This window comes from Diceros bicornis, chromosome 16, assembly GCF_020826845.1.
Source record: "Diceros bicornis minor isolate mBicDic1 chromosome 16, mDicBic1.mat.cur, whole genome shotgun sequence".
NCBI classification, from domain to species: domain Eukaryota; kingdom Metazoa; phylum Chordata; class Mammalia; order Perissodactyla; family Rhinocerotidae; genus Diceros; species Diceros bicornis.
The window spans coordinates 51,477,889-51,549,977 of record NC_080755.1 but is presented as its reverse complement, the minus strand read 5'-3'; the positions used below and the strand labels follow the sequence as shown (position 1 = coordinate 51,549,977).

Below are 72,089 nucleotides of genomic sequence, written 5' to 3'. Positions count from 1 at the left end.
CAGAAACTGGGAGATAGGGGCACTATCTTGCTTGATGTTAACATTTCAAAGGCATGGCTCCCAGGCCATTAGGAAAGATATTCTTGGGTTCTAAAACTGGCAAGAAGTTTTAAAAAGATTTACATCTCAAAGGGACAGAGAACTAATTTACAATTACAAGTTTTCTTCTAAAGTAAATGTTCTAAGAAAAGGAAGTCAGGGCCCCAAGAGACAGGAAGAAGCCTAACTAAAATTTAGTCAAGCTGAGAAGAACCTTGAGGCCAGCGTGATCGAGCGTATGGTATAACGGGGTACCGGCCCCTTCAAGATGTGAGAATTCTTCATGAATACTCTCTGAGTTTGAATTCCCAGGGCCACATGAGAGGGCAGAACAACTGAGTGACTATTGAACTGAGGTTCTATTGTTACCCTGGAAGATCAAATTCCTCCTCTCACTAACACCTACCCACTCCCTGCCCCCTACAAAAAAGGAATTATAGGTAGAGTCATTACATTTAGAAAATTGAGATGTTTGACTAAACTCTGACTTTGATCATTAAATATTTGACAGTCCAATACAAAATTCGTGTATCACTACCTTGCCTTTTGATGACATCAGCTGGCATTTTCATATATTTTATACTTATTAAATAAGTAAAATAGACTTATTCAACTATTTTAAAAAATTGTCCTGGAAAAAAGACAGTCAGGCATCCACTCTCAGGCCTGACAGGGTAACTGGTACCTGCTTGCCCTCTAGTTCTAAGTAACTACAAAACTGGACAACAATGTCTGAAGCAGCAGTTCCCTGGCATTGAACAAAGGCAGGGCAAGACCATGATCCTTGAGAGAAGAGAACCAGGACCACATGGATCACCTCTTCTGCCTGGGGTACTAGCCTGCCGCAGTGCCAGGAGGTGGGGCCCAAGTGGAGGGGTCTTGCTGAGCTGAGAAGGCACAGCTGAGGGGCTGGACTGCTGAAGCAGCTGGGATTCATCGGGCAGTGCATCACAGAAGAGGCCACTGTGCAGAGGGAGGTCGGGGAAGCTGTCATGTGGATTCACCATGGGTCTCCTGGGCTGAGTTATGCATGAGCAGGGGGACACTCCGGGAGGCTTGGCAGAGAGCAGCTGTAGTGGGACTAACTGGGGCCGAGAGCTCCAGTCCAGAGTAAAGAGCCCTTGCTGAGGCCCCCGGGCATTCAGTTGAGATGCCAGAAAGGCCAGGCTTTAGGACTCCTTAAGGACCACGCTCCAAAATAAAGCACATGTGCCCTACAAGTAAGTTAAAAACTGAAATAGATCTGCCGTGATGAAGAATAAAACCAAGCCTGACAAGATCGAATGTAATTCTAGTAAGCTTAAGTGCCTGTCCAAACAAAACTCAGCACTCTTTAAATGAAGACGACATAATCCATTCTCCTTATGCTTGCAAGACCCCGAGGAATTCAAATTCATTTATGAGGATTGTGGTTTAGAATGAAAAATGTTTGAACTAATGCTGAGTTTACCCTCTCAGTTAAAGGGATAGAATCTGAAAAAGATTGAGAGCCTGTGATCTGCTCACCCAATTGTCAGCCCCTAGTGGAGGATCTTAGGTCTTATGTACAATTTGAGTGAAGCAGCCAGGGAGTGGTATATGCAAAACACTTTAGTTTTGTCAGAGATGGGTGATCAAGGTGCAGTAATCCTTTGAGGGACAGAGATGGTGTTCTGGGAGGCCCAGTGATGAAAGTAGAAGGCAGAGTATGGAATTCTGTGTCGGAGAGGATAAAGACGCAGACTGGGTGACTGGCTTACACATTGGAAAGTGTAACTGGAAAGATTATTCTGAAGTCTCATTGCCCTTTCCCAAACGCATTAGTGGGATGGATATAATGAGTGAATGGTCATGTTGTCCTTACCTTTTTCACATGGGCTATTGTCTAAGTCTACCCTTTGCCCAGTTTTAACTGACCATGCTAAATGACAGCTTTTAGAATTGCCTGGAGGGCAGCAAGAGATCACTACTTAAGACAAGGCTTGAAGCAGGAACTTTGTTTTTCACTAAATCCCCTCTTAACAGTCCTGTCTGGTCAGTATGCAAAGCAGACACTCTGGAGGTTAAGAGTACAGAGGATTAAGTAAGGTGGTATCTTTGGTTGCTTCAGCGGTATCGAATATGGAAAAGACTGTACAGGAAGTGAGAGATCAACAGGGACCTGTATGCCTTAATAGATGGAGCCAAGGCCTTCTTTTCAATACAAAATTGGAGTCCAGCCAGGCTCAGTTTGCATTCCTTTGAATGGAACCGAGTATACATTTACTGTTTTCTACAGAGATATTTGAATTTATGGGCATTTGCCACAATTAAGTGAGGATGGACTTGGGGCCGGCCCCGTGGCTTAGCGGTTAAGTGCGGGCGCTCTGCTACCGGCGGCTCGGGTTCGGATCCCGGGCGCGCACCAGCGCACCGCTTCTCTGACCATGCTGAGGCTGCGTCCCACATACAGCAACTAGAAGGGTGTGCAACTATGACATACAACGACCTACTGGGGCTTTGGGGGAAAAAAAAAAGGAGGAGGATTGGCAATAGATGTTAGCTCAGAGCCTGTCTTCCTCAGCAAAAAGAGGAGGATTAGCGTGGATGTTAGCTCAGGGCTGATCTTCCTCACAAAAAAAATAAAATAAATAAATAAGTGAGGATGGACTTGGAAACGATAAACATTAAGAGCCAGTTAGCACATTACACTGATGATTTCACAATTGCCTCCTCAGAGGAATAAGCGGGAGGGGTTAAGAACTGTGGTCACCCACTTGACAAATACAGGCTGACTGATAAATCCAGCCAAAATTCAAAGCACATTGAAATTCTTGGGAATTACATGGGTTGGAGAGCCAGGGACATTACCATTTTGTGGGTAAGGGCACAGACTTTGGCCTTAAACCACATATCTATTCTAGTGGCTTTATTTTATAAATGAGAAAACTGATATTTAGACAGTTAAGTAATACAGATCACTAAAGGCTGAGGAGGGAGTAAAATTTGTTTTCTGACTGTCAGTTTAACTTTCTCAACTACACCAAAATGAGTTTCTAATTTGTTTAAATTGTGAAATATTTCAATCATATAGAAGATGATTTAACAAATATCCATTCACCCCTCATTCAGATAAACAAAACAATTTGTTTTATATTTGCCTTAGAGTGCTTAAAGAAATGTAACTTTCCATATTTTGTTGAAATGCCATTTGAACTATTTCCCATCTCATTAATCTCAATCCCTCTCAAGAAGGAAATGATTAATCCTGAAAATGGTGTGAATTCTGCTTGCCCATAGCTTTACTTTTTTTTAATTACATTTGTATGAATTCTCACTTTCAGTTCTGGCCATCTAGTGATTCATTGATCTACGCCTGTGCCGGTACTCCCATGTCTGAATTATTTGAGTTTTGTAGAAGGTTTCGAAATTCTGTAGGGCAAGTTTTTCTTCCTTACACTTGTACTTCAAAATGACCCAGCTATTCTTGGCTCTTTATTCCTTTATGAGAAGTTTGAGATCAGGCTGTGAAGTTTTGAAAAATAAACAAAAAACATCTGTTGAGAATTTGACTGAAATTGCTTTGAATTCATAGATTAATTAAGAGACCATACCATTTTAAGATGTCTAGTCTTCTTTTGGACGAGCCTACACTGCAAACATGATTTGACGGCATTTCGTTTAGGATATACACCTCAGTGGTCACAAAGGTGTTTGGTATAAAATGTAATTTTATTATCTTGTTTTATTCTGGTTTTATTAAAGCAGAATACATATATAAATGGATTGGGGGTCTCTCTCTTTTCTTATCCTGTGGTAAAGTAGTTTGTATAAAGTTGAGATCTTCTGCTCCTTGAGAGCAGGTAAAACCCATCTATAAAACCACCAGGCCCTGTGATGTATTTTTCTATTCATAGTGCAGAAAACTTACTGAATCAATTCCTTTAATGTTTTCACTTTCTTCTGTTTTTTCTTGAGATAATTTTCTTACATCTTTCAAATTTATTTGAAAGTAGTATATCTTTCAAAATTATTAACATTGGGTTTTTTCTTTGAATTTTATTATGATTTGAAAAATCTCTGTAGAATCTATATTTGAGGCTCCATTTCATGTCAGCATTAACTTGTACTTCTATGTGTTTACTGACCGTTTTGCTAGAGGTTTGTTTTACGTATATAGAATATGTGGGGGACACTTCATGTGGTAATAGAATTTCTTTTTTTTTTTTTAAATATTAAACTTATGTCAGCAACATGGATGCTGAGTATTTTGGGAGGTCAAAATATTCATATAAATATTTCTTTTAGCAAAACTTGTTATTAGAGTTTTGACCTTTACGTAAAGATGGATTACACACATTTCAGCTTTGTCCAATTTAGACTCATTCTTTATACCTTGAAAATAGAAGGACGTTTTCCTAACAAGCTCCTGTAACTGTATTAGGTGAAATCAAAAGATTAGATTAAGGTAGCTCCCGGTAAACTCTTCCAACTGGTCAAAACAGCTCTGAAGGAAGAGACTAAAGGTACAACTCTCTCATTGAAGACTGATTGTTCTCAGGTTCCCACAACTAAGTCAAGAGAGAGGTAAAAACGTATGTATCTAGAGAGAGGTACTGAGGTGAGAATTCAGAGAAATATAATAAATCTAAGATGCAGGTCTAGAACAGAAATGTGGATGAAGCTGCTCACACATTGAGCTGTTGCCGTCAAATAGTCAAGAAGCCTACTAAGCTTCTGAGAGAGATGTACTGGCAAAGGAACAGCCAACTTGCACTGGAGATAGAAAGTGATTGCCTTGCAATTAAAATTAGCTGTGGGCCCTCAAGCATCTATAGACAGGAAGTGGATTGAGAAAATTGTTCAACCACAGAGAGGTCATACTCTACAATTTGCAATATAGATGTGGCAAGCTAGATAATGGAAAAAATAAAAGCCTCCAAATGGCAGAGCCAGGAACCCTGGAGAGCAGTAGATTAGGGAGTCAGAGCAAGGAACGAAACTGGGGCCAAATCAAAGGGTATTCCCTGCCCTCGTGGTAGAAGGTCCTCTTAATATTTTCACAATAAGATGTTAGAATTGCTATGTACCAATAACTGCAAAGTATCCCCTCTTTCCTTTTTCTGAAAGAGAGTTTTACAGTGGTAATATTATCCCTCTTCCATCATTGTGTATTGGGTTCGTTCAGGACAGATGACTGATTTTTTTATTTTATTGATCTTTGAATCAAGAGGTGCCACATTTGGTTCTCATTTATAAACTACAGCCCATCACCCCTTGGAGTAGAAGTTGCTGCACGTTACCTAACAATCCTGGACTTTGATCTTGATCCTGCAATGGAACTGGGTTTTTTTGAGTTACCTTCCCAGAGACAGGGTGAGAATATTTTGCCCAAAAAAGTGAGATAGAGTCAAATTTGGGGATAAGAAGGTCAGATGTGGTAATAATTGGTGCTATTGACCAAATATTTCCATGTCTCTGCTTTCCAGACACGTGTTAATTTTATATTTATCTGCCCTTTTTGAGATAAGGCCTAGCCATGTAACTTGTTTTGGTCAACAAATATGAGTGAAAGTTATGTGTAACTCCTCCTGGGAACTCCTCCAGGTAGCTCTTCTTCGCTAACATAGTGACCAACGACATTAAAGATGGTGGTTGTTCTGGCAGCCTGGGGCCTGGAATAAGACGTTGTAGACCAGACACCCAGATAATCTGTGAACGCGCGTGATGTGAAGAAAGCATGCTTTGTTGTTATAATCCTATAAGACCTTGGGGTGGGTCTTATAGGATATAGGATCTTATAGGATATTGTAGCATATCCTATCCTGATTAATAACAATGGAGAATTTGGTAAGGGACAAAGCTCTAAGAATCAGTAATGTTGAGAAGAAAGTTCAGGAAAGGGCGAATGGAAATTATTAATAACCATGTTAAAATATTACATATTCATTAACGCACATCCAAAATCTGGGTTTATGAAAATTAAGTTACTTGTTTATGAACATATTTATGGAGACACTGCAAAGCCTTCTACCATGGAAGACGAGAAAGGGAATAGCTATTAGCCTGTATGAAGGAAACCTCTAGATTAATGGTGAAGGGAAATGGTGCAAAATCAGTAAAATAAAAATATTTACATTAAGATATTAAGTATATTGTGATTCAAATCATTTAGAGAACCTCATTAATTTATATGGGTCAGAAGGAAGAGTCCATAAAAACTGTTTTGTGTTTTAAGTTATACTGTTATTTTTCTAAGCGCAATAAAGCAGTTGATCCAAAAGTAATGTGGCCTCCTGAAAACAGCTGTCACTCTCACCTGCCGCATATATCTGGTGTCGTCTAATGGGTAAAATGAGTCCAAGGGTAACAATCTGCTGTTGTCTCTAAGAGGAGCAATGAATGTGAGAACCTCGAAAAAAATGTTTTTAGTTGTAGCTGGAATAGCAAACTGCTGCAGGGAGTGATGACCAGTTTTTCCGTTGGATAATCCCAGGAGACTCCACACCCTTCCTTCTTCTCTTCCCAGACAAGGAAGCTGGTCCCCTCACAGCTGAGCCCTAGTCTGGGAGGAGTTGTTAGCTCTTCTTTGGTTGCTTGCCTTGTCCACACAGAGGGAGAGAGAAACCAACCCTGAGGTACCTCACCTGGTGAATGGAATTATAGAGGGGGGAGGAGTTGTTGCCACTTCTTATACTTTCCCTGCACTTAAATAAATCAATTTCTTTTTATTTCTTTTAAGTAGTTGGTTTTAATTTTTCTCAATTGAGAAATAAAATAGGCTATTTGCAATCCCTTCAACTGGATCCTGGGCACGGACCTCAGCACCGCTTATCAAGCCACGTGGTGGCAGGGGCCCACATATAAAATAGAGGAAGATGAGCACAGATATTAGCTCAGGGCCAGACTTCCTCAGCAGAAAGAGGAAGATTGGCAACAGATGTTAGCTCAGGGCTAATCCTTCTCAAAGTACAAAAAAAAGGGAAAGAAGCATGTAGTTTGTAAAACTATAGAATATAGACAAAAATTATTTTAAGGACACTTAGAAGTCTAATGTAAGTGACGTCTAGCCTGCAAACCCCAGGCCGCCAGAGCGGATCACGCAAACTCAACCACTATGCCGCTGGGCCGGCCCTGTACATGCTTCTTTTTGATTTGGAGAGAGAGTTGTCTAAAACAGATTCAGCAACTTCCATTCCAGAAGGAATAATTGCTTCTCTCAATATCATAAGGCCTTCTTCAACAGTCATATATTCTCCCACTTAGAGCCTATATTCAAATATGGTAGATCATAGTATTAATGTATTAAATGATTAGACAATGAGCTTTTATGGTTAATTGGATACTTTATTTAGGCTCAAAGTAAATATTTGATCTTTCTTCAAATGTTATGGTAGAGCAACATATTATATACAATAAATGTGTAAATTCATTCTGTCAGGAAACTAGCCAACTTCTTGATGGCTGTTTGGGGATAGAACTCAGTGAGGTCAGACTTTTCTATTTAACTTTATTGGCTTATAAGCCAGTGATTGAACTTTACCTGCATTTTAGAATCACTAGGGATACTTTTTAAAAAATACCAATATTCTGATCACAACCTCAGAAATTCTGACTTAATTTGTCTGGGGTGGGTCCATGCATTTGTATTTTTTAAAAAAGCTCTTCTGGAGAACCACTGGATTGGGCCAACATACAGGGGCCATGATCCAGAATTAAAGAACTGCCAGAGACAAAGCCAGGTTTGAACACCCAAAGCACTGAATTCCAGCCAAGTCATCTTTCTCTAATAGCACACTATAGGAAACAGCTTACTGATTGAGGAGAGTGCCATAAAAACCTTGGCAAGATAATGTGTGGAAAGTAATCAAATAAAGTAACTATATTTTAAAATTCTGATTTTGCTTCCTCATGATACACCCACCTAAAACCTTGGAATTCAGGATATTACACAACTTGTTTAAGATCATATCCAGTTAACGAAAGAATTAACATAATTGCTCCTGATTTTATGTCTTTTTTATATATGTGCAGTTTATGTAGTATATGCTCTTTGTAGTAAATTATTCTATACTCCTCTCTATCACATCTCTACTGTGAACAGGGGATGAGAAATGGTATATGTTGTATAGAGAACAAGAATTCTAAGTTCCACCATCCTATAGTATTATCAAAACCTTGGAGCATTGCCTTCGTACAGCTGAGTGCGTGACACTCATTGATATACTAGGCATCACTGTACTCCCATTATTTGCCAGGAATAGAATAAGACATCATCCCTGGCCCAGAAGAGGTTACTGTCCAGTGAGAGAGCCAGTTTGCCAAGCATATTATTTCAATGTAATATATTCAGTGCTGTCAGTCAGTAAACACATATTAATTGTATTCTTGACACTTGTGTCCTTAGCACTGGTTACAAAATGGTATTCTAGAGATAGTTGCTGTCCTCGTAGAGCTAATAATCTAACTGAATGCAAGAAATACCTATTATTAAAGGAGACGTTATTATTTGGGAAAAAATTTCCCATTAGTCATCAACACCTGCAATGGGGACATATATGTAAAGACAGAGTAGGAGTCACAGCTCAGTTGATTGTCTCCACAGGCCAGTTGAGCGAGAACTTTCTCTTCTGCTGCAGATGAACAAGTTTCAGGAAAACTATCAAACTGGTAATATTTGTGTACTGGGCACAACACTGGCTCCTTCAATGGAGAATATTGTGGAAATTTATGTGGTCTGAAGAAACAATAGCTTATGAGGATCATTGGATCAAGGGCAAATATTTCACCAGGGTTTGATATCATAAAAATTGATGGGGTGGTTAGGAAGACAGTGCACTGAAGGAGAACTCAGACTGAGCCTATGGAGCAATATGTTGCAGTGTCATTTTTTATTAGCTACGTGATCTAATCAAACATGTAATTGAGTTTCTAAAGAGCCACAGTTCATAGTTTCTCTATTTCCACATCTCTGTTGTCATGGCAACAAATGTAGAAGAACCACTGAGTGATCAGTCATTTGAAATTAAAGAAAGAAACTCTGATATAAACTTCTCTATTTTCCCTTGCCTGGTAAGAATCAGTCAGAAGCCCATTAAATGGCATCTTATTAAACACTAATTTCTCCCTGTTTTGTGACTCACTGATATTTTCATACTTCAGATCATTTGTCAAAGTAGATGTTCAGATCTTCTGCCAAAGTAGAAATTTTCCATGTGGCTCTAGTTGTAAAATATAGGTTCTTTTAATTATATTTGTAAAATTTCTTTCTCTCCTTGATTTATGCCTAATGAACATGTTCAAGTCAATTATTTGTCTCCATATATTTTATCATTAGCAATCCTGCTATGAAGGAATATCTATCAATAGATCATTGTAAATTTTGTTTTTAGCAATAGAAGCAATTATAGACATCTTTGCCCCAAACACAATGAAAATGGCATCTAAAATCCATATTACTTCTTGGATGAATCCATCATGAACTTTTGGATTCTAGCATTTTTGGCATCGTGAAGTTTCTGCCTACAGAACAAAGTAAAAATAAAATCCATCCATGTTATAAGTCACAACAATTAATACACCTTGTGAAAGAACTATAACAAATACGGAGAATCCCCAAATTTCAGTAGTATAGCAGCAAGACAATATTTTTTTTTTTAAGTCTCAGTCTATTTATTTATTTTTTAATTTTTTGTTTATTGCAGTAACATTGGTTTATAACATTGTAAAAATTTCAGGTGTATATCATTATACTTCTATTTCTGCATAGATTACATCATGTTCATCACCAAAATACTAATTACAACCCATCACCACACACATGTACTGAATTATCCCCCCGCCTCCCCTCTGGTAACCACCAATCCAACCTCTGTCCCTATGTGTTTGTTTACTGTTGTTATTATCTACTACTTAATGAAGGAAATCATATGGTAAAGTGAAATAAGTCAGAGCAAGACAATATTTTTGAAATATTTACTAGTGCACAGTATTTTGTAATTACTAGTTGTTTCTAATTAACTCTCTAACCATTGACTCAAATCATTGTATTACTTCAGAGGAAGGGAGAATGCAACCTAGAACAAAGTAGTTAATACTTTGCTTTAATTTTCCAAATTATTTTTTTATTTTAAAAATTACAACAGTAAAATTTATTTTCTGTGGTGTAGAGTTCTGTGGGTTTTGAGGCATAGAGTAATACATGCACCACTACAATCATGATACAGAAGAGTTCCATCATCCCCCAAATCTCATGCTGTTCCTTTAGAGACAACCCCGTCCCCCAACCTCCAACCTCTGGGAACAACTCATCTGATCTCTGTCTCCATAATTTTGCCTTTTCCTACAATTTGTGCATAATTTCTTTTACTTATCAAAATGCATTTCACAGTCATCTATGTTGTCACAGGAATCAATAGGGTGTCTTTCTTGCTGAGAATACACAATGGAATATGTACCACAGTTTGTTTATCCACTTACTGGTTGAAGGACATTTGGGTTGTTTCTAGTTTTTGGTGATAAGAAACAAAGTTTCTTAAATAAACATTTGCATGCAGGATTTATAGAAACATGTTTTTATTTCTCTTAGATAAATAACTAGGAGTGAAATATGTTGGGTTTTATAGTAGGTCTATATCTAACTTTTTCAGTAAAGGTCAAATAGTTTTCCAATATGGCTGCACTATTTTGCATTCCCACCAGCAATGTATGAGAATTACAGCTGGTCTACTTTCTTGCCAGCAATTGGTATTGCCAATTTTTTTTTTCATTCTAGTAAGTAAGCAGTGATATTCCATTGTGGTTTTAACATGAATTTTACTAATGAATAATTGTGTTGAGCATATTTTCATATGCTTATTTGCCACTCATACATCTTCTTTGATGAAGTGTCTGTTCAGATGTTTTGCCCATATCTTAACTTTAGGTTACTTCTTTTCTTATTGCTGAGTTTTGAGAGTTCTTATATAATCTAGAAACAAGTCCTTTGTCAGAAACATGATTTTCTCCCAGTCTATGGCTTGTCTTCTCATTCTCTTAACAGTGTTTTCACAGACATAAAGTTTTTAATTTTGATAAAATCTCAATTTTTCTTTTATGAATTCTGGTAAAAACTTCTTGACTAATTCAATGAGTTTTCATTTTCTTCTACATTTTCTTCAAGAGGTTTTATAGTTTTATATTTTACATTTACATTTATGAGCCATTTGAGTTAATTTTTGTATAAGTTATGAGTTATGGGTTGAGTTTTATATTTTTTAATTTTTTGCACAACTTACTTAAAAGATATCATATCTGAATCAATTTACCTTTGAATCCTTGTTGAAAATCAATTTTCTATATTTGTGTGGGTTTATGTCTGCACTGTCTATTCTGTCCTAACAGTCTATGTGTCTATCCTTTCACCAATACCACACTGTCTTGATTATTGTGACTTTATACTAGGTCTTGTAATTGGGTTGCATGAGGTTAGTCAAAGTGCTTTTGACTGGCAATAATTATGCACTTCAGAGAAGCCTGGGAGACTCAGGGAATAGAATTTACAGTATTGACCAAAAATTCTGCAATAAAATGTGGTCATGTGGTCAAAGAGGAGAGTAATAAACATTTTCTGAGCTAGAGGATAAACTTTGAAAGGAGGATTGAAAGTGACTGAATCTTAGTCACTAAAGATTTGCCCAACACCTTGTTACCCTCCACCACAAACTGGGATAAAACCAAAAGTAAGATGGTGAATGGAAAGAGCAGATAAACCCCAAAGAGATTTAGGGAGACTACCAAAAAACAGAACTTGTTGCATGTCTTGTTATGTTTGAATTCTCCTAGAGAGTTCAGCACTCCTAGTGCGGTGTGGAGAAAACAGTTGTGATTTCCCAAGTCCCAGGAGGTCTGTGGAAATGCTGAATGGATACAAGAACACGGAATTATGGATTTACCAATAACTAGAGGCATGTCAATGTAAGAACATCAACCTCACTTGCCAATGCAAGACAGAGGAAGCCAGACCAAATGGAATGAGCAGAGCCTTGAATATTGCATGTCAACCACCCCATAGCAGCATAATATGATGATATTTCTACCCCTAGCTAACATCACTCCCAAAATAAATAAAAGCAGAAGAAAATGGGGATAAAATCTTAAGGTAATAAGTTTTTACTTGGAAGTGGCAAAATTACTATAAATCACAGAGATTACATTTTCTGACAACTGAAGACATGGGCCACAAGAGCAAATTAAAATATAAGACCGTTAGAAGAGTTACATCATGCAATACATATTTATGACTATGTAATTTCATACTTGATAAAATACCATCACTTCTGGATAAACCATAGTAATTGAAGATAGGATGGGGAGGATGGCAGTGCTTAACATAGAATATATCTGTGTCAGTGGTCATGGTTTACATGGAAAAAGCAGCTCTGTGGGGTTGGGATGTGGTCTTGCTTGGAAGCAGGAACTCAGATAATTTGAAGTTGCAGAAATTATAAATTGCGGCTATTAAGGTATCTCCTTGATTCTTCTCTCTCACTATTGCTTGGTAATCTATTGTCAGACACATGAAAATGGGATTTCCTTTCTTTCAGTTTGTAAAGTAGTAAAGAAGACACCATTAAATTTGCATATCTGCTTAACTTCATCAAATAATTGGCAAATTAAATAAAATTCACATTCTATTACCACATTTATTTAGGGTGAGTTAGTGCAATTATGCATGCAGATGAGTAGTAATTCTGGTGATGAGTAGTGCACACAGGTAGCCCTCTTAACACAGAGGAGACCCCAGGCAGGTACCCAGTTCAGCTGTCACCATGCTGGAGGTAGGAGGAATTTACATCAACATGGCCCAAGAGGTGACTGTGTTGGGAGTCCTGGACTCTCAGTGTGCTGAATACTAGGTCAGTGTTTCTCAATCCTGTTTCTGCAATGGGAGATTTCCCCTTTGCATGTTTCAAAAAACATCGATCACAGCCCAGCACTAGAGAATCCGTGTCAGTAGATTGTGTACTGATCCCAGCAGCTCTTTTCTTAAAAGATTCACAGATTATTTTGATTTGAAACTAGGTTGGGAAGGATCATGCCGGGTACCGGGATGTATTAGGAAACTTTAACTAGCTAAAGAATTGGGTGTAATGGGAACCAAAAAGAGCACAAGTTGAAACTTATGTGGAAACTTATGTATATGCTATCTGCTGTTACCTGCTCAAAAACCTTCCACTCAAGGATCTTCCACATATAAAAATGTTTAATCTTCTCTAGCTCTTGAAAATGAAAAAAACCATTAGGTAAGTTCAAATTAAAACCACAATGAGAAGCCAATTGACACATATTAGAATGACTGAAATAAAATTATTAAATATTCCCAGTGCTAATGAGGATGCAGAGCAACTGGAACACTTATGCATTGTTTGTGGGAATGCAAAATACTGCAGCCACTTAGAAAATAGTATGGTAGTTTCTTATATTGTTATACATATATGATTCAGAACACCCACTTCTTGTTATTTACCCTAGGGAAATTAAAATTTATATTAACAGAAAAACCTGCACAAAAGTGTTTATACATAGGCATGGTAAATTGCTTTTTTATTTGTTTTGTTATTTTTAAATACTTGGTCTTTCTTCCTTAGTGCCATTTCAGCTTAAGTCCAAAATCATGGCTTTCTCTCAAATTTTGTTCCACTTATGAGTAAGCTCTGGGGATCTACTATATGGCATGGAGATTATAGTTAACAATTTGTTGTTGTTAGTGCCCTCAAGTGGATTCTGACTCCTAATGACCCTGTGTACAGCGGAGCTGGACCCGTCTCACTCTTTTTTGAGCCATCCTCTCACCTTCCAACGTGCTGCTATTCATAGGGTTTTCACGGCCAATTTTTTCAGAAGTGGATGGTCAGGCCCTTCATCCTAGCCTTCAGTTCTGTCTGGCAGTTCCACTGAAACCTGTCCACCATGGGTGACCCTGCTGGTATTTGAAATACCAGTGGCAGAGCTTTCAACCTCACAGCAACACACAGCGCCACAGTATGACAAGCGACAGACAAGTGGTGTGGTTCCTTGACCAAGAATCAAACCAGGACCACGGCAGCCAGAGCACTGAGTCTTAACCACTAGACCACCAGGGCTGGCTCTAGTTAACAATCCTGTATTATATACTTGAATGTTGCTAAGAGAGTAGATACTAAATGTTCTCACCACACACAAAAAATGTAATTACATGAGGTGATGGAGGTGTCCACTAACCTTATTGTGTCATTTCTCAATATATACGTGTATCGAATCATCACATTGTACACGTTAAACATGTGCAATGTTATATGTCAATTATATCTCAATAAAGCTGGAAGAAAAACCTGGAGGTTTTTTCCTTAAATAAAAGTTCTATGGAAATATAATTTGATTATTAAACATTTATATTTTTAAAGTGCACAATTAATTGTTTTTAGTATATTCAAAGAGTTATGCAACCAGCCTCACTATCTAATTTTAGAGCATTTTCTTCACCACCAAAATAAAATTCTGTACTCAGTAGCAGTCACTCCTCCTTCTCCACTTCGTAGCTCCCCCATCTACTCCTCCTGGAAAACACTAATCTGCTTTCTGTCTATGGATTTGCTTATTCTGGACATTCATATAAACAAAATCATATAACGTGTGGCCTTTTGTGCCTAGCTTTTTTCACTTACCATAATAATTTCAAGGTTTATGCATGTTGTAGCATGTATCCTTACTCTATTCATTTTTAATATTATTCCATGAATAATATTCTACATTATTATATCACATTTTACTTATCCATTTATTAGTTGATGGATATTTGGGTTGTTTCCACTGTTTAGCTATCATGAATAATGCTGGTATAAACATTTGTGTACAAGTTTTTGTGTAGCCATATGTTTTCTTTTCTCTTGGGCATATACCTAGGAGTGGAATTGCTGGATGATTGTCAACTCTATGTTTAACATTTTCAGGCTTTGCCAAACCATTTTCCAAGGTCACTGCACCATTTTATTTCCCAACCAGCAATGTGTGAGGATTCCAATTTCTCCACATCCTCATCAACACTTGATATTGTCTATCTTTTCTATTTCAGCCATATTAGTAGAAGTGAAGTGATTTCTCACTATGCTTTGATTTGCATTTCCTGAATAGCTAATGATGTTGAGCATCTTTTCATGTGCTTATTAGCCATTTTTCTGTCTTCTTTGGGGAAATGTCTGTTCAAGTGTCTTACCCATTTTTATTTGGATTACTTGTCTTTTTAATGTTGAGTTACAAGAGTTCTTTATATATTCTGGACACAAGTCCTTTATAAGATATATGATTTGCAAATATTTTCTGTCATTCCATGGATTTTGTTTTTACTTTATTGATAATCAAGAAGCACAAAAGTTCTTAATTTTAATGTGATATAATTTATTTATTTTTTAAAAAATTTTGTCCCTTGTGCTTTTGATGTGTTTTCTAAAAAATCATTGCCTAATCTGAGGCCACAAGGTTTACTCTTACGTTTTCCTCTAACAGTTTGAAAGTTTCAACTCCTAAATTTAGGTCTTTGACCCATCTTGAGTTATTTTTTGTAAATAGTGTGAGGTAGGGGTCCAACTTTATTCTTTTGCCTGTGGATATCCAGTTGTCTCAGCATCATTTGTTGAAAAAAACTATTCTTTCCACTTTAAATTGTCTTGGCACTCTTGTCAAAAATCAATTGACCATAAATGTAAGGATTTATTTCTGAACTCTTAGTTCTATTCCATTGATCTGTGTGTCCATCCTTGTGCCAGAACTACACTGTTTTAATCATTGTAATTTTGCAATAAGTTTTGAACTAGGAAGTGTGATTCCTCCAACTTGGTTCTTTACCAAGACTATCTTGGCTATTCTGGGTTCTTTGCTTTTCCATAAGAATTTTAGGATCACTTTGTCAAAAAGGCCTCTGGGATTTTGACGGGGACTGTGATGCATCTGTAGAACAAGTTGAGGAGCATTGCCATTTTAATAACACTAAATCTTTTGATAATGAACGTGGATTTATTTCTATTCATTTAGAACTTTAATTTTATTCAATTTTACATTTTTCAATCACTTACCTTGCACTTCTTAAATTCATTCCTAACAATGTTATTGTTTTTGATGCCATTGTAAATAGAATTTTTTTCTTAATTACATTTTCAGATTTTTAATTTCTAGAGTATAGAAATAAAATTGATTTTTGTCTTTTGATCTTGAGTAGTCTTTGAATACTTTTAAATCTCCAATCTTTTTTAAGTATTGCCTCAGTCACTCTGTATCCCAAGCTTTTGTTTGAACTTAGATAATACAAGGAATTTTTTAAATATATTAAGAAAGAAGTACATCAGGTCATTTGAATACAATGCCTGCAATATTTTGACATAGAGTTTTCCTATGCCAATTTTAGAGCATGTAAATCTATGAAGTATGTGCCATTCCTAGGAAACAGAAGCAGCACAAATTTCTGTGATTCTCACAAGTTCTGAATGTCACAAATAAGTGCAACATTTAGCCAGGTCCCACAAAGCGGTCTTTACTTGTATGTGATCTCTTTTGGTGTGTGCATTATTGTGAAGACTTGTGAATGTGTGAATCAATCACCAAATAATCCTGTTCCTCTTGGTCCCTGCCATGTGCCAAGTCCTAACCTGAGCCCCGCCTCACAATGCCTCAAGTCTCTACCTTAAATGGCCTTGGATTAAAGGAGTAAAATGTAAGCATAAAATTAAAAGCAAAATGATGCAGAATTGTTCCTCTTACATAAGAGGGAAAAAAACACAGAAATCAAGGAAAAAGTAGAGACCAAATTTAACAAAGCTCTAAAACAACTCTATATAGTTGGCATTTTCACGTTTGTCATCTTATTTCCTAGAGATGTTCAACTTTTCAATACAAAGTCAATGTAACAAAAATCCAGTACTGCTGAATTATCATAATAAATCATCTGTTCAAAGAAAATTTTAATTTATAGCAGAGTTACTGAAGGCATTTGCTGTAATTAAACAAGGATCAATCCATAGGATTCGAGAGGGGCTGAGTAATGTTGATTTTCAAAATTATTCATAAATCACTGAAATAAAGTGCATGTGCTAAAGTTAACTGTGTTGAATGAGATTATTATACTTTTAATTATGCCACTTATTTCCTGAGATATGTGATCTGGGCAAAGAGAATTAACATAAACTAAGAACTACATCATACCTATAGCTCTTGACTAAGCCGAAGATAATTTAAATATGGCTTCAATTCTATTTCTATTTTCCTTTAAACGATTTGACAAGTGGGAATAAGGGAGCTAAGATTTTAAAATACTATGTTTACTATCTGTGAAAGATTAAATGTGTCCTGAATTAGTCCCGAGGGATCACAGTGGTAAAATGTTCCCAGACAGGATTGAGGGTGCCGAGAGAAAATTTGAAATCATGGGTCAGTTCCAAGTATAAGCTCCAAATACATGTGAGGTGTCTGCAGCCAAGATTATTCCATCTGCCTGGGAATACAGGACCAACCTCAGTAAATGTAACATTCATGGTTTTGATACAAGTGCGTTGTTTGCTGTCTCAAAGATTCCCAAGTCTCTCATAAATTTCTCCATGTATCTCTTTATATTGGTAAATATAGAGAGTAGGATCCTCAAAAATAACATTTATTCTTGCTGTTATCTCAGACTGGTAGACACTGAGCTCATGGGGCACGCTAATGTAAGACACTGACATGCAAACTGACCATGGATCAAGGACAATTCATGGCTAAAATTCATTTAAAACTTCTTTACCTGAATAAGATATGTCTCTTCCATCTAGATTAATGTTACACTTTCTGATAAAGTCTGGTTATTTTATCAGAAAGGTGGTGTTCTTTGCATTTAGCAAATAAAATTATAGAACCAGAGTACAATTGAAAAATGTTTCAATTTTTTTAGTTTTGTCAAATTATTTGATAATTGATCAAATTTTCTTGATATTGCCACCTTCCAAATTTCTATCCAGACTTCCAGGTCCAACTATAGTCTATTTGTTCTACATTGTACATCTAACACAAGTCTTTGCACGTGGAAAGGCAGAAAGACAAACTAGAAAGAATATGAGTTTTGAACAGTGAGTTCAAAAACTACTTTTAGAGCTTGTGTTTGTAGTATTAATAATATTAACAAGTATTGAGGGCTTACTACATTCCAGGCACTATTTAAAGAATTTAACATATACAAATTAATTCATTTACCTGTGAGGAAGCACTATTATTATTTACTATAGAGATGGGGAAAGCAGATATAGAGAGACCAGGGAACTGGCCTGATTTGCCTGCTAATAAGTGGCAGGGCTAGGATTCATTCCCAGAATGCCTGGGTCTAGCATCTGTGCTTTTAATCTCTTTGTTGTATTTATAATTTTCACAGAGTTTGTGACTATGCCTGCTTTAGAAAGCAGAATCAGCTGAAATAAAATAAATTATGCCATTTTGAATTGGGAAATGGCTGTCAAAGATTAAGTTATTATTATTAGCTGTTATCACATTTTTAACAAATGTTTACATAAGATTTTCATAATGCAGTTTAGCAGTGATTAAAACTTAGGAGGTTGTAGATCCCAATTAGATTATTTCTTTTTATCAAGGGAAAAATAGCAAAAATATTCATAGCCTTTCAAGGACCGATACCCTCATAAAGTACTGCTAGAATTTATTGACCAAAGCTAATTTAATTGTTTTATAATTAAAAACATGGTAACGTTTGCAACCAGAGCTACCAAAGCTACTTCTTTAAGAAAATTAAAAGTATTCTTAGGAAATTGCAGAATACGAAGTGGAAGTTGGGGACTGTTAAATATCCAATGAACTGCAGAATTTAAGGCATATCAGTGTTCTTTATAAATGGTTCATTAGCTTGAGAGTATATGGATATATGATTTAATAGAATATCTATTATTTCTATATGAGTTTAAATTACATATCAACACAGCCACTATCATCACTTTATCAAAGAAGATTCTCGCAAAGATTTTTTTCTCGATGAGAGGGCATTCCATGTGGGAGTGAAGATTTAAAGTTCATTAATTATTGTATTTGTGAAAGGAAAACTATAATGGAGACCTAGAGATAAGAAATCCTCACATGAGATTGGAGGAAAAATTTCCAACATTCTTGTAAGATATTTATTGAATTTGTACCCGCCTTCCATATGGGGGTTTTGGATTAGGAAACCGCATCAGGAAGGAGTTGAACTTGGGTTGAACTTAGTAGGATAGGTACACTTTTGATGGAAAGAGTTAGATATTATTCAAATTCTAGCAAACAACAAAGGTGACAAGTGAGGCAAAGCCCCCAGCTGGGGCTGATATTCCTGATCTCCTGATGTGGGCTGGGGATCAGGGCCTGACAAGCAGCCCATGGGGAAAAGCAGGGGTCTGGTTGGGCAGAATGAACTTCAAAAGTTGTGTCCTAGATGGAGGACTAATGTCAAAGCCAGACATTTGAGGAAAAAAACACCGAAAACTGACTCTTTAATCAAAGGGAGTTAAGGGACCAACTAAGCTAAGAGCCAGACAGAAAACTGAAGAATCCAAGGATATTGAGCAATAAGATTCAGCCAAAGAAAGAGTGTTTAGAGTCACTCCAGTGCCTAAGTGGCTCTTCTCCATGCAGGCCCACATCTGCAGGGCTGCACTGGACATGTTTAAGGAGTTGACTTAGACCAGAGTCTTCGATCATGCCTTCTCAATCTCCTGGGTCAGATAATCATTGAGATAATACAAAAGATCAGATTGTCAAACTAGACTCAGAATCTTGTCCAGCATGAAGCTTTACTAAGAATTTTTAGGACAGAAGTAATTGTGAAGCAGGGAGAGGTATGGGATTGTCAAATAGTTCCCCGGGTCCTTTCTTGTTGGTTCAGGATGCCCTATGACCTACACCAACAAATGAAGGCTCTAAGTAACGTATGATGCTACATTAACTACACAGAAGAGAGCTTATTGAGTTATGAAACATGTTCACTTGACACTCAGATAGTTACATAGTTCGTGTGCCATTTTCCAGAGAGTTATGCCCTATCAATCCAGAAATTCCGTTTCATTTACTATAAAGCAAGCTACAGAGACCAATGACATTGTGCTAATATGGCTCTCCCTTTTGGAATTCTGCGCTACTAATAAGACATAAGCTGTCTCTCAAGCTAGAAACTTCAGGTTCTCTGAGCTCTTCTTTATTTTCCCAATGCATTTTGGTAATTTTACTTCCTAAATAGCTCTTTATTCCCTATTGTCTGGCACTGCTGGGTCCTTATCCTTCCTTGGATTATTGCAATAGCTTCTAAAACTAGCATTCTGAGCTCAAGCCTTGCTCCTCCTCTAATCATCCTTGAACCTGCCATCAAAATTAATGTCTATATGTTGTGCACAATTCTATAGTAGCACTTTGAATTGAAAATAAAATTTTTAAAAATACATTAATTTCTTTCTTTTGTCTACCCTGCTCTACCATTAAGTTCTGGAGAAACAGTCTCTCTGGTAGTCATCTCTGTTGGTTAAATAAATGTTGTTCATTGTGTTAAAAATATATTGTAATGTGTTTGGGAAAGGTTCAAAAGAAAAAAGTGAACTTAGTAATATTCCTTTAAGAATTTTATATTAAACTAAGTTTCTTAGCAGGAGAAAAGAAACTCTTTTTAAAGAATTCCTGTAAGTTATGGAAGGCAAACTCACACATTATTTCACGTAATACAAGACTAGTGCCAGATCCTTGGTTGAGAGAACACAGCCATGGGAAAATGGGAATGGTTAAGTGTTCTGTGGCTAAAATCATTGTGATTGGCCATGAAATAAAAAATAATCCAAGTTCAAGGAGGGAGGAGATAACATAGGTTAATGAATATTATCCTTTCTTTAATTAAAATGTCACAAATTTCCTACAACGTGAAAACTAGGTATCCAAATAATTGAAATTGTTGCATACCTCATAATAATAGAGAGAACAATTCTTACTAGGTTCCTTGTTATTAACAGGAAACTATTGAGTAAATCAGATTGTAGATTTCTAGAAACTCCATTAAATATACTTGCTTAATTCATAGAATTGATATTGGAAGAAAGCACTGTTTTAACTGGTTTATATAATCCACATAATATGCATATTATATTAAAACAGCATTATGATTTAATATATGTTTATTTTAAAGTGTTTATTAAGAAATAAAACCAATATCTAATATTGTGAATATAGCGACAAAGAAACTTGAGATTCACTTTTTATTTTTTTTAAGTCTTTTTTTGCAGGGGAAGATTCACCGTACGCTAACATCTGTGTCAATCTTCCTCCTTTTTTCTTCTTCCCTGAAGCCCCAGTAGATAGTTGTGTGTAGCTGTAAGTTCTTCTAGTTCTTCTATGTGAGCTGCCACCACAGCTTGCCTACTGACAGACAAGTGGTATGGTTCCTTGCCTGGGAACCGAACACGGGCCACCAAAGCAGAGGACACCAAACGTTAACCACTAGGCCATCAGGGCTGACTCGAGACGCACTTTTTGATAAGGAAATGTTTAATCTGTGTTTGATAACCTTTATGTAATCATAGGCAATCATGTATAATGTACAAGGAAGAAACTGATTTATGTTTCTCAGTCTGACAAACCAGATCACATTTGGAACAAACCCTCCTGTCTAGAGCAGTAATTGTTATCAAGGGATACATTGCACTTAGATAATTAAACTGCTATTCTCTACATTTTACAAAGACATAGCCTATCAAAGTCTGTAGCATAATCAATTTTATGTTTCCTCTGAGAAAACCTTTGGACACGAAATGTCTTATTTATTCAGTAGAAGAACAATTGAAAAGAATCTCTATCCCAATTTATGTTTTTATTTCTAAAATACAGAAGTTCTCCTACATTTAACTTGAATGAATGCAACAAAACTTGGAACACAGAGGGGTACAATGTCCTCCGTAATGAAGAACCATGACGAGATTTGGTTGTACCCTGAATGATTAATTAAGATAAAACCAATGTTATGAAACTTTATTTTTACTTAGTATGTGTTTTTAAATCTCTGGCTCTATTTGAAGTAGTAAAAAATTGAATATGCAAAACTAACATTAAGTACGCACTAAGCCTATACACAACCAAGGCTATAGGTCTTTCATTGTGTCCACCTTCCTCTTTGTCTATCTGGTAGAAAGTAAATTGTTAATAGGCTATAAAGGAGGAGCTACATATATACTATAGAAAATTCTTTCCCTCTTCATATTTTTCTCTAAATTCAATCCTATATTTACCTCTACTTTTCCCATCAGGCAATACTAATTTTTAAGATTTCAACTTACTTTGAAGTTACAGAATCATTTGATTTTTTTCTATATTAAGAAAATATCTTTTTTTCAGCTTTATTGAGATATAATTGACAAAATTGTAAGATACTTAAAATGTACATTGTATTGATTTGATATACACATATATTCCTAAAGAAAAGACTAACACGTGCAGAGTAATTCAAAATTTTTAAAAATATTTAACATTATTTTATTTTATTCTCACAACAACCCTGTAGCATAGGCTCCATTATTGTTCCTATTTCAGAGAAGAGGAAAGAGACCCGGTTAAGTCAAGTGATTTGATGAATGGCTCGACTGGTAGGTAGTGTATGTGAATTGCAGCAAGGGATTTGGCAGATTTTTTATCATAGGCACTTGAGAAGAAAATTCGAGAGTTAGCTTTGAATTTGGGTTTTACTGCTTATCAGCAGTGTAATGTTAGACACATTATTTAAACTCTTTAAATCTTAGTCTTCTCATTCATGAAATGGAGAAATAAATGACTTAAATCATAATATTAATAGAGGACAAAATGAGACCATGCAAGTTAAGATACTTAGCATACTATCTGATACCCAGTAAGTTCTCAATTAATGTCAGCTCTTATCTCAAAAGTGGAGCTGAAAAACAGAGCTACCTGATTCTGTTTTATGAAATATAGCTGATATACTTTTGAAGAATTGTACAAGGATGACACTGCTGTGGATCTATGGGGACATTAATAATGGTGCTGCAGAAAAAAATGAATTAAATCAGTGCATAGAAGCTTGGTAGAAGCCACAGTCTCTCCTCAAGAAAAATGCAAGGGTCAAAAAGCAAATACATCAAGCCCTGTCATTCCTTTCCCTGACTCTGCCCCAAAATACAGAACACTTTACTCATCTGATTTGTTTGAAAAACAGAAACATCTTGTGTGTTTTATTTTTTACAGAGACAAAATACTACCATAAGGTATTGAAAACAATTTCGATTCAGGAAGTCTTTATTCAATTAATTCAAGCACATAAATATATGTTAAATTACTGAATGTCCACAATGGAACTTCTCCTTCCTTCACAATAAGAGGGAGTTTTGTCTTTCTTATTCACTGATGTATTCTAAACACACCAAGAAAAGTACCTGACATTTAATAGATTTTCAATAATTTTTATTGAATTAATGAAAATAACAAATACATGAGCGAATTTGAACTTATCTATCTCTCTATCTCTCTATCTATTTATCTTCAATGAACCAGCTCCCTTTTCATCATCTTAGATATCATAGGATAAAAGAGAACCAAAAGTTCTAAAAGAGAGGATATTGTTTATAGTCTTCCTTTCTTGTTATCTTCAGTAGTGGATTTTTTTTAAGTTGGTGTTTACATTTGGTATCCAAGTTCATATTGAAGTATCATAAATCCTTCCCAAGCCTTTCAATTTCATCAATAAGATAGTCAACATCTGTTTGTCTTGTAGCAGGATTAGAAAAGACCATTCGAAAAAAATTTACTTTGTCCCCACATGGCTGGTAGCTTATCATGGCTGTGCCTTCCTCTATCATCTGTGCCTTAATCTTTGGAGCAATCTGTGAGTAAATGCAAATATTATTAAAAGGGAATTTTACAAGTAAATACTCTTCCACATACTAGATGGTGACATAGCTATCATCAGCTTTACCTAAATTGCAGGCAATTTAAAACTGTCAGAGATAATTTTGAAGAAGCAGCTTAGTACAGAAAAAAACCCAGCATGTTCTATATTCATATTGTAGCTCTTGCTACTCCGTGATTCACAATTACCAAACTGATAAAATAATGCCAGTGTGCTAGAATGCATTAAAGAAGGTTGTGTGGCGTTTTGCTTATATTTGTATGGCTATTCAAATAAAAGTATCTGGGAAAGAGGTAAAATGAAATAGGGAATGGAAAAATAGTAGTATGTTTTGGTATTGTAACTTTCATTATTTGAATAATGATAATACATCTTGAGTTCTCCTACAAGGTCACTGTTTTGCAGCAAAACATATTTTCTTTGTAAGTTTCACAGAGACAAATTCCGTTAATTGTCTTGTACCGCTCCTAAAATGACACTACGCGTGTGGCATTGGATCATGTTAGTACATTCTTGGGTTATTATTATACGGCAGTGGTGCTGACATTCAGGAAAGCCAGAGGGGGACATTGTACAGCTATTCAACATGCTTCTCCTGGAAACTTCTGCTTCTGCACATAGTTTACCTTTAAAATGCTACAGATGCCATCCATTATTTAACTTTCCCATAAGTATTTTTACAATGGCAGTGCAGAAGTAAATATATATATTTATCTCCTTTAGTAGTCAGACATTTTATTTAATGTCCTTCCCTATTTAATATTGTAATTAATCAACATGACTATAAAATAATAGATATTAGTTATTGCCTGCAATAGTTTAAAAAATTGTTGCATAATCTCCCCTTGCCTTCCCTCCAGGAACCTGTGCAGAGCCATAAGAGGGATAGCTCTCTGGTAAATGGGTTGTGTGTACCTCCAGGAGGCAGCTTGCTAAGTCTGTGCAAATACGTCCCTCACTAACTCTCAGCTGGTGGTAATTATTCTGGCAGAAGATAACTCTTATATGTTAAGAAAAAAGTTAAGAGCTTCACTCAATACTTGCCTCAAACCATAAAATATTTAAACAAGGGGAATTATGAAAAGCAGAAAGCAAAACAAAACAAAACAAAACCCTCTACTTTCTCTTAAAACTTAAAAAAGACGTAAAATTATTTGATGATATACAAAGTTGATGCCCTTCAACGCTGGTATCAGTTTTGTTCAACTTGTCCTAGGGCACCCCACAGTACCCAAGATAAGTGGTTGTGATGTCAGGACAACTTAAAAGTGTTGGTATTGTTATAAAATGTATATATGTATATTATGCATGCTTAAGATAGATTAAAAACTTACAATAAATATATGTGATAAATAACATATAATGGTGGTGATTCTCTTTATTTTAATATACATTATTAAAGTAAAGATGAAATTCCCATTATTATGATATTCATTTGGATTTGTTTTAAGATTGCCATTGATCTGTAATAAAATCTCTCTCAGATTCTTGCTCAGATGACCTTATAATAAGTATGTCAAATCTAATAACACTTCTTCAAGCACCTCTTCTATTGCTCTTCGGAATTGTAATTATTTATATTCTTGTCTTCTCTCCCACTAAGCCTTCTAGCCAACTTAGGACTGGAATTCTGTCTTATTCATTTTATACCTCTAATTCCTATTGGAATACCTGGTAAATATTAACTCATAAATGAATTAACCAAAGAGTAGGAAACTTAGCTGATTTCATATTAAACACTCAATAAATATTTTTGAATTATATAAATGATGACTGGAATAATTTGCAAAATGACTGATGCATTGAGATTTCAATTGGCTCCATATGAGTATTAAACCAATGGCTTGGGACCACATGACCGCCATACACTAACCAATCAAACTAACCAGACACATTATTTAAAAGGCAATATTAAAATTAAAAACACCACACACACACACACACACACACACACACACAAACCTACCTTTTGGAGTTCTTGATCTCTTTCAAAACCTTTTGGGATATGTTTAAGTCTTGGTGGGAGATACCAGAAGCAGACATTGGTGAACTCAGGCTAAACAAAGATAAAAATTTCACAAGTATTCCTGAATCCTTACCTAATTCCTTAGTAATTTTATAAGTATCCTTAAAGCCCCACTTAATTTCTTAATTATTTCAGAAGTATTTTAACTAATTCAATTTAATTTTTAATATATTAAAAAATAATTTTTGAGGGCCTAATACACGTCAGGCACTAGATATAGAGATAAAAGAAATAGTCACTGTCCTCAGAGCAAGTCCAGTCTCGCATGGGCTCTTGCTGTCTTTCCCCAACTCCTCTCGTATGATAATTCTCAATGATTTTCTCATCTATGTAGGTTGTCCTCCCCATGCTCTGGTCTATTAATTTCTTCAAAGATCTTCAGCCATCCATCCCATACTCATTTCTCAAAATATTTTAAATATTTTAATGATAATGCCAATTTTGTATTTGAGAAAGACCATTGGAGTTGGAGTATGGACAACAAATTAAAGTATAGAATAGTTGAAGAAAGGAGAATACTAATAAATAGAATAGCATAGTACTTCAGAAGGGGATGGAGAGGACTTCACTAAAACAACAGCTGTGTGTATAGATAGGCGGGTTTACGTTTTCAAAATCTTCAAAACGTAGAATTGATCTTTGCTAGGCTTTCAAGATGAATTCAAGTTTTCTGATTTCAGTGACTGGATGTCTTTCACATAGGTAAAGGATATAAGAGAACTTACATTTTTCTCTAGAGGAAAATAAACTAACAGGATGAATAGTATTAAAAACAAACAAACTCCTTTACTTCTAGTTTCCACTTAAGACTGAGAGAGAGCTAACAAAAATTAAGACCATAGTATAATCAGAGGAAGACATTTTAGAAGATGGACGAAGCAACTTTGTTTCTGCATAGTTACTTTCATTAGCATGACTTAATGAATGTCACTGGATAGTTGACTGGGCCTTGAAGAGGAAGATGGATATAATGCTAGCAAAACTCTCAATTTTTCATTAATGTCTACTTAGCGCCTTAATAACGGTTTACCAAAGATTATCACATAATTTAAAGGAACAGTTAAATTACTCTTGATTCAGTGCCAGAGAAATCAGAAAAGCAATTATAGTCAAATAATTTTAATTGTCTTAAACATTAAAAGATTGAATATAATCATCAAATTAAGTCTTTTGGACCCTTGGCTTATAAGACGTAGAACTTAAATGAAAAACTTTTTAAAATCTAAATGATTTGCATTTAGATAAAATAAAATATTTATGATAATTGTTAAGTATACTTTTAAAATTATCTCTAAGTATTAGATAGGTAATAGAGTCAGGTAAGAATATTCAGCAAAGAAAGTTTAGATCCATTAAACTATCTCAAAAAAAAGAAAAAAAACTAAAAGAGTCCTTACCTCTGCATCAAACACAAGCTTAAAATTATCTTTTTTCTTTAAAACCTTATAGAAGTATTTTGCAAGTTCCATGTATCTGTTGATCTGTGCCTCAAAGCCAGAGGTTCCCTGTAATTAAAAAAAAAGTAAAGTCTCCATTCAAGTAAGTTTCTTTAAATTACATTGGAGAAGTTCCTGAAATTATCAAATTTATTTAAATGTGCTTATTTAAAAAAATGTGGTTAGTATCTTACTAATAGTAGGTGCTATCCATTATCACTGCATTTTTATTTCTGTCTACTCAAACTTCTTTTACCCTCTACTGTCTGTGGAACTTGAGGCAAGTTACTTAGCCTTTCTAAGCTTCAATTGCCTAGATCTACAAATGTTTGCTAAATATTTTGACAGAAAATTTTCATGTGTCTAGTATGTACAGCAAATTTTTAAAAATTATATATAATGATATGAGGAGGAAAAATACTACAAATAAAGCCCTTGGCATATTTGCCAGGAAAGTGTATTTAAAAACGAACAATTGCTGAGCTTCTGCTGTAGTCCAGGCATGTGGTTCCGTGCTTTATACACTTAGTCTAATTTACTCTTAGAAGAACCCTATGGGGTGGGGAACCGAGGCACAGAAAAACTGACCCGTCGCTGTCTCCATTCACCTTCTTTCCCTTGGTGATTTCTGCTCGCGTCGTGGTTCCAAACAGTGTAGATGGGCTGATGACTCTGCCACTTATATTTCCATCTGAGACCTCATCTCTGAACCTCAGACTCATATATTAAATCACTTATTCAAATCTCCACTGAGAAGACTCATAACATCTCAAAATGAATTTCCAAAGCCGAACTGCGGATCTTTCTCTACACAGACTTGTTTCTCTCACGGTCTTCCCAATCTCAGTAATGTGACAATTTTACCCTTTAGTTGCTAAGGCTCAAAACATTGAAGTTATTCTTATCCTTGACCTTCCTCTTTTTCTCACACTCCACTTCTAATATTTTGGAAAATTCCACTCAGTTTACCTTCAAAATGTAATTAGAGTCTAATATTTCTTAACTTATTCACTGTCATTATGCTGTCCCAATCACTCTCCCGCAATATTAAAAGTGCTTTCTAACTGATCTCTTTGCTTCTGTCCATACATCTATTGTCCATGCTGAGGGTTGCATTCACATTTATTCTAGCCTTGTATAGTGTAGAGACTTTCCAACCGTATGAGGTGGTACTTTAGCATATTCTTAATACTTAAGCCTTGGTGACCAGAGCTGGCTTCATGGGCATATAACCTGTGCAGTCACACAGGGCCTCATACCCAGATGGGTTTCATGCTTAATTTAATGCTCTGCTGTTCCTGTTCTGCAATTTCTTTAAAAGTTTATCTTGGACTGTGTTTTGTAAGTGAAGTCCAATGTGACAATGGATCATGCATGTGAGCTAAGGCGATCCATGCAATGTATATGTCTGCCATTCCTTGCACCCCATTCACACATAGCATTTACAATGCACAATGAGCATAGAATTCCATTGAACTTATGATCCTTGGGAGCTCAGTGACACTCAGTGCACGTACAAGGTAAACACGTTGCATCTACAATTCAGTAAGCAGGGATGCTAAGAGCCCCAAGAGGCCACACTTTCTGTTTAAATCAGGACTTGTTTCCAACAGAGGCGGAATGCAATGGAGTGCTAAGAAACACTAATAACTGAGGAAACTTTTCATATCCTTTCTTTTTTTGAAAGAACTTTTTTTTCTTTTTGTGGAAGATTGGCCCTACACTAACATCTGTTGCCAACCTTCCTTTTTTTCTTTTTTCTCCCCAAACCCCCAGTACATAGTTGTATGTCATAGTCGTAGAGTTGGAGCTCTTCTGTGAGGGACGCCACCTCAGCATGGCTTGATGAGCAGTGAGAAGGTCTACTCCCAGGATCCAAACTGATGAACCCTGGGCCGCCAAAGCAGAACGAGCAAACTTAACCGCTACGCCACCAGGCCAGCCCCTCATATCCTTTCTTACTCAAGTTTCTTCCCTTTTTTAACCTGCTCACTCCACTCTAGCCACATTGATCTCCTTGTTGTGTCTTAGATACAACAGGCATGCTTTTGTCTTGAGGCTTTGAAATTGAGATTCCCTCTAGCTACACTTCCCCTAAATACAAGCATGACCTCCTCTTCACTTTCTTCAGATTTTTGCTCAAATGTAACCTTCTCATTGACAATTACCATACTATTTAAAATTATAAATACTCACTCCTAGCACTCCTTCACTCCTTATCCTTTTTCATTGCTTATTTTTCTTCACAGGAAATATATATATGAATCAAATTGTGTAAAAAGTTTTGATTATATGAACATATGGTCAGCTGCACCGACTCTCACAATTTTGAACAAATATTGGTTTGGAAAAGGCTTTGCCAATTTTTGAAATGCTTAAGAACAGGAATGATTAAATATCAATGGACTAACTTCTTGAGATAACCACTTTATCATTTGATATTTTGCCAGATATTTTTCTTTGAGGGCAGTCTGGTTCAGGGGGAAGCTGTAAGTAGTTAAAAGGAAAAGAAGAAAAACTTGCAGAAAAGTTAATAGAAATTATTGATGAAGACTATTCCTACTCTCGATTCTGAAGAAATAGGGCTAAGGATCTTTGAAGTAGTTGGCATAGAGCTTATTACTCTCCAGGAATTTTCCATATAGAACTTTTGGTGGCATTCATTCATATTAAATTGGCAATGAAAAATATCAGGACTTATGTCCTTATTGTGACTGCATCTTTAAGTTTCTTGAAAAAACATCTACAAAAGATTGAATAGTAAAGACAATGGCACTTCTATTTTGAACTTTATTGGATGGACTCTGCTAGCCCAGTCTCCAAAGAGCAGACACCAAGATAAGATTAAAGTGCAAGGATTTTATTAGTGGAAGTACCTGTGTGAAAGACAGTGGGAAGGAGCCAAGTAGACTGGGGGAGCTATCAGACCATGAATAAGTCTGACCTCAAGTGAAGGGGAAGAGAAAAAAATGGGGTAGAAGCATCCTAGACTATCATGAAGTCTAAGGAAGATTCAGAAAGGCCACTGGGGAGTCTTTACACCAAATCAGCTATCAAGAGTCTCTGTCTCTCAGGAATGAGAATGCCTCAGAATCGCTGCCCTGCTCAGACATTGGCTGGGAAAAAACTTTGGAAAGCAAAGCCTCGGGGCAAAAGCAATTACGAATTTAAGAGAAGCAGATGGGGCTCTGGGACTGTTAAGCTCCCTATAGTATTCTCATGGCCAAAACAGATTCATTTTATGAATCCAAAACCAGTCCAACCCATGTAGAAAATCCATCCACAAAGAAGCCTTTGCATTATATTTGCATATATAATCAGTGTTTGTAGAATCTTATATGATTTTCTTCTTCTTTTTAAAACCTATCACAGAATTTTATGTAATTAATTTTATTTCTAAGAAATATAAATTTCATTAATGATGACTCCTCTTTCTACTATCAATGAAGTATTCATTGTGTAATTAGAGCAAACAAGGGCAAAATATAATTTTTTTCATTTGTATCCCTAGACTTTGCTCTTAATGCCCATTATTTTGTAAAGAATGCTAATAGAGGCTCACATGTTTAAATATTCAATAGTCATAAATCATGCTAACAAACTTGCAAGTCAACTCCTCCCTTTTAAGCCTGCCATGGATATTTACTTGAACCTGATTTCCAGTGTATAGAAATGTTCTTTTATGGGAAAAGCATTCCCATTTCACTTTATACTGAGTTTTTGTGTAATCATCTGCTCCCATTGAATAATAAATAAATAAAATAATAAAATCTTTCTTATCTCTTTAGGAGTCAAATGCTTTCATTCTGGGGCAGAGTAGGGTAAAGATCTTTCTTTCTTCTACCAAAAGAAGATTCTTTTGCATTCAGGAATAAACATAAGCTCTCTCTCTCTTTCATTCCCTTTCCTTCTCTCTCTCTCAGAGTAAATATGCCAATTCATATATAAGACTAATTTTGGGGTCCCTCTCCGGTAAGACAAATGCCCTTTGTACATGTAGGGTGATGTGACACACCTTCCTGGTGTTGCCCCAAGGGGTATATAGGGTGTGGGAAATTGACACTGAGATATTTTGTAAGTAAATAATTGATCTTCCTCTGACCCAGACACCTTATGTTTACTGTAAGGATGAAATAAATACATATAGATACTAAAAATTCATTGGTCAAGTCTGTTTTATAGAAGGCCAAACAAGGCACTCCAGGTACACAACTCTCTGACGGTCCGGCTTAATCCAAGCCATACTCGCTTATCTGTGTCTTTTGAACTGCAGGTCATAGCTCATTAGTGGGTAATAGAATCAATTAAGTTTTTCTTTCAATGAGATAGAGTAGAATAGAGAACATTAAATAATTTCATATATTATAGACTTTTTCCTGAAACTTTTCTTCTAATTACATTGTGTGTGTGCGTGTGTGTGTGTGTGTGTGTGTATGTCATTGGGCCACAACGTAAAATGTATTTCCTAATGTGCATTGTGTTAAAAAGTTTGAATCCTACCCCTTTATTGCATAAATGAATAGATGAACTATATAATCCTTTACATAATCCTTTATATATATGATTTCTTTTTAAAATGCTTTGATGTGTATAGAGCATTTGTGAGTTCAAGGATGAACTTTGTGACAAGTATCTAGGTTTATATACTCTGATTTAAGCTAAGTCAAGCTACATGCTTTGACTGACAGCTAAGCTATGGAAGAACTGTCGACCTCTTACAAAAGTTGAGGAGGCTCATGAAAATATTTACATAAATAAATTTGTACAGAATCAGATTGAGGGATATTTAGGTTATCAGTGTCTGAAAGATCTACATAAAAATTTGAGCTTTGTGCTTGCAAAAATTTGAGCTTGGAAGATTTTTAAAGCAAGTTTAACAAATTTCCCAATTGGCTACTTAAAAATCTTCAGGAAAAGAATCTCCAGAATTCATAACTTTGAATAACGAAAATTATTTGTGACACCTCCAAGATGAACGAATTGCCAAATGTCTTCCAGAGTAACTGATTACATAGATTCCTATATCAGAGCATTCACTATACATCAGGTTATGGCTGGGTGATTTCTATGAAAAGTGATGTCTCTGGTTTTGGAGTCGTAGATTTCTGACCAAAAAAAGACTTCAAATTAAATAACAGGGTCAGTAATATATTAAAGATGCTGTCAGTTCATGTCAAAGCTTTCACCTGCACAGAACCTAATGTCGATCTTTCTATAGAGGATTGGATTGGGAAGGGGGCGATGGAAATAGCTTCCTAAAAGCATGCCAATTATTTAAGTTAAAATTATAAACAGGGAGCAGGAGGAGGGTGCAGAACGTGTCCTACCATTGTCATAATCTTTGGAGAGATTATATCTGCTGATCTTGACTCTAAGGTAGATTGAACATTCAGGCAATAAAGTGTTCACATCTGAGAATCTATATTGATGTCAAGTAGCTTGACCTATTACCAATTCCAACTGGTAGAGGGAAAATAGTTTTTAAAAAAACCTGCAAACAAGTTTATATTCCTCCCAGATTTGTATTCCTGCAATTTGGTAGAGTATACAGTAATGGTGGAACAGGCCCCAATATTTTCCATCTCAGTTAGAATATTCACCTTAGAAACCAAGCTTGCTATTTGTAATTAGAAATATAGCAGTTTCCTTGAGAGATGTTTAGAAAAATAATGGTGCCATAATTGGGGGTAATAGAGCTCTAAAAAAATGGAATAGCCTATACTTTCTATCTAAATAAATAGGACCTAAGAAAAGAGATGGCAAATTCCTACCTTTGCTTTCCACATTAACCAAAGCTTAAAGATATCAACATGTCGCCCACACTGAACAGTTTTATCCCCAGTGTCAAAGTCAACATTGTAGGGTTTATCAGGCTGGAAAAGATATCTAGCTTGCATCTGGTTGCAAGCTTCCAGAAGACCCTAAAAAAAGAATAATATATCTTACAGGTAAGTCGTATACATTTCAAAAAGAAATCACAATTATTTATTTCAACTAAGCATTTTTACTTTACACAGACACTTAAATAGAATTTTGTTTATTTTATATAAAAAATATGTTACTTTCTTAGGATTTTAGTATATTCAGTTGTTCTTTGGATTTATCTGCAACAGCAGGTGGTGTCATTGGATTAATACTTGTCTATTTTTCTTTAACTTTTTTTAAAAGCCTTGAAGTTTTGCTGCTGTTTTGAAATTATGTGACTATCATGTTTTGAGGTTAATGAGAACTGAGTGCCTGGGTCACTTTAACTAAACTATCCCACCAATCAACAATATACCTGCCAGTCAATAAACTGCTCTGATGGTCACAGTAGGTAGAGAATAAAATAACCCATTCATTTAATTTTGTGCTTTCCTAGCCATTTCCTCTCATATAAAAGATGTTGAAACATTCCTCCTCAGTGTCAAAGCATGGAGAAACATTTACTTCAGATAGTTAAGAAATAATCACTAGAAGGAAGCAATGTTTGCAATCACCCAGTTAAAGAGAGACTTTTCTGAAAGGGTGTGTGTTGCTACAGCATAACAAAGGCTAAATCTGTGTGCCCTGACAGGGTGTAGTTTAAATATGTTATCAAGTATAACTTTTTGTACAAGAAGCAGATAACAATATATTTATTATGTGTTTATTATATACTGGACGCTTCACAAATACTATATCATTTGATCCTCACAGAAAACTCATGACATAGGTACTTTTATTATACCATTTTATGGATTGAAGATACTGAAACTTGAACGTGTTAAGTAATTTTCAAGGTCATCTATCTATATAGTGATGAATTTAGGAGCTGACAAAAGGGCAGTTCATCCTGGAGTTCGTGGAAATCCAAATTCCAAAGGAAGGAAACTCACACTCTTTTTTAGGATAGGCTACGGATCTAGGGAAACGGCTGCAATGTGGTGGTAAAAATTGAAGTATTTGGGGGAAATGGAATAGAAATGATACCTTGAAAAGGAGAGTACTTTATGTATGTATTTCTTGGGAGTCCTATTTTCACATGTGAGTATTTCTGTTTAGTCTACCTCAAACCCCCATTTCAATTTTTTGTTAGATAAGAGTTGGAGACTATTTAAAATATTTCAAAACAATGTAATCAATATGAGTTCTATCTATCCTTTCTAATGGGAAGATTAAGCTGTGGTTACTCATTAATGCAACAAATATTTGTAGCACCGACAATCTGTCATTAGTTGCTGGGACAGTGGATTTGTGACAAGGAAAATGGCGGAAGAGCTCCGCCCTCATTGAGTTTACTTACGATCTGGGTTGCAGGGGGCTGGGTGGGTAACGGTGGAGCTCATTACGGGTGAAGAAATCAAGGAAAGACTGCAGAAAATTTGTATTTGAGCCCTAAACATAAAGTATCAGAAATCTGAAAGTTTAATATCAACCTGTCAGCGGGGGGGCGGGGAGCAAACTCAAGAGCTTCTTAAAGAAAAAAGTGTGGCCACACTGTAATTTCTGGGTACTGGACACACACCCTTGGAACGAAAGGATTCGCCTGTTAACTTGCAGGCCTAGAACACAAGGCAGTTGCATTTTATTGACGGGATGTTGAAAGGATATTGCTGTCATGTGGCCAACTGAGCAGAATCTGAAGCAGAGCTCATAGCTCCAGCCTGAGTTTCTGAGAATGGCCTAGACTGGGAGAGGGTAAAGACTCTCTCAGAACTAGAAGAGATGAAGTGGGCATTAAGTACTCAAGAGTAAGGGGGGAGTACCTGGTAAGGCAGTTTATAATAGGAAGACAGATACTTTATTTTTATATCTAAACCCTTTGGATTGCTTTTGAGGAAAGAAAAAAGCTATAAATGATAGCTACGTAAAATGTGTTTGCATTTCTGACAACTAAGTAGAGATAAGAATTCTCAGGTTGAACTTTATAATCTCTCTTTGCAGGAGACCGTGGGCTTATCTCCTTGTATAGCACCACATTTACTATTGATGGAGATACAATACACACACATACAATCAGAAAATAATTTCACACAACCCATAAATTTGTGCTTTTTATGCTAAAAATATATCGCAGTTACTCAGTTATCTGTACTTCAAATAAGTCCTGTTTTTGGCCCTACACTCTGAGATAACAAATTGGCCAGCAGGCCACATTTGACCCCTAGGAAAGGTTTTGTTTGTTGATGGTGTTTTTAATAAGTGGGGCCAGAATGATCAGGTTTTCTACAGACCTTGTCGTGGTCTATCCTCTCATCGCGTCTTATCCACATGTTGAGTTACTACCTGTGCCCCACAGTCATTTGATTTTGTGGCACCTCCTTTACCCAGTGGCTGCTTGAAGATCAAGGAGGAAGGATCAGTTTTTCTCAGTAGGGCAAATTGTGCTGCACTATGTTAAGTCAATGTTAAACCAATTATCTTGGTTTTAAACATTCACAATGAAGCTAGTCATCATTAAGACATCCATTATGCCACTACTTAAAAATAGAGATCAGTTACTTTTTCCCGGATCAGGATAGCAGAGCACTGAAGGGGGACACCCATGAGTTTATGTGGATTCCAGGTCACGGAGTTGGCCCTAGGTGATAAAACAGCTCCAATGAGTGCTCACGGTCTAACTGAAGAGTAGAAGCCTAAACAGGTTCTTTTGCTTTCACAAGCAATAGCCCAGGTCTTACCTTTCAATGCCACTGAGTTTATGGGAGTAGTTTCTGGACAGCAACAATCCACCTCCCCAAGCTGCCTACAACAGATACAAAGAACATGTGTTCCTATGTTAATTATTTCTTTTTAAATTGCATTGACTACTTTTTCTATGTTAAATTTATTTCAAAAGTTGATGAAGATTTAATTGCTATGCTAGATAATTATAATCTTGGCTATAATTATCCTACTTACAAGAACAATGCATTTTAAAATTTCCTCCTATGAATCCTCATCGTCTATTCATGACACAGTAAAGTTTTAGGTTTCTAATTAATTCAAACAGACACCTTCTGTATAATTTCCAGAGACAGATAAAAAAAAAGTTGGCATCAAATTTGGCAATACTACAGCAAAATTAAAGTCTCTATCATATTATATAACTTTAAATTTGTCCAACTGTAATCAAAGCCAAAGAAATTTTTCCCAAAGTCATTGTACTAAATTAATACCATCAAAAATTTTGATTTCCTTAATATTTATTAATTAAGAAATGTATATTAGAATAATGGGCTAAATCTTCTTTTGATTTCAAATCGGGTTTAGCTATATTTTTCAAATTGATTTTCTAAATTGTTGGTTGAATATTGATAAAGGTTTGGACTTTTATAAATCACTTGATACATTTGTAGCTCTTTCTAGGATAATGTATTCAGTCCATTTTAAAATAATTTATGCAAAGAAGACTATTCTTTCCCTATATTTATTCATTATAAAAATTAGGTTAAAGAGAAATTTTCATCTTGCCTGCAATGCCAATTAAGAAATTTTAAGGATTTTTCATAGGATACATTTTTTTAAAAGGGAAATGATGAGCCAGATTAAAGGATGTGGCTGACTTACATCCACATGCATCCAGAGTCCGTGCCTCTCACAAATATCTGCGATGTCCTGGAGAGGGTCGAAGGCCCCCAACACTGTGCTGCCAGCTGTGGCAGTGACACAAAAAGGAGTTTGGCCCTGGTGATGATAAAAGCTGAATCATTTTACAATCGCATGAAGTCCACAGGGATGCTAATACCATTACTTAACCACTACATATCTGCACATCAGGAAGCTGGATAACTTTGATTAAGGGCATTAAGTCCCTGACAATTTTAGATATTCTTACAGTGCCGGAGAAAGTAGCTTAACCATAAGATGAACTAATATCACTGCCTCTGAGATTCATTTATTATTATTTCTCTCTGAATTTATTTTCAGAAAATAACACCACTAAAATAGAGACGACCAAATTCCTTTATTTAGGAAATATTCTGATAACTTTTCTTTTGCTATTTAACAGAAACAAAACTATTAGAGAAATACTGCAATGTTATTTAATTATTTCACTTCAATTTTATAAGGAATTTCCTACATTTAGGGATTATTTTATTTCTCTTAGCAATTATCAATTGTTTTCCAATAATGAATATAGGTAAAGAAAATAAGATGCGTTTGCATGTTAAGTATGGAACTGTAGAACATACCTTTCTTTTAACTTGTAATATATTTTTCTCTAACTCAGCTGGAATCATCTTTCCCCTTAAAAATGCAAATATACATTGATTTATTATGAGTGAATAAACATACTAATTCTACCAGTTAGAAGAATAAGTGATATGCAAGATAAAAAAAATATTAGTTTTTAGTGTCTCCCAAAGGTATTTGTAGGTGTGTAAACAGGTATTAGGTAAATGTTCACTTCCCTAGAACCAATGTTAAATATCACATTGAGTTAAAGAATGCTTGGTTTACTATTTAGTATCTTAAAATTTGCATTACTTGCTAATCAGAAGATTCTGGTCTTTCTAAGAAAAATGCAGAATGAGATAAACTAACTTCCTTCCTTCCTTCCTTCCTTCCTTCCTCCCTCCCTCCCTTCCTTCCTCCCTCCCTCAGTTATTAATTTAATTATAAAGACCTCTTGACATCAAAATAGAAAAATCAGGTATCAAAATTGGGAAGGTGAAAGAGGATGGCATGAATTCAGGTGGTCTCACATTTCTTCATAGCAAATTTCCAAGAAAAAAAGAAAGCCAATATTTTTCTACTCCATCTAGCTATCAGACTAAAAGCCAGCGTCTCTATTGATGATTCACTAGTAGCGTTCCTATTAAAGTCAGGAATAGGACAAGAATGCTCACTATTATCAATATGATAGTATTTTTTTCTGAAGAACTAATCTATTAGCTTGATAGATGAGTTAGATGATAGATAGATAAATAGATAGATAGATAGATAGATAGATAGATAGATAGATAGATAGATAGATAGATAGATGATAGACAGACAGAAAGAGAGAAAGAAAAAAAAGAAAAATCCTAACATTAGAAGATGTCCATTGTTTCAAACAACAACAAATTTTTTCTATCTTCAAACATCATTATATTGATAGTTCAATATACTTAAAAGAGGAAAGAGGGCCAGCCCTGGTGGCCTAGTGGTTAAGTTCCAGCACACTCCATTTCAGCACCCTGGATTCAGTTCCCAGGTGTGGACCTACACCACTCGTCTGTCAGTGGCCATGCTGTGATGGTAGCTCACATGAAAAAAGAGGAAGATTGGCAGCAGATGTTAGCTCAGGGCAAACCTTTCTCAGCAAAAAAAGAAAAAAAAGAAGAGAGTACAGAAATGTAGCAATCCCACTGGTAAAAGACCATATTTAGTAAAGAAATTTTAACAATAGGCTAGGATAACTTGGGTGCTTCTTTAATGATTACTTCTAGTTAAAATTTACTGAAATTAATCTGGGAGAGTGTTCTTGCTAAAAATTGGAATAATAGAAACTGAGATTTTAGTCAATGAAGCATAATTTTTGAGACTATATTAAGAAACATACCTTTCATCACATTTTACTTCAATTACATTATCAGTCCCGATACCAAGGATTGCTGCAGCTTTTTTTACTGAGTAATGACCCTTGGGCAAAAATGAAAATAGGAAAGCCATTAATTTTTCTGCATTAAATCATCATTTACACTAGTGCATTTGGGGGCATATATGCATAGCTTTGAATGTGTTTGTGCATGTGTATATGTAAATACACAAGTATAGGTACCAAGGCATACTTCTAGTCCATCATCATGACATTTGTTGACATGAAGAAGGTTGTATCTCCTCTTTCTAGAAGGCACTGTCACAGAACACAACTCTTCACATGCCAGCGGTATACGAATATTCTAGTGCTCTGCATACACATGAAGTCATGTCATTCATATATCTAGTGATAATATCCTCCATTTAGATCCTTACATATTCAGGACAGCTCTCACTCTTGCATCACAGGTTTTTTTCTCGAAAAAGAGCAATGCCTGGAGAAACGTGTTGATTTTTGTGATGCCTGCAATTCTTAATTCCAACTTTGACACCAGCTTTGATGTCTTGTCTTCTAAGTAACTACTACTTCTTTGTATCATTCTACCTGATGTAAATAATATCAGTAAGATGGATGTAGTATTAGCTCAAAAGATAGACTTGGCCTGGGTTATTTTTAGTTGCCAGGAAAAGACTAGATATATGAGAGAAAAAAATACAGAAATTTAAAACTCTGACCATGCCTTCATTTCAATGGAGAATACACAGGTTAAACAGGAAATAATTTTTTAAAAATCTACATTATGGAATTTCAGCTTATTTACTCATTGTATTTAAAAATTGTATGTCAAATGATGAAAATGACATTTGTAAACAAGCATTTTAAGTTATATTAAGTTTTATGGTAAGTTACACTAAATATGCAGCAGTGGTCTCCAACTTGATAATATGCATATATTTAATGCCAGTTTGAGTTTGGTAATGGAAGCATATTGAAACACAGGGGCATTTCAAGAAAACCCTGGATTTCCAGGTACTTTTAGGGAAAATTCGCAAACTGGACTTCTATTACACTTTAAGATTACAAACGTTGCTGTGGTAGAAAAGAACAAGTGTCCAGACTTATTAAAGTAATGAATGAATTTTTTTAAAAAGAAGTTTTGATGCTGTGCGCAAGATTGGAATATTAAAACTAAAGGAGACATCAGTGGATATGTTGTCAATATCAGAAACATTTCGTTGACAACCTAGTCTATAAACATAAAGCTTTGTTTTCAGCTGATTTCTTTGGCCCTAACTGGAAAAATAAAACGTTAATCACATTCTTGTTCTCTTCACTCAGTGTTAAAGAGAACCACTAAATCTTTGAAATTTTTATGGCTTGATTTTTTTTGGGTAAAGATAGCAAAATGTTTTATATTTATAATCGTACTTTCTCTGTTAGTTTCTCATATGTTGAAATTAAATTTTAATCCTGAATTATTTGTATTGCTAATCTATAGAGCCTATATTGACTGGAAGATTGTTTTTTCCATTTCCCATATCAATGTAGATCCAGATACAGAGATTACTGAATATATTTAATGTTAAATTGAAGCTAATATTCTCAGTCTTTCAGTTTCTTTATCAGTTTATCTTAGAAGATTCTTAAAAGTTGGAAAAAATCTAGACTTGATACTTACTTGCTCAGAAACAAATAATACGATGCATGGAAGTTCAGTCATGCCTTTTCTTTTTATCTCTGGATATTGTTTATAACGGGCTATTAATATGCCATAGAGGTTTGATATACTCCCACCTACAGAAGAGAAACACTGACTGGTAATCTAATTTCAAAAATCAGAAATGTTCACCAAAATCATGACAATTTGAGAGCTTTCTAAAATTCAAGTGGTGCCAAATCACTGACATTATTTTTAAAATATCCTTCCTGAAAGTGTTGAGAGAAAGATCAAACAACACAATTCATAACTTTTAGATTTCTGGAAACTTTGTTTACAATTATAACCAACACAACAGCTTATGAACATTTATCTTTCAAAAATAATAGTACTAGATAAAATATATTTTAGGTGTCACCTAACGTATTTCATTCAGCTTATAGAAATGATGTCTTGCTTTTTCTTACCAGGTGAAAATATTCCATCTCCCTCTGTTTCTCCCCAGCCAATAATTTCATACATTTTCTTGAGAAGAATTGTCTCCATGACTGTAAATACTGGAGCTATTTCATATGTAAACCTATAATACATGTATAGAAATTCTACTGTGAATTATATTAAACAGAAGAGAATAAATAAAATCATAAGATTGGATTATATACATTTTTGTATTCTATTGTAGACTCTACAAGAAATAGCTAAATTTTATATGCGCTGAACTGCCCCTTCCAGATTAAGAGGTTCTTAGTTCTAAAAAGAAAGTATCATGGTTTTTTTTCATTGTCTTGTACGGTAGCTGGGAATTTCTTTCCTGCCAAAAGGAATTTTGAAAGCAACTTCCCCTCAGCACACACACGATACTGTTAGGGCCAGAAAATGTCCAGTTATCAAGAAAATATATGTACATTCCACAGTGGGCAAGTTAGAAAAACAGATCTAGAGCTACAGACTATGTTTTGCAGAACATGAAAGAGCTTTCTGAAAATTTATTGATAAATGTTTTCCACCTCAGGACTGTACTTTAAACAAACACACCCAAAAAAAGCTAAAAACTATTGTTTTCAACAACAGCTTGAAGCAAGTAGACGGTACAAGATAAGAACAATGTGAGACCCAAGGAAAAGAATTCAGAGAGCACCATTATGGGGACACTCCTCTGAGTCACACCGTGAGATTAGAGTCAGCTCCACAGGAAGAAGAAACTGGGATTAAAAAGAAGGCTATAAACTTTTCTCTATACATATCATATACAATAAACAGTGAAGTATTTACAATGGGTTCTGAAATCAGAGTGAGTTCAGTTATTCTCAAGAAATCCTTGTATTTGTCCTCAAAACAAATTTCAAAGACCTCTTTAAGTGTTCTTGTATGGGGATACCAGTATCAGGCACCATTTATGTGCCTCTTCAGATGTTCTCAGCTTGCTCTGTCTTTAAGGCCTTTGGACATTACTCAGGCCCAGACACCACTGTGACCACTTTCCCTCAGACACACCCACAACCCAACAGAGAATCGCCTCCTGCCCACACTGCACTCCCTGACCTTCAGCCCAGAGGCTTCCTTTCGCCTTTGGTGATGACAAGTCGTGGAGTCAGCTGGGAGTCCCAAGGATGCCCAACCATTGTGTGTGGAGAACCATAGGCGACCCAGTGGGGAATAAGTTCTTTTCCTTCCTCTCTACAGATGGACTGCCCTTAGAAGCAGTCATTTAAAAAATGACTCACTTCTTTTTAGTAGTGCCCCCCTTTTGTAGTAGGGGGGCACTACATCCCAGGAGATCGAGTACTCACTTCTGCTTGTACTAAGTGGTAGCCGGGTCTATAATACCCTTCATATTGCCCTTCTGCCTGTTCCTGACTCCCTTCATTTTTCCTCAATCCCGCTCCACGGGACGGCATGCCCTAATAAAGTAGTAACTCATAAGCTCTTGCCCAGGGTCCTGCAGAGATACCCAGTAAGAAAACCCATTGCCTATTAGAATTAAGATTCCAGTTCTAAGAGGAACAAAGTGAGAAGCAAGCCTTATGCACTTTTATTTCAACAAGGCTCATTTCTGCCAGAATGTGCTGTCGATTTCAGCTTCTACCCACATTATCTTTTTGATACTATTTCAATTCCACAGAGTAGGTATTATTATTTTCAGACAACAAAGACTCCCTAAAATTCACAGCACTATAGAGCAGTAGAATTTTAGGACTTGAATCTGGTTCTCTTTAATTCTATCTCCATCTCATACGCTTTTCCACTATCTCAGATTATGGAAAGAGATATCCATTCATTAAAGAATAAGGAAGCTTCGAAGGTAAAAAGCCGTCTCTTAAATCCTTTCTCTTTGCATCTCCCGTGTATTCTTTCCATTATTTCTCTGTTTAAATCAAGAATCTATATTTTCTTCACATAGAGAATGATTAAGTCTCATAGTAATGGGATTCCAAACAATGGAGTAAGATTTACAAATTAATTTTTATGTAATAATTTGTATAGAATATAGAATACATCACGTCTCAAAAGACACAGTTTTTTGTAAAGTATTACTCTATGCATGTTTAAATTAAGGGCCATAATCAAACAATAAAGTTAAAAGTAGTAGTAAACTGTGTAGTCCATTTTTATTCGCATTTCACATCTATAAAATGCTGATTACTACCATGAACTATGCATCATTAAAATCCCAATGATAACTAAACAGTTAAAATAAACCTCGGTTTTTTCCACATAGCAAGGCAGTCTCTCCTCATAAATGTTTAGTTCTTGGTTTTAAAGTTGAAATGTCTACAAGCTATCTCTTTAGATTGCTAGTTAAATTATATTAACATCTGACACAGACTGTTTCTTTCAATTTCGTATCCAATCTTTTCCCTATCCCTTTTAACCTTAAGAAATACTGCCCTCAAATTAACTTTACTTCAAAACATTGTAGCAGTGTATCTAATTTTCTCAGGGCCAAAAGTTTTGCTGTGGCAAAGGTCAAAATTTTAAAAGAATCACATTGGAGTTAGATCTAACTTTTCTTTAAAAGTTTACTCTCTTCACCTTCAATCAGATTGAAGTTCTAATTGATATTCAGGCAACTTTTCCTATGCTTACGTATGTCTTTTAGATTACTCTGTGCTGAGGGATGTTTTGAGTAGTGTTGAAATGATTCCAATCCTAGAACTAGACTGCCAGTCTGCGTGTAAATAACTCAGGCTAGTCAACTCACCTCTACGACTCACCCTGAAATTCAGATCCTGAAAGTTTCTAGAGAGAGAATGTCCAGAAGACTGGGTAGACTTCAAATATATCACACAGGGAACATGTAGCAGCTTCGTTGTATTTCTCTAAAGATACCAATTGTTTTGATACAGCAAACATCATATCCAGCAACAGGAAACTTCCACAATATACATCTTGCTTCCACCTTGCTTATGTGTGTCTAATATTCTTATGCTCCTTAGGCACAGGATACTCACATATTGGTATTTGCAGTGGCTGTCAACCATTCCCCTGCAAGTCCAATCACATCTAGCCCACTGGAGAGCTGGTTTAAAAAGCGAGGATGCCCTAGAAAAAATACAAAATTGCAAATGGGCCAAAATAAAAACACAAGGTTAAAATGTGGTTAAATTTGATAGCAATTTCTCAGGTATTCGTGGATCAAGCGCACTAAACTAATTATTTCATTCTGTAAGCATTATTGAGCCACTGTCATATGCAGGGACAGTGCTTGGGATACAGCAGGAAACAAGGTGGACATAGTCACTACCATGTGGATCTTACTGACTGGTGGAGGAAAAACAATCAAATAATGATGCAAATATGTTTAATTATAAAAAGTGCTACAAAGCAAAACGTCAAAATGTTTTAAGACCATTCCTAGAGAACCTAGAAGGCAGTCAGGAGAGAGGCAATCTCTTGAGAAGGCTTCTTGGAGGAAGTGGTTTTTAAGGTAAGATCTAAAGTTTGTGTTCAGACAAACAAAGAGTGGAGGAAGATCATTATGATTATGAGGACCAGCTTATGAGAAGGCATCGAGTTGAGAAAGAGCTCAATATGCTCAAGAGTGAGAAACCCATCCTGTGTCTAAAGTAGAAAGACCAAGGATGAGAGTGTGTAAAGCCACATCAGCAAATGGAGGAGGGACCATCTAAAAGATTAAATAATTTTCACTCAAAAGCTACATATACGTTTTTTGGACAAATTATTAGGTTCCTCTTACAATGATTTTTTTGAAGATTTATGTTAATAAGAATCATCAAGCATTAGTTGACAAATTGAACAATCTATATTCAACTCAGTTTAAATTAATCTTCCCCTCCTTAGCTCCAAAACAGATTGTTCTTTGCGCTTCTTCTTACAGATGATGTGCATCGTAGCTCGTTGTAAATTTCTCTCTTCTCTAGTGAGTTATCCATGTTTTCACCCCTACCTCATAGCACCTGCGTGATTTCTTAATGAGTAGGCGCTCAATAAATCTTTCTTAAATTGGAAGGAATGTAATTTCTGAAAGTTGCAGCTGTGTTAGTGAAGTGTTCCTTTTTATTATTTTTCACTTAACATCTTTTTCTTTTTTCCTCTCACTTGATATCAGACAATGGAAAGTGGGGGACAGGTCCCTAGAGATTTAGTCTACATCTGCAATGCTGGATAAGGGAAGGAGAAAGAACTTCGTTTACATCTGTCAGAAGTGCTTCCCAATTGCTCCGCTATTTTTCAGAACTTCCTTTTTCTATTTTTATTTCTAACTAAAGCTTATTTCACATTTACTTTACATGGTTGAATTTGAGCCTTTTTAAATGTCTTTCATTTTGGAATCTTACAAGGATTTCTTTTTGTCTTATTTAATAATTTTTTTTGGTTGTAAATATTCTACATAGAATGCATGGAATAGAAAATAGTACATACAGAACAGTATTTTTCTGCACATATATAGAGATATCTATCCAACTAGTTCTAATAAATATATTTGCAAGATATAACTTAGAAATGTGTTTATTATAAATAGTTTTATATGTGTGTGTGTTTGTGTACATATATACAGTTATATACAGAACTTAAAATACAATTAAATATAATTGAAATCATATTGAGTATATTATTCTGTGATATATCTTTTTATAATGCTCAAAATTCTATGAGAAATTCCCCATAACTTTCCTAGTTCCTTAAGTAGTAACATTGCATAATATTTCTCTCAAAGAATATCTATAGCTTATAAAAGGTAAAAGTCAAAATAAGGACATTTTGTTTTTTGTTATTAAAATTAAAGCAGCATTGAGCATTCTCAAGTATAAATCATTTTCATTTGCTGGCATAGTTGATCAATTTGGTCTGAAGATAAAATATTTCCTATGCTCAAAGTTGCTGGGATGTTAAAAATACATTATGTGTTCATTTATTTAATGTCTAGCAAATACAAGGCAAGGCATCATATACAAATAATTTCTAATTATTAAAATAATGCATAAAATATTCTCCGTGATCACATAGTAAGAAATGAATAATAAACGCAGGAAACAAGTTGTATTTGGATCCTTTTTTTGTTTGTTTCTTTCTTTCCAAAGACTATATTTTTGCCAATACATTGTTTAATATACATTTAAGATTTTAGAAAAAGAGGTTCATAGAGCCTATTCAAAATTGTTTGCTCCTGGAAGTATCATTGCTTTAAGTGGTTAAGAATCAAGTTACAATAGAGTTAATTTAATCATAAAAGACAATTTCTAAAATATAGGATATATATCTATATCTATCTATATGATAATTTTGGTGCTATATGTTTTATTGACATAGAAGGATAATCAATTGAGCATCAATACTGAATATGATAAAATGACATTGATAAATTAAAAAAAGGTAAATAAAAATTGTACATTTAGTTGCCATTGAGATTTAGCTCCCAAAACTAAAATGATTTATCTTATTTTCTTTGTTAATTAATAAGCAATTCATATTTGATAACACCAATTTGAAAATAAACTAGACAAATGTTTTAAATAAAAATGAATACAACTGGACCACTTTTCAACACAAATGTAAACTCAAGGCTATTGAGTTCATTCAGTCTCCATTTCAGGCACACCAATTTGAAAATCACCTGTTTTAACACCATATTTTAAGGTATCTGTGCAATCAACAAGTAACTGCTCCAGAGATTCTGGGTGGTCAGACAGTTCTAAGTTAAATCCCTCCAAACCTTCAAGAAGTTGATGAGGATGATGAAAATCCAGTATTTTACTCTTAACATCAAAGCTTTTTTTGATGTAATGCAGAAGAATATCTACCACTTGTAGCAGAAAACACTCTGTTAAATCTTTGCCATCCTTGAATGGCAACAAATCTAGAGAAAAAAGAGATAAACAGCAAGGTCAGCAACTAATGTGCCAGAGAAAATCTCAGTGGGATAGAGTTTGGCTCATTGGAAATTAAAGATATTAAAAGGCCACGTCAAATTACAAGTGAAGAAGCATTTGTTCAAATCCTATTAATAATCCTCATTCAAAGTCCATTTGGATAACAATTTTTGCCAAAAATAAGCCATTTTAGATTAATACCACTAGAGTAATTGGCTATTTACAGTTTCCCAAATGGACCTTATTTGATTGTCTTTCAAAAAATGAGCTCGTCATTGTACTTTTAAAAGTAAGTTAAAGGATCAGATCTTAAGGAAATTATAATTGCTTCATAGATGACATAGAATTTATTAAAAAGAATAAAACAAATAACGTTTGTTAATGACATTCGTACCTGAAGCATACGCGTTTGATAAATTAGTCATTAAATTCTCAAAATGAGTATCTTTTTTCGCATCTTTCTCGGTTGACTGAAAAGTAAGAGCAGATGTTTTTCTCATCTGTTCCTTATCTAAGTTAAAAAAAAAGAAAATATTTTGTGAGTATTAAAACACGCCGATAATATGTACTTACTGCTTTTATCTGTAATCTAATAGATGCCTCTAAGAAATTCATAATGATTGAAATTCTTATTTACATTCACACGTGATCTCTGGTGGACAGATGTAAACTGGAGAAAAGCATTAATTCTACTGGAATTATGTAAGGCTCCTTTGTGACCATATAGAGAGCAAATGACACAATTCTTGATTGTGATTTTCTTATCAGTTTAGTGTCCAGGATTAGGAATATAATAATTAAGACATATCATGTTTAACTACAAACAATAACACCTACTATATAATAAGATCCTTCCATTAACATTTACCTATTTATAACAATGTCTACTATATATTAAGAGCACTAAGTGCCTTGCACACATTTTAATCCTCACAATAATTCTATAATATAAGGACATTTTCCTAGTATGCAAATAAAGAAACAGACGTACAGAAGTTAACTAATAGTTGTCATTTACACTTTTTGAGCACATACCATGCCCAGGCACTGTTCTAAGTATCTGATTATGTACTATTCTATTCAATCCTCCTAACATAGGGTTATGATGTGGATACTATTAACAAAAATAGCTTTATATGGTGGAACTAGAATTTATAGACAGATGTTTGAATCCCAAAACCATTGTTGTCCTCTTTAAAAATTAATAGTTGAAAATAGTAAATCCTGAGGTCCTCTTCAATAAAAATATTAAACCAGATATCCAACCAAGCGAATAAGTCATTCTTAAGCATCTTTTAATGTTCTAGGAAGTGTGGGGGGACAAAAGGAAGCACGAACTATAATTTATAAAATCAAGGTGCTTCCCAATAGCTGCACAGAGAAAACGTGAAGCAGTCAGAAAATGATTCAGAGCTAAATTTTGTAGTTTTGGTTTTATAAGCTTAGCAGTATTAACTGTTTCCAGTTCTAATGGTTTCTTCTTAAAACAAAATAAGCTACTTCCCTATATATTTCAGAATTGCATTTGTTAAGACTGTAGAAAGATTAATTTGATTTAATTTTTAAGCACTGATACAATGTTTAAGCATTTTTAAATGTTTATGTATGACAGATAAAAATGTTCTATTATAGCTTTTTCCAAAAAAATAAAATCCTAATACATGAAAAATTTGTGCATAAGAAAATATGGTATAAATTACAGAAATGTGAGATGATTTGCAAAGCATGCAGTGTACTTAAAAATAAATTTTCATATTATATGTTGATCCAGTCGACATGTATTAGGTTAATTCTTTGTGTAACTTTTTTTTCTGGAGGAAAATTGCTTTTTTAAAGTTTCACTGCTATAAACAATGAAAAAAATTAATAAATAAATTCAAAAGTGACTAAAGCTTTAGAGGTATCATTCTTTCTACATAATTAGTGGAAACAAAAATCACAAGAAAAACTGAAATTAAAAAAAATTCCTATACATGAAAGAGTATTACAGAAAGTTTATAAAGAAATTATGTAACCAAAAGATTTGATATATTGGCATAAGAATTATACTCCATTAATAGTTCACATACACATTGAAACTACAATCTAAAACTGTGTTAAACTTATATTTGATAACAAAATGGTTGTTTTAAATGCACAAGTAAGACAACGATTGCTAATATGCTTCTGTCAAAATATGTTGATAATTAATAATCCTTTGAAATAAGCAAGGCTTGTTTGACAGTCTGCACTTTTTGATAAGTAACAAAATCCCACTCAGAGTCCTGATGAACATTTACTACTGTCTCAGTTAATAATAATTCCCATTTAATTCCCGTTTCTTCTCAAAAAATTCCAACTTACTTGCCAGGCTATATCCACATTCCTTGAAATCCATGTACTATGAAAAAATACCTGCTTTAAAAAAATACGTGGAGTCAGAGTGTGCTCTTATGCAATGAAAAAGAACTTGACCATCAGACACATGTAACTGCTGTAATTTATAACGTAGAGTATTTTAAAGCCCTTTTTTTGACGGCATAGAGATTTGGAGCAATTCCATTATTTGTAAAGTGGGCAGGGATACAAGGCTTTTGTATAGAGAATTGACTGAGAGATGATTGTAATATATTTGTGTTTCGACATCACTTGCTTTTTAAAGCATGATTTAATGTAAAAAAAAAGGAATGGGTTTCAACTTCCCCTTTAACAAATACAACTTTTATCTACAGCGTGAAGTGTTAGGTACTTAACATTCTAGGGGAAAAATGAAAAAAATGCATGAGCTTATTAATAGTATAATTCACATCTTTGTAACACAAGAATTACTTTTTGCTTTTGGATTGAAAACTCTAAAATTTAAAATAATCCAAAAATACATAATGATCATCACTTCTAAGCCCCATTTCCGGGTACACATTTTCTCAAGAATCTATCAAATGTCAACTTATTTCTTGGGGTTGACAACTATTCAATAATATGTCCTCAGGTCAACATTATTTTTCTTTATTAAGCAAGTTTTAAGCATCTTAACGAAACAGCATGAAAAGATCAATGATGCACATAACAAAAGCACCTGAGAATACGTCAGCCTCTACCCTAGGCATTTGGGTGCAGTTTATAAAAAGATTAAGTAACTCTTAATTTACTCTAACAGTAATAGAAAAGATATTATGGATTGTCAAAAGCCATTCCAACGTAATTGGGGCCTGTTATTGCAAATTTTTTCCCATCAAAGAGTTCACTAGAGCCTCTAACAAACAAATATATATATATTTGATGATCTGAAAGCCATTTCCTTTTTCCCTTTCATCCTCCTTTGATTGCTTTCCAGCGGAGCTGATTGGTGATGTGGAAGCGGCATACAAGCGGAAAAATAGAAAAAACAAGCTCAAAGGAGTCCACAACTGCTTTTCCATTTCCTTCAATGATCTACAGAGCTTCTTGGCTCTAATAGTGCCACTATATCCACTAAGGAAGATTGTCCCCTTATCTTCATTCAGAAAAGGTGAATCCTTCTCATGACTCCTGGACACCTACTCATGTCTGTGTATAAACCCACCCACGTTCTCCCACTGCTTGCACTAACGGTGAGATAACCCTCACACACAAAGTTCAGTCTACAAAGTTCCCCATCTTCCCTTTCCTCATTTTCATCCTCATTCCTTCTTCCTGTATTATAACCTCTAGCACTCTGTGTTCAAAAGGACTCAAATAACCCCAATTCTGAAGAAATGGGCTTTGAGCCAGAAAGCACTCTCTAGCTATAATTCCACTTCTTCGCTTCCTGTCCTAGCCCTTGACAATTAGACTTTTATGTGTAGACATGCTGAGCACAAAACTGACCCTCCCAGGCCCAAGGGGAAATTAATGTTGTTTTTTTAATTTTTCATTTGAGCCTAAATTTATACATTTGTAAAACACAGATAAATTGACATTAAAATCACAATTTTTCTCTACAAAGCATGTGGAAGCTTTCTTATATTATACTACATTAGACAGGACTGAAAAGGGGGAAAAGAGAATAATACTCTCCTCTTAGAGATAATAACACTAATACTAAAACCGATAGATTTCTTTCATTGGACCATTACTGTTTTTCATACAGAGTTAAATATTTGTCGCTCATTGCATTCTCATAGAAGTTCTATGAAGTAGGAATTATTATTGCCTTGTTCTGTTTCACATCTCCATTTACTTCAGTTTGCCCATCTATAAAGTGGGCATTGTAATAATACCTACTCATAGGTTTGTGATATCAAAAGAAATAATGCCTCTGAAGTGCTTATGACAATCTATTAATTCTTTATATAATTATTTTCTGTGGTAATCTTTACAGACAACAAAAACGAACAAACAAAAAACAATTTTTGTAATACCACCATAATGCCCAAAACTTTTCAATGACTTCCCATACACTGTATTACAAAGGCGTTAAGGTGACTCTCTTCTTGCCTTACTTCCTACCACTCACCTACAGGAACTTTCTTCATCTCAAAAATAGATTCACTTGCTCTCTCCTACACTTCACCTTTTTTTACTTCCCTTCGTTATATTTCATGCAGTTCCATCCACTTTAAATGTCTTCTTTTCTCTAATCCAAAGCCCACATATAACACATATTTACTGAGTAGTTATTATGTGCCAATCACTCTTCTAAGCTAGATTCATATTAACTCATTTAATTCTCCCTGCAGTCTTATAAGATAACTGCTACTCACTGTCTCCATTTTAAGATGAAGAACCTAAGGCACAGAGAAGTCGTGCTATTTTCCAAGGATCTCACAGCTAGTAAGTGGCAGGTCCAGGATTCAATCCCAGTCATTCTGGTTCTAGAGTCCATTCTCTTAACCCCTACCCTGACTTCTATCTTAGAAGGTCCAAGTCACATCCTAACAGCCCCATAAATATTTCTTTATCTCCACCACTGAGCTGAAGTGATCTTTATTTTCCTCTGAATTATGACACTAAATATTTGTCAATTTTTGTACAGTTTAATGCATTTATTAGAAGTTCTGTCTTGATATAGGAGGAGACATACAAAACGTACATTCCATCTTGCCCTCAAGGAAGTTACGCCTTAGCAGAAAAGAGAGTAATGGACAGAAAAAATGTCATATTTTAATAACGTAGAAACATGCTACATTTATAATAAGATTATAATCATAGATTCTAGTAGAGACATGGGACAGAGAGGTGCAGGTGGGTGCCAGCAAGGTGCTCTGGGAGCATTTAGCAGGAGACTAACGCAGTCTGGAAGGCCATCTAAGGCTATCTAAAGAGGTTGACATGTGAGATGTGAGTGATAAGTAGTATTTAACTAGGCGATCAGGGAGGAGAAGCACATTCAAGGGAGAATCAACAAACGTACAAGATCTTGAGATTCCAATTGAGGAAATAAGAGAAAGCGAGAGCATGAGACAGCCCAGAAAACCAACAGGGAGACATTATCCTAGGGAGGTGCAAAGGCATATGAATGTGTTGGGTGTTTATCCTTAGAGCACTAGAAAACCAGAGAAGGGTTTAAGCCGTGGAGTGACATGATTATGGTTTCCCTATGATTGTAGAAACAATTGTGAAGGGATGGTGGTTGAAAGTATTAAGTGTGTTAGCAAAACCTTGAGCAAGGGTTCTTTGTCATCTGCGGGATTAACAGAGATTGTAGAGACAGAAACATACGCCTTCTGAAAAGTTCTTCAAAGTCAATTCCACTTTAAATGCATGAAATTGAATGATGATAGCACTATATAATACAAATATATAAAATGCTATAGAGTATTGGGTCATTTCATTAAAATTAAGAGATATAATAAGAATGATAATAACTTATAGGCATTGTGCCTTTAGTACGTGGCATGCTCTAGTCTAAACCCTTGATAAGCATTAACTCCTTCAATCCTCTCAACAACTCTATGAAGTAGCTTATTAGTTAAAATAGTGTATGGCTGCTTTAACAGAAACCAAAATAATAGCGACTTAAGCCAATTAGAAGATTTATTTCTCTCCTATAAAGAAGTCTGAACTGGTAGGTGGCTCTGGGCTGTCACACTGTTCTGCTCCATGATGTCATCCAAAGACTTGAGTTCCTTCTAAATCTGTGGCTTCTCCATTCCCTAGATCAGTGCTATCTGACAGAAATAAATCACATGTGTAATTTTAAATTTTCTATTAATCGTATTTTTAAAAAGTAAAAAACACAGACGAAATTAACTTTAATAACACATTTAATTGAACCTGATATAGCCAAAATATTATCATTTCAAAGATGCATTGGATCTCAGTTAGGATGACATGTTTCATTGGGAATACTTGGCCCATACTCAGATTTCATAAAATTTGAGGTTGAAAAAATAGATTAACTTGTGTATGTTTCAAACACTCTTAAAAGTTTTCCAATAACTAAATTCAGTACCAATTTTTTTTCGTTCAAATTAATTAAAACTAAACAAAATTAAAAATTCATTTCTTCAGTCACACTAACCGCATTTCAAGTGCTCAACAGCTATGTGCGGCCAGTGGTCACTGAACTGGATAGCACAGGCCAGGATTGCTGTTTTCACACACAAGGAAATTCTAGACCAAGAAAAGGGGGAAAAGGGAGGTGAAAGAAATTAGCCTACTACTTAGGGTGTGATCTAGAGCTTGCGCACATCCCTTTGGCCAGAACTTAGTCACATGGCCAGAGATAGCAGACGTGGCCACACAGAGCTGCTGGGAGGCTAGGAGAGAAACTACAGTCTCCTGCTACATGGACATCTTCTTTGCTTACACTTTGTGTATAAGGCAGAGAGGAGGAGAGCAGGAGACGGGAAGTTTTCCATTACTGAAACAAAGATGAGGAAATGGATAGAGGGAAAAATTAACAATCTATGCCACGTGCAGATACTATTATAGCACCATTTTTCAGATAAGGAAGAGAAGCACAAAAAGATTATGTACCTTGCACACATTTATACATTTATCAACTAGTAGAGCTGAAAAAAATATTTGGACAACAGTATAAAAGATGTTTGGAATTTCAATATGTTGTTAAACATATAAGATTGTGACATTGCTATCTAACAATTTATTATTTTTTAATTTTACCTGTGTTGATCCTCTAGCTCTTAGATTGTATAAACTTTGAAGATAGAAAAAAAATATTCAATTCCTTATACACTTCAACAGTGCCGAATACCAGTCAAGTCTTTACATATTTATCTGATGCTTAGTCACACTGTAAAATCCAAAGAATTAAGTCATCCCTTTCACCTAGGTAATATTTCTCTGCATTTTTTTCCACATAATTCTGATTATCTGAGTTCAAACAGAAAGGCAAATTTGAAGATACAGTAAAACTCTAAAATTATGGAACAGAAAGATACAATAACTCAATAATAATATCACCCAGAAGATGTATTGACATGTATTTACTTTGTAAGGTTTGACTCCATCTGTTTTCATAAGTCACTGATCTCTTTTGGGAGAATTACTTTTCATCGTTGAGAAATTGTTTTTAACAATACCATGAAGAACAATATTCTAAATACACAAAGTACAGAAAAAATAGCTCATGCTCTGTGGGAATATCTGGTCTTTACATTCATGTAGTTCTTTTTTCTTTTATTTTACTTTCATTTTCCCAGAAGCACTTGTAAAATTCTTGTTTACACATATTGAAAGGAGAAAAGATCACCGCCGTATAATACACTCAAATCTATATTGTCCTTTGTAGTTTTTGTGTCTAGATTACAGAACATCTTTCTTTTATTAGCTTGATCTTTAAGGTTGAAAGAAAGAGTTTTATTTTGTTTTGTTTTTGTAAGTCACTATTTACGTTATTCAGATATGTAATTCTAACAAAATATCTATAGTATAGAAACTATTTTACAAAGAACTTAGAGTTTGCCATACCAAGTACAACTAGCCACTGTCAACACAGAGATTTTACCCCAGACCAAAAACCAGAAATCCAGCCTTAATCTCTTAATTTTGTTAAAACAACATAACATACTAGCTATTCCTTCCCACGGAGTGATTTTCTAGATAGACCCTGTCCTGCTATCAATATTTTAAATTGCTTTCAGGCAATGTACATTTTATTTGAACATAAAATATTAATATGTAAAGCAATACTGACTCTTTGCTTTCAACATTATTATTTCCATCATCTGGGTTAGTTGAGACATTTCTAAATGGCTCTCCATGTTGAGGGAACTGAACTACCATTCATATCTCTACATTCAATTTGTTGACACGTAATTTATATATATCTTTTTAATTTTAATTATTTTATAGAGGTCATAATGGCTTATAACATTGTCTAATTTCAAGTGTACATTATTTATCAGTTTCTGTATAGACTGCATCGTGCTCACCACGAGTAGTCCAGATTTTATCCATCACCATACATATGTGCCCCTTTAACCCTTTCACCAACCCTCCAGCCCCCTTCCCCTCTGGTAACCACTAATCTGTTCTCTTTATCCATGTGTTTGTTTATTTTCCACATATAAGTGAAATCATGCAGTATTTGTCTGTCTCTGTCAGGCTTATTTCACTAAACATCATACCAACAAGGTCCATTCATGTTGTTGCAAAGGGGAAGATTTTGTATTTTCTTATGGCTGAGTAGTATTCCATTGTATATATATGCCACATCTTTATCCATTCATCAGTTGATGGACACTTGGGTTGCTTCCATGTCTTGGCTATTGTGAATAATGCTGCAATGAACATAGGGGTGCATAAATCTCTTTGAATTGTTGGTTTCCAATTCTTTGGATAAATACCCAGTAGTGGGATAGCTGGATCATATGGTATTTCTATTTTTAATTTTTTGAGAAATCTCCATACTGTTTTCCTTAGTGGCTGTACCAGTTTTCATTCCCACCAGCAGTGCAGGAGGGTTTCATTTTCTCCACATCCTCTCCAATGTTTGTTATTTTTTGTCTTGGTGATTATAGCCATTCTGACAGGTGTAAGGTGATATCTCATTGTAGTTTTGATTTGCATTTCCCTAGTAATTAATGATGTTGAACATCTTTTCATGTGCCTGTTGGCCATCTATATTTCTTCTTTGGAGAAATGTCTGTTCATATCCTCTGCCTGTTTTTGATTGGGTTGTTTGTTTTTCGTTGTTGAGTTGTATGAGTTCTTCATATATTTTGGAAATTAACCCCTTGCTGGACATATGATTTGCGAATATTTTTTCCCAGTTAGTGGGTTGTCTTTTTGTTTTGTTCATGGTTTCCTTTGACTTGCAGAAGGTTTTTAGTCTGATGTAGTCCCATTTCTTAATTTTTTCTTTTGTTTCCCTTGCCTGAGTAGACATGGTATTCAAAAAGATGCTGCTAAGACCTATGTCAAAGAGTGTACTGCCTATATTTTCTTCCAGGAGTTTTATGGTTTCAGATCTTAGCTTCAAATCTTTAATCGATTTTGAGTTAATTTTTGTGTATGGTGCAAGATAATGGTCTACTTTCATGCTTTTGCACAAGGCTGTCCACTTTCCCCAACACAATTTATTGAAGAGATTTTCCTTTCTCTATTTTATATTCTTAGCTCCTTTGTTGAAGACTAGCTGTCCATAGACCTGTGGGTTTATTTCTGGGCTTTCAGTTCTTTTCCATTGATCTGTGTGTCTGTTTTTGTGCCAGTACCATGCTGTTTTGATTACTATAGGTTTGTAGTCTATTTTGAAGTCACGTATTGTGATGCCTCCAGCTTTGTTCTTTTTTCTCAGGTTTGCTTTGCTATTTGAGGTGTTTTGTTGGTCCATATGAATTTTGGGATTCTTTGTTCTATTTCCATGAAGAAAGTCATTCGGGGGGCCGGCCCCATGGCATAGCAGTTAAGTGCACACACTCCGCTGCTGGTGGCCCAGGTTCGGATCCCGGGTGTGCACCGACGCACCGCTTCTCTGGCCATGCTGTGGCGGTGTCCCACATAAAGTGGAGGAAAATGGAGATGGGTGTTAGCACAGGGCCAGTCTTTCTCAACAAAAAGAGGAGGATTGGCATGAATGTTAGCTCAGGGCCAGTCTTCTTCACAAGAAAAAAAAAAAAGGAAGTCATTGGGATTCTGATTGGGATTGCATTGAATCTGTAGATTGCTTTAGGTAATATAGACATTTTAACTATGTTTATTCTTCCAATCCATGAGCGTGGAATATCTTTCCATTTCTTTATATCGTCTTCATTTTCTTTCAACAATGTCTTATAGTTTTCAGTGTATAGGTCTTTCACCTCTTTGGTTAAATTTATTCCTAGATATCTTATTCTTTTTGTCGCAATTGTAAATGGGATTGTATTCTTCATTTCTCTGTTAGTTTGTTATAAAAAAGTGCAACTGATTTTTGTAAGTTGATTTTGTATCCTGCAACTTTGCTGTAGTTGTTGATTATTTCTAACAGTTTTCTGATGGATTCTTTAGGGTTTTCTATATATAGTATCATGTCATCTGGAAACAGTGAGAGTTTCATTTCTTCCTTTCCAGTTTGGATACCTTTTATTTCTTTTTCTTGTCTAATTGCTCTGGCCAAAACTTCCAGTACTATGTTGAATAGGAGTGGCAAGAGTGGACACCCTTGTCGTGTTCCTCTTCTCAGGGGGATGGCTTTAATTTTTGCACCACAAGTATGATGTTGGCTGTGGTTTTGTCAGATATGGCCTTTATTATGCTGAGGTACTTTCCTTCTATACCCATTTTTTTGAGAGTTTTTTTATCATAAATGGATGTTGGATCTTGCCAAATACTTTCTCTGCATCTATTGAGATCATGTGATTTTTATTCCTCATTTTGTTAATGTGTATCACATTGATTGATTTGCAGATGTTGAACCATCCCTCCATCCCTGATGTAAATCTCACTTTATCATGGTGTATGATCTTTTTAATGTATTCTGTATTCAGTTTGCCAACATTTTGTTGAGGATTTTTGTATCTGTGTTCCTCAGCAATACTGGCCTGTAATTTTCCTTCTTTGTGTTGTCCTTGCCTGGTTTTGGTATCAAGGTAATGTTGGCCTCATAGAATGAGTTAGGAAGTGTTCTAACTTCTTCAATTTTTTGGAATAGTTCGAGAAAGATAGGTATTAAATCTTTGAATGTTTGATAAAATTCTCCAGAGAAGCCATCTGCTCCTGGACTTTCGTTTTTTGGGAGGTTTTTGGTTACTGTTTCAATCTCTTTACTTGTAATTGGTCTATTCAGATTCTCTATGTCTTCTCGATTCAGTTTTAGGAGGTTGTATGAGTCTAAGAATTTATCCATTTTGTCTAGGTTATCCAACTTGTGGGCATACAGTTTTTCATAGTATTCTCTTAAAATCCTTTGTGTTTCTGCAGTATCCATTGTAATTTCTCCTCTTTCATTTCTAATTTTATTTATTTGAGCCTTCTCTCTTTTTTTCTTAGTGACTCTGGCTAAGGGTTTGTCAATTTTGTTTATTTTCTCAAAGAACCAGCTCTTAATTTCATTGATCCTTTCTACTGTTTTTTTAGTTTCTATTTTATTTATTTCTACTCTAATTTTTATTATTTCCCTCCTTCTTCTGACCTTGGGCTTTGTTTGTTCTTGTTTTTCTTGTACTGTTAGGTGTAGTTTAAGATGACTTATTTGAGAATTTTCTTATTTGTTGAGGTGGGCCTATATCCCTCTTATAACTGCTTTTGTCACATCCCATAAGAGTTGGTATATTGTATTGTCATTTTCATTTGTCTCTAGGTATTTTTTAATTTCTCTTTTGATTTCATCATTGATCCATTGGTTGTTCAGAAGCATTTTGTTTAGTCTCTACATATGTGTGACTTTCTCAGCTTTTTTCTTGTAGTTGATTTCTAGTTTATAACACTGTGCTTGGAAAAGATGCTTGATATGATTTCAATCTTCTTAAATTTATTCAGGCTTGCCTTGTTTCCCAACAGATGGTCTATCTTTGAGAATGTTCCATGTGCGCTTGGGAAGAATATGTATTCTGTTTTTGGATGGAAGGCTCTATATATATTATTAGGTCCATCTGATCAAGTGTTTCACTTAAATCCATTATTTCCTTGTTGACTTTCTGTCTAGATGATCTATCCATTGATGTAAGTGGAGTGTCAAGGTCCCCTACTATTATTGTGTTGTTAATTTCTCCCTTTAGGTCTGTTAATAGTTGCTTTATATACTTTGGTGCTCCTGTGTTAGGTGCATATGTATTCATAAGTGTTATGTCCTCTAGGTGGAATGTCCCTTTTATCATTATATACTGCCCCTCTTTGTCTCTCATTGTCTTTTTTATCTTGAAGTCTGCTTTGTATGATATAAATATGACAACACCTGCTGTCTTTTGTTTGCCATCTGCTTGGAGTGTCATCTTCTATCCCTTCACTCTGAGTTTATGTTTTTCTTTAGAGCTAAGTTGTGTTTCCTGGGGTCTTGTTTTTTAATCCATCCAGCTACTCTGTGTCTTTTGATTGGAGAATTCCATCTATTTACACTTAGAGTGATTATTGATATATGAGGGCTTAATACTGCCATTTTATCTCTTGTTTTTGGTTGTGCTATATTTCCATTGTTTCTCTTCCTTTGTATTTCTGACTGCCATTTCAGTTTGGTGGTTTTCTGATTTTCTCTTTATTTATGAATTGTGGCCCTGTTTTTATTTTTTGTTTGGTGGTTACCATGAAGTTTGTATAAAAGATCTTGTAGATGAGATAGTACATTTTCTGATAGCCTGTTATCTCCATTAGCCTAAGCAGATTTCATCCCTTTCTTCTTCCCCTTCTGAGTTATTGTTGTCACAAATTATTTTCTTTTGTTTTGCGACTTCACAACTAAGTTGAAGTGTTTATAGTTACTTTTGACGTTTTCCTCTCTTTTTTCTTTTAAGTCATAATTAAGTATTTGTTATCCTGTTCTGAAAGAGAACTGGATTTTATTTACTTTGTCTGTCTATTTATCTCTTTGCTCAAAGCTTTGAAAACATTTGCCTTTTTGATTCAAGTATGAGGGCTTCTTTGATCATTTCTTGTAGGGGAGGTCTAGTGGTGATGAACTCCCTCAGCTTTTGTTTATTTGGGAAAGCTTTTATTTCTCCATTGTATCTGAAGGAAAGTTTTGTTGGATACAGTATTCTTGGCTGAAAGTTTTTTCTTTCAGTATTTTGAATACATCATTCCATTCTCTCCTGCCGAGGAATCCACTGAAAGCCTGATGGGGGTTCCTTGGTAGGTTATTTTCTTCTGCTTTGATATCCTTAATATTTTTTCTTTGTCATTGACTTTTGCCAGTTTTACTATTATATGCCTTGGAGAAAGTCCTTTTGCATTGACGAAATTAGGACTTCTATTGGCTTCATGTATTATTTCTAAGTCCAGTTCCTTCACCAGGTTTGGGAAGTTCTCAGCTGTTATTTCTTTGAACAAGCTCTCTGCTCCTTTCTCTCGACTTCAGGGTTGGTTTCTGGGCACTTGTCATTTTCCTTTTGGTCTGAATTGTTACTGTAGTTTCCTATGATGTTTGACGAACTAATCCTTTGTGGCACGTGTGTGGTAGTATCAGGTCACACATTCCACCTGCTACCACTAGGGGACGCTGGAGCTGTGTTTCTGATCCCACCCCATCTACTGGAAGTTGTGGGGTACAGTGGATGGTCTCACCGGTCAGGAAAGTGTTTGGGGGCGGGCTCAGAGCTGCCACTGTTTCTTCTTACAGTTGTGCCAAGGTGCGTTCTCACTTGTGCAGCTGCAGTGGTACTACGGATGCTCCTGCCACTGGAGAAAGTGTTCCTGTGCACACATAGATCTGTTGTTGCCTCTTATGGTTGCATGGGCCACTGTACTTAGTGGGCAGGGTTTCTTCATGGGGTCCGAGCCTAGGCCACCTGTTGGGACCTCAGTGGCATGGTGGGCTCTTCCACTGGCCAGGAAAGTGGCCAGGCAAGCTCAGGGCTGCCTCCACCTCTTCTTACAATCACACTGAGGCTTCTTCCCGCTTGCGGGACTGCAGTGGCAATATGGGCACTCTCAGCCAGAAAAGTGTTCATGTGCATTCACAGGGCTGCCAGGGAAGGGTCAGGGACTTCTCACTTATCTCAACTTCCCAGAGGCCCAGTCCATCCACCTTCAGATGTATAGCTATGCGGGTCTCTCAGGCATCCTGTTGTGCTGTGTGGGTATCCTCTGTTGATCAATGAATGTCCACTTAGTTGTAGTTCAAAGGGGGAGAAACAAAGGGAACAGCTCACTCTACCATGTTGTTGACATCCTAATTTATATTTCTTTTCTCAAAAGTTTCCACATTTTCTCAAATCCTACATCATGAAGAATGATTTTAGAATATGGACTAATAGGGGCAAATAGTTCCAAGCTGAATTGCGCAAGTTTTTGTGTAACCTGGCCTGAACCAGATCTATAACATCTGTGCTAATAGATTGACAGCAGCTTCAGAAAATTAAGACAAATCTCAAGTTATCCCATTTATGGGAACCAGGAAACAGCTAAATAGTATCCAGTTAATTACAAATAGCTGTTATAATGAGAAAACTTAATCCAGTAACCGAATGAAATATATATGGAATGGTTGGTAATCAATCAATCAATTTTTTTGGTACTTTAGGAACTAAGGGTTGGAAGGATATATCAGGTCACATATATCAGGAACTAATCAGTCTCTCCCAGCCTAGCCAAATCACCAAAGCTTGAAGATACTATGAAGATTGCACACAAGAGAGAGAAGAAAAACAAAAATGGCCATTAAGCAAATGAAAAATAATCAATCTCAAAAGTAATCATGGAATATCATATAAAATGTGAATTTAATAAATTCTTTGTTTTAATAATTGATAAATTAATTGACAATTAATACATTATTATTTTAATAATTAAAATTATAAAAATGTTGCTCATTAGATTGGACAAAAAGTAGGATTTACTTACTTAAAAAAGTAGTCCTAGAGAAAAGCCTACTCCCTACCTAACAACGCTTAAAATAAGACTTGAAAAGATAAAGCCGACCCACAGGTAAGTTAACTACCTACCAAAACAAAATGCAGCACATTGAAGGATGACAACATCTATATTCAAAATAACATAAAATTCACAATGTTCAGCATCCAATAAAAATTATAAAATATACAAAGAAGTAAGAAAACAATGTGACCCACAGGAAATAAAATCAGTAAATAGAAACAGAACCAGAAATGATGGAGATGATGGAATTAGCAGACAAAGACTTTAAAAATATCTACTACAAATATATTTGAGGATTTAAAGGAAACACAAAGATAATACAAAGAGAAATGGAAACAATAAAACGAAATTAAATAGAACTCCTAGGGCTGAAAAAACAAAATATCTGAAATGAAAAATTCACTAAACTGGCCTAATAGAAGATTAGAGGTTATAGGAAAAAAAGACAAGACTGATGAATTTGAAGAAAGGGTGATAAAAAAACATCCAAACTGAAGTACAGGGATAAAAAACGCTGAAAAACTATGATCAGAACCTAGTGATATGTGCAAAATAATGCAATTTAATATATCCTTAGTTGGAATTTTCCAGAAGGAGAGGAGCAGCAGAAAAATATTTGAAGAAATAATGACTAAAAAAAATTTCAAATTTGATGAAAATTATAAACCCACAGATCCTAGATAGCTCAACAAATCCCAAGGTGAATAAACAGAAAGAAAACCACACCAGGACACATATCAAATTGTTGAAAGCAATTTTTTAAAAATTTTACAGCAGCCAGGAAAAAAGATGCATTATGTACAGGGGACTAAAGGGAATAACGACCAGGGATTTCTCATTAGACACAGTGTAGTCAGAGGCAATGAAAAAACCTTCTTTAAAGTGCTGAAAGAAAACACTGAACACTAGAATTCTATAGCACGTTCTATATCACAAACAAAAGTGAATTTGTTGACACCACTACAAGATACATTAAAGGACGTTCTATAGGCTTAATAAAAATGATAAGAAGATTTTTTAAAATCTTGGCTCTACACAAAGGAATGAAGAATGTTGGAAATAAACGTGTGAGTAGAGTTATCAGATTATTTTTCTTATTTAAAAATTTTTTATAACACCATGTTATTTACATTAATCTATGTAATTGGTCTACAATTGTTATTTTTAAATAAAGTCATAAATTTTACCAATTTTTAAAATTTACCAATTGATATAATTTACCAATTTTAATTTATACTATTTTTTTTTTTTTTTTTTTTTTGTGAGGAGATCAGCCCTGAGCTAACATCCGCCAATTCTCCTCTTTTTTTTTTTTTTTCTGCTGAGGAAGACGGCCCTGGGCTAACATCTGTGCCCATCTTCCTCCACTTTATATGGGACGCCGCCACAGCATGGCTTACCAAGCAGTGCGTCGGTGCGCGCCCGGGATCCGAACCAGCGAACCCCGGGCCGCCGCAGCGGAGCGCGCGCACCCAACCGCTTGCGCCACCGGGCCGGCCCCAATTTATACTATTTTTAATACAACCAAAATTATTAGATATAATGCACATAAAACAAATTCTTTGGGATTTTCAGTAATTTTTAAGAATGTAAAAGGTTCCTGAGACCAAAAATTTTAAAACTACTGCATTGTAAAATGTTGCCTTCGTAAACATAGATGTTGAGATACAAAATTATTCTGAGGCAGAAAATATGATTCCCAGTGGTATTGTCTTATTTAAAAGGATGCAATAAGTTAAATGCTTTTTCTTATGCTGCCTTATTATTCATTTTTTAATGATATACAGGTATGACAACTATGCCTAGTGTTTGCATTTGAATCTCAAATGATCATTACTGAATACAAAGAGGAAAAAAATAACATCTGGATTTCACAAAATAAACCAATAACACAAACTGGCTCATGAATATTTAATTTGCACATTAATTCACCTACAGATAAGAAAGGCTTGCAAAACAAATGAATAAGCTCACAAATATTCTCTGTATTATTTATCGATTTAATCTTTTGTAGAAGGCAGTAGGTATATTATGCAAAAATTTTGCTCCTTAAATAAATGACATTTGAATAGTTGAAAAAAATGCTTTCTCATTATAATCACTGGACATTGCTATGCTAAGAAAAGCAAAGCTGAAAGATGGAGATTTACATAATTGAACATCATTTGAAAGTGAGATATTAGCTTGATTCTTGTTTACACACTAGGTAACTTGAAAACTGTCAGAAGAGGTGATGATTAACCAGAAAAGAGCAAAGGATAGTACATTTATCTGTCATCTCTCTAGTTTTTATGGGAATGAGAATGGAGTTATATCATCTATTGACTCTCATTCACTTAGTCTCCTGTGTAATCTATATATACAAGATGACAGGGTCTTGTGCATATGTCCAAAATATATTTATCTCCTTGTGAAAATTTACTTGGGTGAATTAAAGGTTAAGTTCATTTATTTTGCTGTTAACTTGGTTTTGCATGCCTTCCCAAAATTTCCTTTGTTGTTTCAAGTCTTACTTGTTCCTACAGGACTTCCTTATGTCATTCTCAATACCACAAAATGAAATAATTTTTTGTTTCCTCAGTATTGACAGAATATTTTAAGTTTTATTCTGAGTTTTTACCTTAGAGCCTTATTATATATCTTGAAATGTAATTATTTATATACATTCTACTTCATTAACTACATTATCAGTTCCTTGAAGTAAACTAGCATTTTGTCTGACTCAGCTTTGTCTGTATTGATCTAGTGCAAAGCTGAGAACTTAGTACAGTCATATGCTGCATAATGATATTTTGGTCAATGACTGACAGCATGTATGACAGTGGTCTCATAAGATTAGTACCATATAGCCTAAGTGTGTAGTAGGCTATACCATATAGGTTTGTGTAAGTACACTCTATGATGCTTGCACAATGACAAAATTGAATCTGGGTTCCTGAGGGTTACTGTAAATATTCAATAAGAACATGGTTACCCTTTGAACTTGTTCCCAACAAGGACAGATGAAAAGAAATTAATCTTGTTACTTTGCTGTTTCTTGTTTAACGTGAGGGGTGACTCAAGGGCCACAAGGATTTATGAGCTTGTTTGCAGAAGAAAAAGAATGCCTTCAAGGAAGTTACCATCATCAGATAACCAGCCTCTAGCTGCCATTGATGCCCAGAAGTCTGATTGCCCAAGGGCTTATCTGGAGTGAAAGAAACATGGAATTGCCCTTTGTTTTTTCTGAAACTCTTCCTCCCAAGCCCCTTAGTTCTATAAAAATCTTTGCTTTCTTCTTTTGTTAAGGCAGATTTGAGAGAAGCTATCCTTCCACCTTCTCGTTTTAGCCAATTTGAAAAAACCAAAACCAAGTGTTCTGTTGTATATCAAGCCTTTCACATCAGCCACAGCAGATGGACGAACTTTGACCTTCAACATAGAGGCAGGTAGACATAGAAAAAAGTATAGACATAAATGATCTGCCTGCCCTGATGGATTCAGATGATGATGAGATGTTAATAGATGACCCTTTTCCTCTCTCTCCTACACCCCAGTCTCCTGTACCTCCTACTACCCCCACCTCCCATGACTCGGCCAACACACACACACCATCATCACCACCACCTCTCAGCCTTCCAGTGTGCTCAGTGTCTTCCTGATTCTAGTAAGTTAAACTATACTGTACATACGTTATTTCTACTTTACATAGGCTGTGTATTTATCACATCATTCCTGCTCTTACTATATGTTGTTGTTATTTTAGATTTTACGTGTTATTTTATATGATTTGGTAGGCTGTTTTTTGAGTCTGAGAATGCTCAAAAATTTTTCCTATATACATTAATAGTAATTGTTTCTTCATTTTACATCATTTCAGCTTACGAAAGTTTTCATAGGAATGCTTTACTTTTGGACAGAGGGAGAAACCTGTGATCAGCTCAAAATAATCAATATACCGAAGAGGCATATTTTGGGTGGTATATTTTGCTCCCCTTCATGTCAGACACATAGGTCCTGGAGTGGCCAGTCAATCACACACCCTATGACCATTGTCATTCGTTCAGGGTTGAGCATATAACCCAAGCTAAAACCATCAGAGCCCTTCCCCAGGAACTTTTTAACTGAGGCAGTTGCTAAAGACCTCTTTTCTTCAGTAAGATATAAGTGTCTGACCCCAGACTGCTGGTAGCTGTGTCCTCTGCCACATGAAGAAGCTGGAGTGAATGAAGCCGATGATCAGAGAAAATAGAAAACAGAAGCAGAAGGAGAAAGTCCTGGATCCAACCAACCTCTGGTTCTGATTCTTGAGGGACTCTAGCGTGGCCTTTTTTTCCAGAATGTTTCCTTCTTTTCTGTGAACTATTCAACATTCAACACTCCTTCCTTCTTTTTATTATTATTACTGTTAAAGAGAAGACAACAGACCCAAAATGGAGTCACTTATGCTAAGCCCTATGTCACTAAACCAAGACTTAATTATAGTTTTGGCTCTGGCAGAACTGGAATCTTACGCCTGTCAATCAGCAATCTCTTGATCAGCCCTGGTGAGGTCATCTGCCTGGGAGATCCCTGCCATCCCCTAAAGGAGAGTAAGCTTGCCACGACCAATTCATTCTTTTGCTAGAATAACTTCCTTGTCCTGCTCCCTTCTGCCTATAGAAGTTTTTCATTTTGTACAGCTCCTCAGAGCTCATTCTAACTGCTAGATTGAATGATGCCCAATTCACGAATCGTTGAATAAAGCTGATAAGATCTCTAAATTTACTCAGATGAGTTTTGTTTTTTTAACATTACTAAGCTAGTTCAAATTGAAATTATGCTACTTACAGACAAAACAATCCTTCTATGCTAAAGAATTTTAAATTGTCTGAAGGTCTTTTCTCTAACAGATAAAAAGCTAAAAGAGGAGAAAGTAAAATCTTGGTGTTTGGAAGGAGCATTATGTCGCATATCTTCCTTTATCATGAAGGTGACTCAATTAGGATAATAAGCGAAGATAAATAAAATATTGAAATACAAAATCTGAGAATCAAAATTAAACTGAAACTGAAGTAAAATGTCTACTCTCCTTAATTCAATTTTACAAAATTAATATGCAAAACTCACCAGCATTGCACTCACTAATCAATGAGATGGCAGTAAGTTTTTTCCCTTGTAATATATAATTATAAGTAATATATTATTTTAAAGTAAGCATATTATGTACAGAATGTAAATCTGCCATATATTTACAACAAAATACAAGATTTAAGTATTTTCACAATCTTAGTCATTTGAGCCTTGGTTATCAAACCTTTCATTGTATCCTTTACTCTCACCACAGGTACTTTGGTGAAAAAGTTTGAGAAAACTGTTATAGGAAATAAGAGACCATTATGGAGTTTATCATGAAATTGACATGATCAGATTTGTATTTCAGAGTTCACAGAGTTGCAAGTTTGTATAGTCATAGGGAAAGGCACTTAACAATTGCTAACTATTATTAGAGAGAGTATTGGACTGCATTGCTGGGTCTCCCAAGATTGATAAACCAATACTCCTGCAGCAAATATTGTGCGAAGCTTGTGAGCTTATGTGAATGCTTATTATGTTTAAATTACAACAGGGCTGTAACTTGCTCCTCTTTGTTACCAGTACAGAACATTGCACCTAAAATGTATTTTTAATTGTATATTATCTCTCTCCCTCAAAGAGGTATAAGTTTTTTGAAATCTGAGACTTTCCTTTATTCATTGATATAGCCTTATCACTCAAAATCTCTTCTTGGCATATTATAAATTATATGTATACATACACACCTAAGTATGTATACATAATTGGCATATAATAGATGGATAGATACAGAATCAATGAGCACCAAAAAAAGTTCCTGATAAAATTATAAAGAAAATAATTTGGAATATTTATGAAAATAATATATAGCTCAAAGCACACAACATTAACTTATTTTAATCAATTGTGGGAAAGTTTTATTTAAAAACTTGACTTAGAAAATAGTTCTATATTATTTTCTGGATAAAAGGTAATCAAGTTTAATTATAATTTCCCCTCAGGGAAAATTCAATTTCCCCAATAATGAGAAACAGACTTGAAAATGTTGCAGTAATTTTAAAACCTAGTCATGTATAGAAAATTATAATGAACTTAACTATATAGAATAAAAATGAGAACAAAAGATATAAAAGAAAACTAAAGAGTGGCCAAATGCAATATTTTGACAATGTTACACCCCAGTATTCTACTTTAATATGAAGAAAATAGACTCCAATTTATTGTTTAAAAAGAAAAGAGGAAGGAAGGAAGGAAAGGCAGATGAAAAGAAGGAAGGAGTCACAACACTACACCAGCTGATTGTGTGTTCTTGAGTAAGTCACCTTTTGGGGTCTTTCCAATCTGTGAAATGGGGTTTTTTTCGCTTTGACTGGGTCTTTGTGAGGCTCAGACATTGTCACCCAGGGAAGTCCCTAAAACATTTTCCATGACTAATGCTTTGTTTTTAAGTTGTGCTGGCTTATATGAACCAAGGCAGAACAAAGCTAGGTGGCCAAATGGCAGAACCAGTCCAAACCAGAAAGGTCCGAGATGGTGATAGGGTGCATATGCAAAATGAAATGTGTGCAAAAGGTGCTGTGTGTAAGAAGGGAATATCTGCGCATGCCCCAAATACCCCCTCCCCAAGCAATGATGCAGAGACCTCTCTCCCTTCACATCCATATGAACCCTGTTCACCTTCCCTTCCCGGAGAAGGGGTTTTAGAGCATGAGCTCTGCCTCCTTTGTTCATCGATCAATGAATAACGTTTCTGCTCTGCTATTCCGAACACAGTCTCATTCTATTGGCACAAGCGGCTCCGGGCAAAAGGACCCACTTGCGGGTCACCAGTCCCTTAGGGCTTGGTAACAATATGATGATGAAATTGATACGTGCTAAGTAACGAAAGATGTTTTCACTCATCCCCTCCTCTGATCTTTGGGTGCACAGTGCCAGCTGTAACCACCGGTTTTTTGGAAAGATAAGAGAAGTTTCTTTATTCTTCTGGAGGAAGTCGCTTAACTAAATAAATAGCTACCTCAGTTCTCAAGTGAACTTTGTACTTGCTTTGCTGTATAAATTGTATAGAATTTTATCCTGGCTTATAGTCTTTTATGATCTCCCTGCATGTGTGTACTCTTTTATGCTTATTCAGTAAGAAATAAGCTTTATTTCTATATTTGTGTGGAGAGATCTCTCTTTGTGGGTAGAATTTTTAATTCTCAACAAGATAAATGACTGAAGAAAAACATTTGTTTCATACAGAAAAAAAATAGATCAAAATATGCTCTTTCCTCTCATTTAATCTTTGATTTTTTAAACTCCCTGTTATAAATTGAAGATTTGAACACAAGGTATAATTAAATATCAGCAGTAGTGGCCTGTGGAAAGAAGAGATTGCTGGGAACAGGTTGTAGCACAGAGGGGACTGTCCTGGTTACAAGGTCAAAAAAAAAAAAAAAAAAGAAAAAAAAAAGGCACAATTGAGGGAAGACTCAATAACAGGAAGTTGAATAAAATAGGTGAGGCATGATGGCAAATTGTTCTTTCATACAGCAACCCAGCCAGAGGCCTAAAGTATAAGAAATAGGACCTAGTAACCTCAGAGGGAAGATCAAACACATAATAAAGAGTCCAGATTCAGAAAAGGGTTCCAGCCCAGTGAGACTGTAGTAAATCCAATGAATTGTGTTACTCTTAATGGGGTTCAGGGCAGGTCACCCCAGAATGTGCCATTTTGGCTTGTGGATTATTTTGAGCTGAAAACAAAGCCCAACAGACTCAAGAAGAGCTTTTTACCCTCCCTTTAATTGCCTAAGGATTTAGATAGGGAGCCTGTACCAGGAAGAGAGCTATTACCAGAGATAACTTTCTTTTACATAAGAAAGACCCTCTGCATGGCAGGGGAAAACTTTGTTTACCAAACATTTACTCTTCCCATCTCCCTGTGAATTATCTTCTTCCCCTTTGAAGTCCCAGATCCCTACTCCCTTCTCCTTAGCTCAGAATAGCATGTAAACCTCAATTGCCTATCTTTGGGTCTCATATAAGGGCCCCCCGTACATACATAATTAAATTTGATTTTCTCCTGTTAGTCTGTCTCATGTCAATTTAATTCTTACACCAGCCAGAAGAACCTAGAAGGGTAGAGGAAAAATTTCTTCCTCCCCTACACTCCCATTGTCAAAACTAACTGAGGACTACTGATTTGAGTAACATCTAGATAACTTGAAAAGTCCCCTATTAAAAATCACCTAAAAATTCTGGATAAAACACAACAATCATCCTAAACAACCTTTAATTGTATAACTGAGCTCACACAAAAGTAAGAGATACTTCCAGGAACCAAAACAAAGAGATCTTGTGGAGACAGAGTGGAAAAGCTCTGCCTTTATCTCTAGAGAGGTTTGCATGTCTGGTTTTTACTCTGAGCCAAGATAAGGGAAGTGGAACTTCAGATGCACTGTTTAAGATGTCCTGTTTAAGTTTCTCTGGTGGCTTCCAGGATCAGCTTCTTTGCTCATGTTTTGCAACTAGCCTAACTGATTTGATAAGACTGGTTTAATTCCTTTAAGGGTCTCCTTGAAAGTTTCTCTTTGAGCTCTCCCAATGCCATAATTCCTCATACAGATCCTGGAGGTTCAACCTGGAGACAGGTTGCAGTCTCTGTGTCTGAGTCCGTAGGACCATTGAGGACTTTGCCCATGAGATGTCTCGGACTTCAGACGTTTGCTGCATTCTGTTTCTCTTACAACATGCCATCCTTTGCCTTTAAGTAGAAACCTTATGTGAGTTTGCTCTGTGGAATCTGATGAACCCTTTCAAATAACTGGGGAAATCTTTGCAGACCTGGAAAGAATAGTGGAAAGCACATGAGCTGACCCTGTGGTATCATTGGGAAGGAAGTTTAGAGGAGGTGGGCCTTTGCTCATCTCAGGAACCAAGAGCTTGGATGTCAACACACTAGTAGGAATAGAGTCTTCCTCAGTCAGGAAGTTGAAACTGAGACCATCATCCAAAGCTGAGACTATTGGAAGCCTTCACCCTCAGTAAAAGATGAACTAGAAACTATCTTGCTTACCAGCCTCGAAAGACAAAAACATTTTTCTCAGCCTGAGCCCTTTGTGGGAAAAAATAAAATGTTTTCTTTGAAAATTTAGAACCACAGCCCTGACTATCTTTTGGTTCAGAGTTTGAATTCACATGACTGCAATAACAATACAAAAAATTCATATGATAGTAATCCCTGGACAATGATACAACTGGAGAGGACTTGGTAGAAGCAAATGCAAAACTAATTGATAGCCTCAATCAGAGCCATGCAGTGTTCCCAAATTAAGTCCCAGAAAAGATGAGCCCCGGTCTCAAATTGCAAAATGTATGAGGGAACAGCACACCATAAGTGACAATCTATAGACGCAATAAAATAAAAGGATTATATCCTAAGAATTTTAATAATGATGTTACTAAATATTTTTTAAAAGGGGTCAAAATGGTTAAACAGAAGCTTTTCTTTAATGGGCAAAAAATAACAGCACCAAAAATAACCAGATTTTCATAAGAACCAAATATGATTTCTAGAAATGAATCTACAAGTCATTAAAAATCAAGTGGAAGAATTAAACAACATATCCCACACAGCTACAAATGGTGAATTATTCTCACCACACACACATGAAAAGGTAACAATGTGAATTGATGGATGTGTTAATTAGCTTGATTATGGCAATCATGTCACAATGTATATGTATATCAAATCATCACATAGCATACCTTAAATATACACATTTTTAATTTGTCAATTATACCTTAATAAAGCTAGAAAAAATAAAATAAAATAAAATAAATGATGAATTAGCAAACTTCAAAACAGATGTGAAGAAATCACTCAGAACGCATTACAGAGACATAGAAATAAAAACTACAACAGTGAGGTAGAGAGGTATAGAAGATAGATTGTGAGGGTTTCTGAATATGTCTTGAAGATAGGCCAGAAGGCTAGAATAAAGAGAAAGGTGAAGAAGAGATCATGGGTGATGTTCCAGAAATGGAAGAACATTATGATCCCTCATACCAAAGAACATCTAGCCCTGAGCAGGACTTAAACAAATAAAAAAGAAAACTCACTATCCACTAAACACAATACAGTGCAGCAATTCTCAGACATTTTGGTCTCAGTACTCCTTTAGTGTTATAATCCATCAGTTAAAAAAATAATTAAAAAAAACCCTTTCCACACAAATATTTATAAGAAAAATAACTATAGCTTCTCCTATTGAAAAGAGTGCAATTGTTTCACATTTTTGCAAATACCCTGTAATATGACTTAAGAGAAGATACGTGAAT

At 35.4% G+C, this 72,089-nt stretch overlaps 1 protein-coding gene across 1 annotated transcript; it reads right to left on the bottom strand.

The window, feature by feature from the left end:
* Window positions 1-23,702: 23,702 nt before the first annotated feature.
* LOC131415205 (glutamate decarboxylase 1-like) lies at window positions 23,703-49,197 on the bottom strand. Its single transcript, XM_058556622.1, has 15 exons — window positions 49,164-49,197; window positions 47,215-47,331; window positions 46,565-46,807; window positions 43,941-44,031; window positions 40,956-41,068; window positions 40,510-40,625; window positions 38,853-38,932; window positions 37,501-37,555; window positions 36,875-36,991; window positions 36,007-36,071; window positions 35,828-35,906; window positions 33,136-33,285; window positions 27,326-27,433; window positions 25,869-25,958; window positions 23,703-23,876 (listed from the first exon to the last, which is right to left on the bottom strand). Exons 1-15 carry the CDS (start codon window positions 49,195-49,197, stop codon window positions 23,703-23,705), a joined length of 1,632 nt encoding a protein of 543 aa, XP_058412605.1.
* Window positions 49,198-72,089: the final 22,892 nt, after the last annotated feature.

What these genes read in the sequence shown, in the direction of transcription:
- LOC131415205 (XM_058556622.1), bottom strand. Translation starts at nt 49,197, where the DNA reads ATGGATTTCAAGGAATGTGGATATAGCCTGGCAA. An exon ending in TATTATTTGTTTCTGAGCAA is followed by an intron (nt 38,933 to 40,509) that starts GTAAGTATCAAG and finishes TTTTTGCCCAAG; the next exon opens with GGTCATTACTCAGTAAAAAA. An exon ending in AAACTCAGTGGCATTGAAAG is followed by an intron (nt 35,907 to 36,006) that starts GTAAGACCTGGG and finishes TTTATCACCTAG; the next exon opens with GGCCAACTCCGTGACCTGGA.